Here is a 72,089-nt window from a genome sequence, read left to right as displayed (position 1 = left end):
AGATCTGCATGCCTTAAGGGCTGATTCTGAGGCCAGAGTGTTGTTTAGGACATCTGCCATTCTAATCATCTGCTGTGTATCCCGCTTCCCATGTTGGATCGTTCTCTCTCTTTTTTATTCTATCGGTTAGTATTTTCAGACACTAGTCTTGTTTATGTGATCCCTTTGACTCGTAGTCTTATCATTATGATCAGTTGTGAACTGAAATTGATCACCTGGACTAGTGAGATGGCATTGGTACATGCCACCTTGATGGGATTGAATTGGAATCCCCTGGTATGTTTCTAACTCTACCGTTTGGGGCAAGTCAGCTTGAGCATGTCCCGAATTGCACATCTCTTCCCTCTCTTATTCGCACTCTTATATTTAACAGGGATCATTCTTCAGTTAAGTTTTGACACTTAAGTATAACTGTGTATTAATTACAGAATTCAACCAATAGTGTTAAGTAGAACAAACAAACAAAAATACTAGGAGGGATAAAGTATTAAGTTGTTCATCAACAGTCAGGGCAAAGGCTGATAAAGTCACCGTGTCTCATAGTGGACACCTATTTTTCAATCAATCATAGTTTGACCCTTAAAAACCTCTGTCCCTAGCCCCTGGTAGAGCCAGGGAATTAAGTCAGAGAGATAAATTTTCTTTCAAGCCCCTGGAGTCAGTGACTGTCTTTCCATGCGTTAGGGGAGCATGGAAAGCATAGTTTCCATAGCATTTCCCCAGCTAAGTTTTGGAATACTGTGTATCACAGTTTGGGAGAGAGAAGATAAATAATTGTTAGTTTAATAGATTATTCTCAATGTTTTTAAAACCTCGTTGTTCAAGACAAGGAACAAAGTCATAGTATGCTATCACAAAATCTTTGATGTTTCTTTCTAATCTCAGCCAGACTACCATAGAAGTTTCTTCTTCTAAACCTTAAATTCCTTCATTTTTCTTTCATTTTTCCTGTTTCTTCTTAGGGAATACCAGTGAGTATCAATGGAATAGCATTTTATTTTAAGGAAAAAAGTCACTTTTTTCCCCTCTTCTTAACCAAAATACATCACTTATGTGTTATGTGTTGTAGCTTTACCTTCCAAAAGAGTATCTAATTTCCTGACTTACGGAGTAGCATCATTTTTTTTTATTTCTCATTTTACCTGCCATATGTTGATTATGATTCTTTTCCTTATTGTAGCAGACTTGATGTCTAGGGAAAAACTTAGTAAGCAATTTTGAACTCCCATAGTAGGACACTATGCTGACCAGGATAATCTTAATGGATTTTCTATAGGTCTGGCCTCCCATGAATTTAACAGCACAACATTGGGCTGCTCATCTGTACGTTAGAGGGTTTAACGATCATGGTCCTATCAGTCCAGAGACCAGCAGCTAGAGAACGCAGACAGTAATGTTTATCCTGCCCTTTTGTTTAATGTGGGAAGTCAAGTTAGCCAATTAATTCAACCATGTGAACTTCTCTCAAAGTGAAAGAAATCAGAAAGAGAACTGTGGAAAAAGAGAAAGATGGAGCTTCTGGATAATGTGAAAATCTTTTTAACCTGCCTGGGAAACTGGCTTGAGCTAGAAGGCAAGTTAGATGATGAAAGAGGCATAAGGAACTTTGAAGATTAGTTAGAGAAGCACGCTCTGGTGTCAAGGCCACTCAGCAGGCCACGTGGCTGCAGTAATCGGTAACTAGCTTTGGGAGCATGGTGAAGATAAACAGCTCCCAGACAGGTCCCAAGATAGAACTTTTTCTTTGTTCTGTGACAAAATGTTGGGTGTTCTACATATAGAAACCCCTAGCTCAAGAAAGCAGAGGAACTCCCTTTTCCCTCCTGGCTATATTCACAGGAGTTTCTTCCCTTTCCATTCTAATAAAAGTTTTTTCCTAAACTTGCCTTCTTGCATGTTCACCTGCCTCATATACCATTTCAGATAGAGCAAGTTCCCAGCATTCATTTCAGCTGTTACATAAGTAGTAGTCTTTTGGGTTGTTGGAATACTTCCTTGGCCAGTGCTGCAAAGAGAAAATAGCAGCAGGATTTCCAGCACCTACACCTTAACTTCAACAGGCAGCTAGTGACTGAACCAAGAGATTTCTTGTTTTGTACACACTGATGAAGTTACTTCCCCAAGCTATTACAGACTAGATGCAGGAGTGGGTAGAATATTTTCCCAGTATCTGTTCAACCTTTTAAGTCAATACCTTTAAGTTTTCTTCCTATTGCTGAATATTATGTGTTATATAGGTAAGGACTGCTAGAAGATATCAAACTTATATCACAATTTGAATGCCAGCACCTGTCCCATTTTCCCCAGCCCTCTCTGTGCTTGCAGTCACTAGGTACACTATCCTTTGGATTATAAGGAAAAGGGCACACCCCAGTGGCCATGGCAGTATTTTTGTTTTTGATTTCCTCTAAAGGTATAGTTAAATAACCAAGGATAAAACCTACTCTATGTCCCTGTACGACCCCCACCTTTGTCCAGTGCTGTGGGCTTGCTCTAGACACAATTTCTTCACATTTTTGGTATTCATTTTGATAGTCGGCTCAGTCCACCACAAAAGCCACCCACCTAGACAACAATGCCTTGTGTTTCCCACAACTGCCGTGGGAAATATTTGTCAACATGGTTTCCAAACAGTTGCTGAACTCAGCAGGATTCCCATGTATCCTCTTACTCAGAATCTTTCAACTGAGCCTGGGATTACTACCATGTACATTTCCTTGCCTGGACCCACTTCATTTTTGATCTCCTGTGAGGCTCAAGGATTCTCTGAGTGTAGTGCTGTTGGGTTGGAGCATGTAACACCCACTTCGCACCACACCAGATGAAACACTGAAGGGGAATTCTGAGGCTAGAAAATGAAAGAGACCCTTCTCTATAAGGAAGAGAGTTTGCTACAATGAAAATGACAAAACATTAAAGAAAGAAATAGAAGGCGACACAAAACATTTTAAAAATCTTCCATTTTCCAGGGTTGGAAGAATCAATAGCATCAAAATGTCCACACTAATCAAAGCAATTTACAGATTCAATGTGAATCCAATTAGAACACCAGTGGCATTCTTCTCAGATGTAGAAAAAATGGTTCTGAAATTCATTTGGAAATGCAGGAGATCCTGAATAGCTAAAGTGATCTCATACAACAAACACAAACCCAGAGGCATCATAACATCAGATTTCAAGACACGCAACAAGACAGTTATAATCAAAACAGCCTGGTACTGGCACAAAAACAGATGTTGAGACCAATGGAACAAGGACAGTCTCTTCAACAAATGGTGCTGGTATAACTGGATCTCCACATGCAGAAGCATGAAGCAAGACCCCTACCTTACACCTTACACCTTATACAAAAATCCACTCAAATGGATCAAAGACCTAAATCCTCATCCTGACACCATCAACTTATCAGAGAACATTGGAGAAAATCTGCAAGACATTGGCGTAGGCAAAGGCTCCTTGGAAAAGGCCCTAGAAGCACAGATAACCAAAGCCAGAATTGACAAATAGGATTACATCAAGCTGTGAAGCTTCCATCTGCACTGTGAAAGAAACACTCAGCGAAGGTAAGAGGCAATCAACAGAATGGGAGAAAATATTTGTACACTATGCAACTGATAGAGGATTAATAACCAGAATCTATAAAGAGCTCAAGAAATTCAGTGACAATGAAACCAACAATCCCATTAACAAATGGTAGAAGGGGTTGAACAGGCATTTTTCAAGAGAGAAAATTCAAATCGCCAACAGACACACACACACACAAAACTGCTCAGGATCACTCACCATCAGGGAAATGCAAATCAAAACCACAATTTTTCACCTCACTCCATTTAGAATAGCTCTCACACAGATATTAGCTACCAATAAACACTAGTGAGGATGTAGAGAAAAAAGTACCCTAATCCACTGTTGGTGGGAATGCAAACCAATACAGCCTCTGGAGAAGACAGTTTGGAGATACCTCAGAAATCTGCATATAGACCTACCCACATGATCCAGCCATTCCACTCCTGGGAATTAACCCAAAGAAATGAAATCAGAGTAGGAAAGTGTGATCTGTGCCCCATGTGTGTTGCAGCCCAATTCACAACAGCTAAGAAACACAATCAACCCAGATACTCATCAACAATTACTAGAGTTATTACTGTGTATTTTCTATTCAGCTATAAAAATAATGAAATCCTTTATTTGCAACAAAATGGATGCTACTGAAAACTACTATACTTACTGAAATAAGCCAGTCCCCGAAAGACAAATACCTTATGTTCTCCCTGACCTGAGGTAACTAGCAGAGTATCTAAAAGGTAATCTGCACAAGTGAAATTGAGACTTTGAGATGCAATGGTTTTGAACAGCCCTCGACTCAACTGTTGAAGAAATTTGCTTTCTCATACTATTTCTTGAATTTCTTAATTAGCATAGGGTTAATCTTATGAGTTTGAGGTTAACTGGAAATAGGTCTTTGTAACAAATAAAAATGAGAATGGGAAGGGAAGGAGGAAGATGTGTGGGAGTGTGGGGGTGGAAGGGAGGAAAGAGTGGGAAGAATCACTATGATCCTAAATTTGTATATATGAAATGCACGAGGTTTGTATACCTTAAGTAAAAGGGTTTTAGGTCAAAACAAAGAAGAAAGTGGAAGAGGAGTAGAAGTCTTATTGTACTTGATTTAAAGGGTAAAGTCAAACAGTGAGCATTTGGCTTAGCAGCTAAGACATCACTTGGGAGGCCCTCTTCCTCTATCAGAGGGCCTGAGTTCTATCCCACCTCTGCTCTCAATTCCAGCTTTCTGCTAATGACCACCCTGGGGGATAGCAGGTGGTACATGAAGTAGCTGGGGCCCTGTACTCACATGGGAAACCTGTGCAGAATTCCAGCTTCCAGGTTCAGCCTGGCCTCACCCTGGCTATTGCAGGCACTTGGGGTAACGAAACATTGAATTGGAAATCTCAGTCTCTCTGCTTATTTGCCCTTCAAATAAATAAAAAACCAATAGGTTTTTTAAATTAAAAATTGAGAAAATGAGAGTTTATTAGTATGACTTGCATACGACATTTCCTATGGGGTCAGCAACAGTCTGGGCATAGCTGAGAGAAGATTGTCTCCATTGTTTCTGTCCAGAACAACAGAACAGGTAAGGTTTAGTATTTCCTCAAGTCACGGGGCAGGGCGGGGGGCTTCAGGTTGCAAGCCGCTTTTACTGTGTGTTTAAGAATGGCCCGTTATGGGTACCAGCACAGTGTTACAGCAGATTAAGCCATGGCCTGCAGCATTGGCATCCCATATGGGCACCAGTTTGAGAACTGGAGGATTGATAGGAGACTGGACCAGAGGGGCTTACAGGTGGTTACTTCCTTATGACAAAAAGCAACCTAACATAATGTCAGTGTGGTTTGTAATCACACAGCCAGTCAAATAATTCAACTAGCAACTAATTATTTGACAACTTATCAGATATGGTATTTATCACTTTTATGAATCCTCTTTAGAGTTTTCCATTGATTTATCAAGCAGAGAAAGAATAACTTTGTTTTCTGCTACAAAACTAACAAGTACATGTCATGGGTTAAAACATTTCAGTGAGAGGCCAGTGTTGTGCCATAATGGGTAAAGCTGCTGCATATGATGCTGAAATCTGATATGGGAGCTGATTCCTCTCATGGCTGCTGCACTTCCAATCCAGTTCCTTGCTAATGGTCTGGGAAAAGCAGCAGATTGCCCAAGTATTTGGACCCCTGCCACCCATGTGGAAGAACCACATGGAGCTGCTGGATCCTGGCTTTACTGAGGCCACCTGGGGAGTGAACCACTGGATAGATTCTCTCTCTCTCTCTTTCTGTCTTTGTGTGTGTCTGTGTGTATGTGTGCTTGTGTGTGTGTGCGTGCATGTGTGTGTGTGTGTGTGTGTATGTGTCTGTAACTCTGAAGTTTAAATAAATACATACATCTTTTTTAAAAAACAACATTTCAGCTAGTTTTTGTTGGACAGTTTGTGTTTGTTTCAATGAAAGGAATTTTATCTTGCCCTTAAGAAGACAAGGCAGATGTATGCAGTGGCAATGAACTTTTGTTTGATGCAAAGAGAATTTAAAGTCAGGCCCAGTGTGTTTTTATTTTTACTTTGCCCCCTGCATTTCAGCAAACCAAATTCCTCTGCATGTACTGCCTTATAAGTACCACAAGCTAACCAACTGCACCACAGGAATTCCGGGGTAGAGAATTCCTAAATAGTGGAGGGACAACAGGTTCAATGTCTGCTTTTGGCTTTTGAACTGAACCAGTGTTCTGAATATTTCTGAATATTTAATCATGGCAAATGTTAGGTTGAATTGGAGTTTCCTCATTATCTTTCGACTCCTCTAACAAGCAGGTCGTTAGATCTTGAAACCAGGGACCTAGGCCAACTGTCCACCTATAAGGGTTTGGGGCTCCCTGTTTGCTGAAGTTTACATTTCAATAAGAATGCTCCAAGTCCATAGTCAGAGGCCTTCCCGGGGTGTCATTCTGCCCAGGGGCTTAAGGAGATCTTAAGACTTGCATGCCTCTCAAAGGGACACCAAAGGAATCTACATTCTTTCTAAAGCTAATACTGCAACACAAAGCAAGGGTCAGATTCACTTTCCTTTCTGACAAGATTTTATTTTTCTTCAGTCTTACAAAAAAATTCTGGGCAAATATAAGAACAGGTTTAAGCACTGTCAAATAGCAGTTTAGAATTACTTCTTTAGTTGTTATAAGACAAGTCTTAGTAATGTTAATCTCTCTATCTTTAATCCATCTGTTTTGAAATAGCCTAATTAAATAGTTTTTGAATACAAGAAGATTTCTGATCATTTGAAAACATCAGATTTTAGGGGACTTCCTGGCTCCAGGCTTTGCCCTGGCAGGGTCAGCAATATTTATCTATATATATTCCAAAAGAACAACTAAATTCAAACCCAAAACCTAGCTATGGAAAGCTGGAAGAGGAAGAGTTATGATGAAACTCTTCTTCGGATAGAAAAGAAAAACGTAAGTTTGTAATTAATTTAGTTCTTTGAGTATGCATCCCCATTTTATGATTAAGTTTTAGGAGACCAATTACCCCAAATCTAGGTGAGCAGATGTAAAGCAATGGAAATCTGATACCTTGTTGGTGGCAATATGAAATGGCTCATGGTTGGTCACACTGGGTAATTCCTGGGTAGGTTTGGCATACCAGTGCCCAGCATGCATGAATTTCACTGCTGGGTATTGGCCCATGCAAACTGCAAACATGACCCTCAGAGGAACGTGAATGCATCTGTGCCAGGCTTGTTAATAAAATCCTTAAACTGAAAAAAAAAATAAATAAAATTTAAGAAATAAGGGTTTGGGGCCCAGGCTGTGGCACAGCAGGTTAAAGCCCTGGCCTACAATGCCGGCATCCCATATGGGTGCTGGTTCTAGTCTTGGCTGCTCTTCTTCTGATCCAGCTCCCTGCTATGGCCTGGGAAAGCAGTAGAAGATGGCCCACGTCCTTGGGCCCCTGCATCCACATGGGAGCTCTGGAAGAAACTCCTGGCTCCTGGCTTCAGATCGGCACAGCTCTGACTGTTGTGGCCATATGGGGAGTGAATCAGTGGATGGAAGACCTCTCTGTCATGTATTTCTGTTAGTCTGTCACAAAACACACCAGACACTGGAGTAAGGGAAAGGGTTTATTGGGGAAAACTCAGCAGACCAGAGGGAAGGGGTAGAAGAAGGAAAAGAGAGAGAAGGAGAGTATAAGAGAGAAACAGAGAGGAGAGGAGCTAGCGAGGAAAGAACAGAGACAAGAGCAGACGAGAGGAGCCAAGAGAGCAGGAGAGAAGAGCCAAGAGAGCCACGTGTTCAGGAACAGGTCCTTTTAAAACTTTGCCAGAGGGCGGGCAGGGAAGCAGGAGCAGCGAATCCCATTAGGATGGGGTGGGGCTTGACAACAGCTGTTGGGCCATGTGGCCACCTGGCTTCCAGCAATGGCGACGGGGGCTAGGGCCTAGGATGGTGTCAGGATGTAGATTGCGCCATAGATAAGACTGCGCCAGTTTCCTAACACTCTCTCTCTGTCTCTACCTCTCTCTGTTAACTCTATCTTTCAAATAAATACAATAAATCTTTAGCTAAAAAAAAAAAAAAAAAAAAAAAAAACCACAAGGGTTTACATAAATAGTGATAGAGTCATACTTAGACCAGTGAAGGAAAAATAAGTACTATATGGCTATGTTAATAGGAAGTTCAAGCTCAGACAAAACTGATGTTTCATGATAGAGATTATGCCATCACTAGTGGGGGACACTTACTGTAAATGGTCAAAGGGAACTTTTACGTCTGAGGAGATGATGGAAATATCTCATTCCCAAATAAGGATGGTAGTGGACTCAGGAAAATAAATGTGCCAAAGCTCGTCCAGTAACGATCTGTGCACAAGATCTCATGTAGATTACACTTAAAGTGGTTTAGCATAACCCAATGTGAGAAACAAAATGTCCTTAAATTCTATTGATGTAATGTTGATTTAAACAAACATCACAAGCATGCTACCAAATTCACCAGAGACAAGTGTTGATAAGAGGAAAGAGTTTATTTCAAGAAGCTGGCAATCTTGGGGAGAGTGGTCTCTTGAGTCAAAATGTGCTGTTGCCACCCAACTAGCCAGCAGCAAGTAGGATTTTATTTTATTTTTTATTTTTGTTGTGGTATAAAAATTTCATGTATTTCATATGTACAGATTTAGGAACATCATGAAGCAAGTGGCATTTTAAAAGGAAAGGGGAAAGCTGGAGGGGAGGCTACAACAAAACAGTGAGTACAGTCAATGGGTCATTAGGCAGATTTTTCAAGCTGTGTTCTGATGACCCACTGGGAAACCCAGGACATCAGTCAGGAGGAAGATTCTTGAAGCTTATCATCAGTCAGGTGAGTCAAATGGAAGGTTTCTTCTTAGTTGGGTCTGCCATTCTAGTCATCCCCTCTCAATATAGGCTTTTGAAAGACTTATACAAACAATATTATTCACAAGACTGGTCAGGGGCAACTCAGGAGACTAGTCATGGGCAATTCACAAAGTTAATAGTTGGCTTTTGTTAGCTAAAATATGAAAAGAGAAAGGAAGATACTTTTATCATGGTTTCAAGTGGATCTTCACATGTATGGAAAATTAATATATGATAAAGTGAGATTTCAAGTCAGTAGGACATATACTGCCTGTTTTGATGATCAATGAATCTGTATTTACTTTAAAAATCCATGTTAGTCCCAGTAAAATATCTTCTGGATGGAGCAGTTACTTTCAGGTTGATAACTAATATTTAGTCAGCTTTTCACAAGTCTGACCTCTGTTACAAATCTTTTATATTTTTCATTTTTTATTTAATGTTCATGCATTTTTATCACTTTTATATCTAAAACATTCCTCTGTAGAAGTTGTAATTGAAAGGACACCCTGACATATAAAGTAAGTAGTTCAAAGTCAGGCCTAGTAAGCCACAGAATCAAATCTCAGGAGTTTTTTTTTTTTTTTTTTTTTTTTTTTTTTTTGCAGAGCCCATGTGTTTGTGCTCTCTCCATTCCTCTAAATATTTTTTGAAGACTTATTTATTTATTTTGAAATTCAGAGTTAGAGAGAAAGAGAGACAGGAAGAGGAGGAGAAAGAGAGAGACATCCTCTATCCACTGGTTCACTCCCAGGATGGCTGTAATGGCTAGGGCTGGAGTTTGTTCCAGGTCTCTCATAGGGGTGGCAGGAGCCCAGACCTTGAGCCATCTTCCATTGCTTTTTCCAGGCCATTAGCAGGGAGCTGGAATGGAGGTGGGGTATCCAGTAACTGAATCGATACCCACATGGGATGCCAGCATTGCATGCGGCAGCTTTATCTACATGCTACACCACGATGCTAGCTAGCTTCACCTCTAAATATTTTTTTAAATGTATTCATTTTAAGGTATGGAAGCCAAAAACACATTCAGTACATTTACTTTAGATTTTCACTTAAACTCAGAGAGTACAAGGACACCACTTCCCAATATTTGTGACAAATAATATGCACGTATTCCACATATATTGATTTCATATGAATATTCTCACACTGGGCAAGTATAAGAATGTAGGAAGGAGAATTCAGCTTTCAGTTTCTAAAACTGCAAAGGGCCTAATCATTTGTAAAGCTACAATACAAACAAATTCACCAAGTATTTAACAACAACAGCAAAATGCTCTCTTCAGTAACACATGCTCTGAAATTTCAAAAGTACCCAATAGATTACTACGGAAACTCAGCAAGTATAAAGCTCAAATTTCTGAAGTGTGCTACATTTTTTGTGAGCAAAATCGCAGTTACCAGGAGTAAGAGGAGTTGTATATTGCTGAGGTGTTTGTTGGGTCAAAGAACACAAATCTTCAGAGAAGTTGGGGCCGTAAATTCAGATCTTGTTGTTCAGCACAGAGAATATAGTTACTAACAAAGTATTCTGTACTCAAAAATTGCTAAAATCACATATTCTAAAATGATCTCATCAGAGAAATACAGAAGCATGGAAGATGAAACATTTGCTAACCTGACTTGGTCATTCCAAAATGTATACATACACATCAACATAATTTTTGGAGACAATCCGAGTAACACCAGAATTATGATGTGCGGAAGAACCTTACATTATATTATATATTTTTATTTCCTTGATGTTTTGATCACTCAATGACACTTTTGAGAGCATAGGAGAAGACTTTATCCAAGACTAAAACCTGAGGTGTAGGGGCCAAGGCAGTGGGGTCTTGCAGTGGGAGCATGAGCTTGGGTTCAAATGAATATAGCTGGAACAACTGGAAATGTATTTCCAAGGGGCTCTGTGGGGGCAGGGATATAAGAGTCAGTAGATTAAAGGACCATCCCTGAGAAGAAACATGGGAGGGGGGAGGTTTAATGGGGATTCTAGTCAAACTAGCCTGTGGAGATTCTTGCAAAAATGATATTAAATAGCGGATAGTGGAGAATGACGAACATGACCAGATATCCAGGATCATTAGAAATTGGGATTTTGGATAACTGATGGTATCTGTTGGCTTAGCAAGATTTTCTGGAAAATTCAATTGTAAAAACGTAGAAATATAAGCCTAGCAGAGGGTTCAGAAATCTTACTCTGCCCAAGCAGACAACCTTGGTCAGAAGTTTTAGAAAAGCAAAATTAACTTATGGTGAAAGCCAAGATAGGTGTTGCTTGTGGCTGAGAAGAAAGAGCAATTCAAAGTATTACTAAGAAGTTTACATGATTGCTTAATAGGGAATGGGCAATTTGTACATGTTAGTTAGGTATAAAGCTCAGGTTAAATAATATTTAATGTGGAACAAATTAGTCTGTGATAGGAATATGTTCTTTTTTTGAACCTTGAACTTGGCATCAAAAACACAGTATCTTGTTCTAACCTACACTGTTTCAAACTTCATTTTTCAGTCATTGCTTTTTAAGATTTGAGAAGTATGTATTGAACACTGGATTTGACGAATGCCAAGTGTTTCAACAGTTTGCTTTTATTTTGGAAACGCGATGACTTCCAATGTAAACTGCCAGTTTCTACTTCATCTTAAGCACAAATTTTAAGACATCGCTGATTTTTAGAACATTATTGAAAACTCATCAAGTTAACCACACTATGTGGCCAGCCCCCAGCTCTTCCTACTTCTGTCCCCATAATCTAAGTAGTTTATATTTTTAAATTTTCTCTCTCTGTTTTACTGTCCACAAACTTTAAAAGAAAATCACTCATGGAAACAAAAGGAAATCCCCACTGTTGAAGGAGGACAGGGAAATGACTCTCATGCAGGGAAAGGCATATGAGTTAGGGAGTTTACTCCATAAAGTAAAGATACAGTAGGTTCAAGGCAAACAACACAACACCTGAACTGAAAAGAAGGCAAAACTGCTTTTTCCACAGCAAGGTGCAAAACAAGAAAAAGTACCGAGGATGTTTACATACCTATTGCATACCTAATCTTCTGAAATGGGTAGTTTACAGGGAGATGCACAAAGCAGCTGAAACACTAATCACCAACTTAGTCTACAAAGAATTGCTTTACATTCAATTTAGTTTTTAATCCGTTATTCTGTAGCATATTTTTGTGTGTTTCACATCACCGCGTGAGCTACAGTGTTTAAAATAAAGATCAGTACGCCTTCTTGATCAAGTTGTAATGTATTAAACAATCATACCCATTGGTCGAGTTATTTATGAATGTTCTTATTTATGAATGTTCATACCTTAAACGTCCTTAGACACGAATGTGAAATTAGAACTGAGGTCTTCAATATTAAGAGTGTGGATATTAAAACACGAGACAGTCACGGCTGTAATTTATGGTAAAGGGGAATGTTCTCACAGGTCTGTGCAGCCAGTGTTACTCGGTTTTCTTGCCAGCTTGTCCAGTTGCTGTGGCATTGCTGTTGTGGCAGCGAGCTGCCTGTGTTCACTGGCTGTGAGCAGATTAGCTGCTCCTTCATTCCCGTGCAAGTATATAACCCCTCGTCCATATGCACCTCGCTGCACAGCGTGGAAGTAGGTTGTGCAAGCAGCAAACTGTCGCTCTTCTGTAGGATTTTAACCTTCCGACGAGGTCTGTACTTGTAGTCCGGGTATTTCTCTTTGTGCATGGCCTGCAGTCTTTGCGCCTCCTGGAAGAATGGCCATTTTTCAGCTTCTGAAAGCATTTTCCACTGGTGTCCCAGCTGCTTGCTGATGTCTGAGTTTCGCATTTTGGGATTCTGCAGAGCCACCTGGCGTCTCTGATGTTGGGACCACACCATGAATGCGTTCATGGGTCGCTTGACCCGTTCCTGGCCGCTCACTTTACGTGTTCCTCCTGTATTGCACTGGTGGTTTGTGCTAACCAAGGCAAAACTATTCGATTGCTGTTTGGCTGGTGTGTAAGCATCGCTGTACAGTGCTCCGAACATAAGGGCATACATTTTGAAAGCGTATAAGAGTTCAGAAACTTACTTAACTATTTAAAGCTTGCTTCTCATAGAGACTTGTTCTTCGGCTTGACTTTTGAAATGAAAAATTGATTTCTCCTCCCACAACCTTAGGCCTGTTAGTCCCACCCCAAGCCACCTACCAGCACCCTATCAACCTGTCCATTCTCAAGTAAAATGTGTCTCAGTAACACTCTGTTATTCTAACCGCCCTGGAGCTCAAGTGCCCTTTATCATTTGTTATTGATTTGCCTCAAAGCATGCTGGCACAGCAGAGAGATACAAATTATTTATCTTTGCCAGTGTAGATGAAAGTTGCCTTTGAAAATCACAGCTTTGCTTTAAAATATATCTGTAACATAATTCTGTTGAGCATACACACACACACACACACACACACACACATTGAATACTGAATTTATAAAAAGCATTATTGTTATATCTGACTATTCATAAATACTGGCAAATCATTGTGGATTCCATGCCTGGTTATCCACACAAAAACTTTAGCTTGAGAATATTAATATATGTAAATACATACATGTAGAGCACCTAATACTTTTTTTTTTTTTTAAAGCATTCCATTAAGAAAAGAGACACGACCGTGAAAGTAAAACAGTTCAGGTAAGACTTAACCTACATTACAGAGGAATTACTCATTATGCTTTCGCTTACTAGAAAAGTGGTATGCTGTTGAATTTATTCTCTTTTTCACTGTCACATAACTAGTGTTTTGGGAAATAATATTTTGCAAATGTAAATTAAATATCCATCCATAGCTAAATATTAGGGACATTAAGTTATTATCCTTTACATTTTAGCTCATCAAACTTTAAGGTCAAAAGATGAAGGTTTATCAAATGAATTAAGGGAATACCTACCACTACCCCACCCAAAATTTTTTAAATCAGTTTGGGAACTATGTCGTACATATGTTTATCAAAATGAAGCAGCCCCTCACCCCTCACAGACTGTTTAGGACTTAAAGGCACTTTTTTTTTTTTTTAATGTGGGAATAACGACTGCAGAATGCAAAGAACACGCACTTGTATTATAAATACAAAAAGACCACAACAATGAGTAAGAATGATGCCAAATGGGTTAAAAAACTACAAATTTTAAAAGCTTCCATATAACCAAATATGGTTTATCCAATGAAGATAATGATGGGTCAGTACTAGCAACTCTGGGAATAACGATTATCTGCATTCAGTTGGAACAAAGGCATAACAATCTAATTTGTATCCTATTCGACTAATAAATTTTAGTACTAGCACAAAAGCAAACAGAAAATGCCATTATTTGATCCTATTTAAAATAAGTGCCTCATTGAGAATCTGTTCAGGATTTGAGTTGGAAAATAAACTGACATACAAAAGCAGATTAAAGGTTAAAGCCCTGGTCTGCAGCCCCGGCATCCCGTATGGATACCAGTTCAAGTCCCGGCTACTCCACTTCCAAGCCAGCTCTCTGCCATGGCCTGGGAAAGCAGTGAAGGGTGACCCAAGTCCTTGGGCCCCTGCACCCATGTGGGAGACCTGGAAGAAGCTGCTGCAGGGCTCCTGGCTTTGGATTGGCCCAGCTCTGGTCATTGCAGCCATTTGGGGACTGAACCAGCAGATGGAAGTCCTCTCCCTCTCTGCCTCTGCCTCTCTATAACTCTGCCTTTCAAATAAATATTCATTAAAAAAGGCCACATTTCTAAAAAAAAGCCAAAAGAATGTTACAGGTACATTTATCGTTATGAGAAGAAAAAGGGGATACTGGCTTGGAGCAAGAGTAAAGAAAATGTAAATGAAAAGGGAAGAGTTCATTGCTTTTCAATCTGTATTTCCTAGGACAGTACATACAGTATATTAGATACACAAAAGAATCCTTTAATCTTCTCACTAATGAAGTGGGTGGAAATAGCTCCAATATTTGAGAGGAAAAGGAGGGGCTCATGCATTTTTTTTTTTTTAAGTTTTATCCTTTCTTAAAGTAACAGCCCTTAATTGTAAAAATTCGAAATGGGGAGAGAAGTGAGATTTAATTTGCCTCTATAATATGCTATTAATAAAGAACCAATAGTTTTGCTATTTTGACTCATTTAAATCTCACAATTCACTGTAAGGGAAAGGGTGCATCTGAGAGATGAGACAAGTCAGGAACTCACAGCCAAACTGAATTTATTCTAAGAAAATAAATAAACTTGCAGAAGTAGGTGACCAACTGCCCGTGTGCACACAGACTGAACACATGGCAGAGGGCCCAGATCTCAGCAGGTGGACTTTTTATATCCTTAGGCAGGCTAGGGGTCCCCAGGGGAGGTGAGGGGTGAGACACAAAAGTGAGTTTCTCTATATAGGTTTGGCACCAGGCTTTCAAAAAGTGCAGGAGATGAGATGGGGAACAACACAGGGTAAGAATCTGAATAGGTTTCTCTCTCTTTCTTAAAAATTTATTTATATACTTGAAAGGCAGAGTTACAAAGGAGCAGAGAAAGGGGGGTGTACAGAGAGGGTGGGGGGAGAGGGAGAGAGAGAAATGTGTGAGCTGAAGCCAGGAACCTGGAGCTTCTTTCTTCTGGGTCTCCCACACTGGTGTAGGGGCCCAAGGACTTGGGTCATCTTCCACTTCGCACACCATAGCAGAGAGCTGGTTGGGAAGTGGGGCAGGCCACCACATGGAATGCCAGCACTGCAGGTGGCGGCTTTACCCACAATGCCACAGCAAGGCCCCCTAAATAGGTGTCTTTGAAAGAATGTAGGTAAAAGGGGTAAATTCTGGATTTCAAAGGAGGCAGGAGTAAGGGTACATTCTGATTTTATCTTCTTTTGGTCAAGGAGCTAGAATAGCTGAGGCTTATGTCCTTGTTCCTTCATTCACTACCAATGCCCAGGTTTCTCCCAAGAACATTTAGTGTTCTTGCCAAATTGAGTCTTTGTACCCTTTGTTAAACAGGTACCACTCCCATCCCCCCACTTCAGTAACTGAAAGATTTAAAACACTGTTGTGACACAGAATCTCAAGCTTTCTTATGCACTGAATACGGCTGTGTCTCAATAGTTGTTAAACATTTTTACAATGTAACTTCACACAGAGTTAGTTTCTTTTTTAGATTCAAGGAAAAGTAATTGGGAACTGAAGAATAATAATTTAGATTATTCCAGTGGCATGGATTACCTTTTAGATCAATCACACGGTTTGTTCTCATTGGTTACAAGCTCCTGGTAGCCCCAGCTTTAATTTGTACAGTTGAATGCAACCAAAGTTAATCAGTGTACGTACATGCAATAAAATCTATGATATTTTATATTAATAACATACATCTTTTCTCTTCCCAAAATATGGTTCAATGTTTGACAAATTTAAGAATAAGTACAATTTAAGAAAGAAATATAAACTAAGAGGAAGGCTATGTGAATATAATCCCTTTCTCCCAAGACACTGCCATCAAAATACAAACATTTATGAGTACATAGTCATAAACTCTTGTGTAAAATTTTAGGCCACAAACATGATTAGTCTAAGACCCACTGCCATTTTTCAAACCGCATGGTAGGGGCTGCCGTGGCATAGAGAGTTAAGTTGCTGCCTCCGACACTGGCATCCCATGTGAGTGCCGGTTCAAAGTCCTGGCTCCTCTGCTTCCAATTTAGCTCCCTGCTAATGTTCCCTTCGAAAGCAGTGGAAGATGGCCCAAGTTCTTGAACCTTGCCATGCACGTGGGAGCCCCGGATGGAGCTCCAGGATCCTGGCTTCAGTAATGAACTGGACCAGTGAAGCCATTTAGGGAGTGAATCAGAGGATGGACAGTCACTCCATAAGTCAAACGGCGTTTCAAACAAATAAATTTATTTTTAAAAATAAGTTAAAAATAAAGTTATTTTTGGTAGTATGGGATAGTAGACACATGCAAGAAAGATAAATGTGTAAAATGGCAAAATTAAAACCTCTTGTGAAGGACACAATCATATAAATTAAAATTCTATTAAAGTAATTCTGAATTCAAGAATTTTTCCAAGTACATACCCAAATATAAAACACATTTATGACATTGTAGTCAAATGGCTTTTTGAAAATCATGCTGAATTCTTTCAACAAATGTATTAGATCTATGTACATGCTCAATTATTTAATTGCTGAGTTCTATGGTTCTAAGACTTTAATCAAAAGGACCACAAAGAATCTGATGCACTTAAATATGATCCATTTGTTAGGCATCTCATTCCTAGGAATTCACCTAATTAATCAGTGTGGTGGGGATGAAAATTCTCTGAATAAAAGAATTTTATAAACACATTTTAGTGTATTTAGTGTACAACTTTCAGGTAACGCTGCTTGTTCTTCATTTCTAGCAAGTGTTGAAGATTTTTTTTCTTTTAATTTATTTTTTGATCTTTTAAAGTATGGGAAACTGCTTGTGAAATGAGATTCTACTTGTTTGCAATAAATCTGTTCTAACATGAAGCATTTTCCCAAGCGCATAGTTCCAATAAGGCGGTCTAAGTTATGTAACCTGAAGGCTGATTACATACACGTATTCTGTCTTGAAACTAAGAGGTGACCTCACTCCTCCCATTTAACTTCTGATGTATGGTGTGGGTTACTCCCATCCCTCTAATCAGCTCAGATATTGTTGGCCCACACTGTCGCTCTTTCCAGTCTTGAAAACAAAGGCTGCCTTTGAACTTTTGGACCGACCGTCTGATCTCTGCCAGGATCTATCTCCCTTCTGTTCCTGTCAACAATACTTCTCTAGTGAACCAACATCTGCTTGGTCCAAATGATTTTAAGGAGGAGGTTTGAAAGATAATCTCACAAAGGGGTTCTGTTGTGTTCTCAATTTTTCTCACTTTGTTGCATTAAGATCATATCCAGTTTTCATTCAGTTTCTAATTTTTAAAATGTTTTGTGCCTTGTCAGCTTGGGAATATACTGTTCATAGTTTTTGCTGAATTTTGTTTTTACCCTGTAGAGCTTACTATATGAGAAACATGGAGGTACTCTTCTTTAGCTGTTGTACATTTTACAAACGTTTGTCCAGTTTTGGACTTAAAATTGCAATTGTTCTTTTTATTCTTTAACCTTGAACAGAATAATGTTACAGCCAGATTATCACATGCATCTTTTGTTTTGGTCTTGTCTGAATGATAAAAGCTTTCTATTATCTTATGAACTTAAAAATAAGGTTGTTTGGGATGCACATTGTGATGCATTGGGTTAACATCACTGTTTAGGATGCCCACATCTCATATTGGAGTGCCCATATGAGAACTACTATCAGAGCACTGCTTTGAGTTCTGGGTACTTTATTTCAGATCCAGGTTTCTGCTGGTATATTCTGGGAGGCAGCAGGTGGTGGCTCAAGTACTAGGAATCTGTCACTCAAAGGAAAAGGGAAGGGAAGGAGAAACAGAGAGAGAGAGATAGAGAGAGATAGAGAGAGAGAGAGAGAGAGAGAGAGAGAGAGAGAGATTTTCATCCTCTGGTTCACTCCTCAAATGGCTGCAATGGCCAGGGCTGGCCAAGTTGAAGTCTGAAGCCAGGGGAATCTCCCAGGTCTCTGACATGGGTCCAAGGACCCAAGCACGGGGCCCATCCCTCTACTGGTCCCCACCCCATTAGTAGGCTCTGGATCAGAAGTGGGGCAGCCAGGACTTAAACTGGCTCCCATGTGGCACACCTATTTTGCAGGCGGTGGCTCAACTTGCTGGGCCACAACAAGAACCCCAATCCAGTTCCTTTCCAATGCACCTGGAAAGCACTTGAAAAAATACCTGCACCTCTGTCACTCATGTGGTACACCAGGATGGTGTGCCAGGCTCCTGGCTGTTGTGGCTACTGGGGAGTAAACCAGCAGATGGAAAATATCTCTCTCTTCTCTCTACACTTGATCTTAGCTGTGGGGCTCCATGGGATGCACAGCCATGGAGCCCCCACGTCAAGGTCGGTCTGATAGCTGTTGCTGTGTCTTTATCACATGGCGGATGTTGCTAGTTTCGGTTAGGGCAATGCTTTCCCATGGTCGGGACTTTCCAGAGGAGTTGAGAATGTTGTAAACAACAAGATGGCGCTGAGGACCGTGCGGTGAACCTGCCTGCTGCGTGACACCTCATCTGATTGGCCCGAGGACGCGTGCACACTGCGTGAACAGACAGCGGATTGGAGTGTTCCGTGTATGGACTTGAGCCTGCTTGCAATTGGCCAGATTTTGTATATAAGCTATGTGCTGAGGAAGGAGGGGGCTTTCCTGTCCACTCTCCTCCTTTCATTCTTTCTCTGTCACTGTTATTTTCCCATTAAAAATCTACTGAAGACCGATAAGCTGCAAACAGTGTCGTTCCTTTGCGGGCAAGGGAGCGGCAAGTGGTGCCGTGACTCGGATCCAGACCACTTTCTACACACAGGAATAGGTAAGGAACAAAAGGTAAGCGTGCGTGTGCATGGAAATCCAGCTGGGGAAAGAATAGAAACCGCGGTTCCGTCGAAGAAAGACGGGGAAACTAAGCGCCAGAAAAAAGGGTAAAGGAATCCCTTAAAAGGCGGGAGTACAAAGTGTTCAGAAATGCCAGGAAATAGGCGGAAACTTCCTTTTTACCTCCAAATGGACAATACTCAGAAACTTCCTTTTTACCTCCAAATGGACAATACTCCGTCCACCACTAGGTTGCGCATGCTGTTGAGCTGCTTGTTAAAAGCTGTGGGGACGCCCATTAAGGCGGCTACAGTATGCACATTCACTAGGGCCGTTGCCAAGACGTCACCATGGTTTGTGGAAGGTGGCCAATTAGATGAGCAACAGTGGCAGAGAGTAGGGAGACAGTTGAGAGCAGCCGGAGAGCCGGTAGAAATACTTAGATTATGGCAACTCACTGACCAGACACTTCAGAACCCCACTGAGAGCATAGGGCTTTTACTTGATGAAGGATGTGAGCTCCTAGAGAAGGTTCAGGAGGAGTCTCGGCATGATAGTCAATCTAGTGACTGTGGTAGTCAGTTGGACAGGAAACAGATGGACAAAGGTCCCTGTAGGGACGAGCCACTGGATGAGACAGAGGAAAATTCAATGAAGGACCATCCCCCATTGAGTGCACCCCTGCGCTCGAGGGGGCCATCTCATTTATATCCCAGTTTGACTAGGCTAGCAAATTTGTCCTTAGAGGATGAACCGCCACTGTGGTATCATCCATTGACTCTCCCTAAATCAGCCCCTAGGAAAAAAAAAAAAAAGCTATAAAGACTCCATTACAGATACAGGGAATAGGGTTAAACAAGGTGAGCCATAGAACGGTCGGTTCATTAATGCTATAAAAATAGTCAGTCCTTGGTTCGAAAAAGGAGTCGTGAATAAGCAACATTGGGATTTACTCAGAAAAAACTTAAATGTGCATTTAAAAAAACAAAGCAAGCCGTGACAAAGGCTGTGAAAACTTTGTTACAGATGTAGAAAATAGGGTTAAAGAAACAAACTGTAGAGCAGCTTATCAGTGCTGTTAAAAAATTAGTCCTTGGTTTGCTGAAGAGGGTGTTGTGAATAAGAAACACTGGGAGTAAAAAATATAGATCAGTGTACACTGGACAGCCCTCACCTTGCATTTAAATATTTCATTTGAAGTAAATGTTCTCTGTTATAAAGTTCATATTACTATGTGAAATGAGAAATTGTGGTGACAAAGTGTCCGGACTATCCATTCTGTTTTTGTTTTATGTACTAACTCTACCCCTATTATTGATAGGAATGCTTGAGCAGATTATGCTTGGTTTGCTTTACAAAAAGAAAAAAAATGTAAGTCAAAATATGCCACAAGTAGTTAGGATTCCACAAACCTGCAAAAATGTAATAATTACAGATAATAAGAGGCTAGTTCCCTCAGATATGTTTCAATTTATCCTTAAAACACATTGAATATTATTGTGTGTAATTGGTAAATGTATGCTTGTATGAAAAATTTGTATTATATTCTTATGATGTATTAATTATGCCTATACCTTGGTGCAACCCTAGGGCCAAATGTAAGGACAGATTTTTGGGATGGAGAGGCTTGTATCTAGGTTTGGCTCTGATCAACAAGTAACTTGTCTGCTGGATGACCTTCTCCTGCTCCTTGGGAGCCTGGCCAGCTCCCGGGGCGGGGGATAAAGGAAGGTTTTCTGATAAACAGGTGGGCATGCTTCATGTCTCTGCTCTCTGGCCAAGATCCAGGATGGGACGCACTGCTTGCCTAACATCTTGGCAATGAGCCACCCTTGTCCTTGAGGGATTTAAGGAGTAGCCGGAGCAAGCCTCTGCTGCTGCTGTTTCATCCTGGGGGAATATGCAGTCAAGCTGAATGTTAAACATGCCCGTGATGATTACTAATGATGTTTAATTCTCAGTATGGATCCTTTTCTGGTGCTGTGTGAAGATTGCCTAGTAATGCCCATAGTACTGTAAATTCTACAAAACATAACTACAACACATATATGGATCGATTGGCTATGGTGGCTGAGGTGTTCTGTGACAGTCCCTTTAATAAAAAATTAACAAATTAAATTAATTTAAAAAACAGAACATTCAGAACCTGCCACTCTGCTCGGTATGTCATTACAAAAATCAACAAGAAGGACTATGCCTGATAAGTGAGGGTGCTATCAATATGGGCAACAGGGACATGTACAAATATTGTCCAAAAGTCAAACATCAAAAAAGCCCCTCCTCCTGGGATTTGCCCCTGGTGCTAAAGGAAAAGGCATTGGGCCAATAAATGTCACTCCAAAACTGATAAAAAAAAAAAAAAGATAATTCCTTAAATAAATAAAGTTCAGAAAACTAAAAGCAGGGCTGGCCCCAGGCCCCATCCCAACAAATTTTGGGGGCCATGACATTTGTTCCTCAACAGAACACCCTAAATCTGTCAATTTCCTCCACAGAGCCACAGAGGGTAGTGCAGGACTGGACCTCAGTGCCACCTCCTATACAGTATTGACCCCTGAGATGGGCCCACAAGGCCTCCCTACTGGGATTTTTGGTCCTTTGCCAACTAGGTTTTTTGGTCTCCTACTGGGCAGAAGTAGTATAACTATGAAAGGGTTACAGGTTTTTCCTGGAGTTATAAACACTGACTTTACTGGTGAGATAAAAATTATGACTCAAGCCAATAATGTAACTTTAACTCCAGGACAATGCATTGCTCACTTGATTCTGTTCCCCTTCTCTTCAATTGGTAAGTCTTTTTTAAATAAAAGAGAAAATAATGGTTTTGGATCTTCTGATGCTTATTGGATACAACCCATAACTAAGGACCAACCCAAATTTTTCTTAAAATTAAATAAAAAGTTATTCAGTGGTCTTTTAGATACTGGAGCTCATGTCTCTGTTATTTCAGCAGCGAGCTGGTCCACAAATTGAAAAAAGAAAATTACCATAACTCAATTGCAAGGTATTGGTCGGAGTCAAAGATTAACACAAAGTTCCAAATTGCTGCAATGGGAGGATGAAGCAGGTAATGCTGGAACCTGTCACCCCTATATTTTGGCTGCATTACTTGTTAATCTCTGGAGACGTGATATTCTAACTCAAATGGGGGCTTTAATACATAGTCCAAGTAAGATTGCTACCATTAACATACTTCAACAAGGTCATTTGCCAGGTAAGGGTTTAGGCAAACAACAACAAAGCATCACATCTCCAGTTACTGTAACTGTCAATCATGACCAGAGAGGCTTGGGTTTCCCTTGATGGCTACTGGTCAGCCTGTGCTCCATGCAAAAAATAAAATAAAATAAAAATCAGATAATCCCGTGTGGGTGGATCAGTGGCCTTTACTGCAGAAAAAGATAAATGCTGCACAGATATTGGTGGAAGAACAATTAACAGCAGGACATATAGTTCCTTCTAATTCTCCTTGGAATAGTCCTATTTTTGTTATCAGAAAGAAATCTGGGACATAGCGATTGCTTCAAGGCTGAGGGCTGTTAATGCTACTGTGAAAATTATGGGGCTTTACAACCAGGTTTACCATTGCCTCCTGCATTTCCAAAGGACTCTTATATTGCAATAATAGATTTAAAAGATTATTTTTATACTATACCTTTACATCCAGAAGATTGTCCCCAATTTGCTTTCAGTGTTCCATCAGTAAATTTTAAAGAACCTATGCAAAGATGCCAATGGAGGCTCTTACCTCAAAAAATGGCTAATAGCCCTACTTTGTGCCAACAACTCATTGATGCTGCTCTTCAAAAATTTACAAAAAATATAGCAATTTATATATTATACACTATATGGATGATATTTTAATAACTGGACCTGAGAAATTTTTGGTAATACAATGTCTGACAGTAATAAAAGAACAATTATCTGCTTTTGGTCTTATCATAGCCCCTGAGAAAATGCAACTTCAATATCCTTATCAATATCTAGGCTTCCAATTGTACCCATGAAAAATACTTCCACAAAAAGTCACCTTACATTTGGATTCTTTACAGACTTTAAATAAGTTTCAAAAACTTCTAGGGAATATTAATTGGCTTTCTGCACATCTCCACCTCACAACAGGAGACCTTAAACCTTTATTCAATATCCTAAAAGGAGGTCAAGCTTCTGTAATTTGTGATGGTCACCATACTGTTACTAACACCTCTTTTTCATCTCTACAGCTAGTTGAATTAGCTGCTGTTGCACTTGCATTGCAGTCTACTTTGGATGTAGCAGTTAACATACACACCGATAGCAAATATGTGTTCCTATTGGTGCCTCAACTGGACACTTGTTCATTCCTTCCTGAATCCTCAGCTGCTTCTCCTTTGTTTTCTCGCATTTGCACTGTCATTCGACAGCATACCTGCCCTTTCTTTATAGGTCATATTCGAGCACATTCCAATCTTCCTGGACCATTGGTAAGAGGGCAATCATTTGGCAAATTCTGCTCTATGCATATGTTCTATTGATACAGCAACAAAAGATCATGTTTTACATCATTTAAATGCTCATACATTATGCTTAATACATAATATTACTCAAGAACAAGCTCGACAAATTGTAAAATTCTGTTCTACTTGCTCCATCCAGTTACCAGTACCTCACTTTCGAATTAATCCTCGTGATTTATTCCCCCAATCAACTATGGCAAATGGATATCACCCACTTCATGAAATTTGGTAAACAAAAATATATACATGTGTCTACTGATACTTGTTCTGGATTTATTTTTACTTCCTTACATACAGGTGAAGCTACAAGGCATGTTATTGCCCGTTGCTTACAAGCTTTTGCTTCCCTAGGAACTCCAAAGCAGATTAAAACAGACAATGGACCTGCTTATACTTCTGCCTCTTTTAGAAATTTTTGTGTAACTTTCTATCTCATGTTACTGACTGACATTCCTTATAATCCTCAGGGTCAAGACATTCTTATACGTACACATAACACTTTAAAACAATATTTAATAATATAAACAAAAGGGGGAGTTTAGGGTTCTTGCCCATTCTCCTAACAAATGGCTCTCATGTGCTTTATTCATTTTAAATTTTCTCACATTGGATAAAGATGGACGTTTTGCAGCTGATCAACAGTGGCATCCACAAACAGCTGGGGTAAGAACAATGGTACAATGGAAGGATCCTATCACCAATCAATGGAATGGACCTGATCCAGTACTGGTATGGGACATGGGCTCTTAAGGGATGGGTATTTTTATGCAACCAATTTGCTTTTGCATTGTTAGCCCCTAATGATTTTTGCAACTGCTCATTGGGCCGTGTGGCCCCGATGCTAACATCTGTATTTCCAAAGGCATGACAGCGACGCTCATTACCTTAGAACTGTGATGATGATGTCATCTTAATTGGAGACCTGCTTTCACCATGGCTATACAGCTAGTGGGAGTTCCTGGATTGGCTTATGGAAATAATCGTGGACTGTGAAGGCTTACACGTTTGGTGGCCAAAACAATCAATCTTACTGCTACTGCGCTATCCACTATAGCTGAAGAATTGGATCAAGTTCGTTCAGGAGTACTCCTAAACCGAGCAGCTATCGATTATTTGCTGTTAAAAGATCATATAAGCTGTAAATCTGTACCAGGGGAATGTTGTTTTAATATTACTAACAATGCCATATATAGAGTCTGTTATTGATAAACTTAAGAGTAAAATGCAACATATGTTTTTTACTAACCCACTAACATTTGAAGGGTTTCAATGGATTCGTTGGTTATTAATGCGGGCTGGATTGCTACTGCTTTTCATACTTTGTATGGGATGTTTTCCGTGTGTTCTGCAATTTGTGCTAACTTCGCTACAGTCTGTATGGACAGACATTCATCACTTAAAACTTCGTACCAAACCTCCTTTGTAATCAAAAATAATTAATATTTGGCTGTATGTTTCATCTCTCACCTAATGTTGGGCTAAAATGGTACTCAAAAATGGGTAAGACACTCCACATCCTGTACCTACCTAAGACAGGGCTCAAGTTAAAGAATGGGTCGCTATCGGTTGCTTGTTTGTCGTGGTACTACTGGGCCTTGCCTTCATCGCCAGATGGATCAGAGCCTTAGCACTCCGTCAGCAGAATACCAACTTGATAATCCAACAGGCTATGCTGGCCACCTTGCGATCTCACCCCAATAAAAAAGTATGGCTTAGCATGATGGAGCGGTAGTCAAAGACGGGTAAACACTGATGGGCGCTCCTAGCAACCTAAGACAGAGGGTAGGACAGGCTTCCTATTACCTCCATGACGGGTAAGCAGGTAGCGCGCCATTGGGTACCTAAGACAGGCACATTTCCATGCCATTTAAATAATAAAGAAGGGGGAGATGTGGGGCTCCATGGGATGCACAGCCATGGAGCCCCCACGTCAAGGTCGGTCTGATAGCTGTTGCTGTGTCTTTATCACATGGCGGATGTTGCTAGTTTCGGTTAGGGCAATGCTTTCCCATGGTCGGGACTTTCCAGAGGAGTTGAGAATGTTGTAAACAACAAGATGGCGCCGAGGACCGTGCGGTGAGCCTGCCTGCTGCGTGACACCTCATCTGATTGGCCCGAGGACGCGTGCACACTGCGTGAACAGACAGCGGATTGGAGTGTTCCGTGTATGGACTTGAGCCTGCTTGCAATTGGCCAGATTTTGTATATAAGCTGTGTGCTGAGGAAGGAGGGGGCTTTTCTGCCCACTCTCCTCCCTTCATTCTTTCTCTGTCACTGTTATTTTCTCATTGAAAGTCTACTGAAGACCGATAAGCTGCGAACAGTGTCGTTCCTTTGCAGGCAAGGGAGCGGCACTTAGCCGAAAGGCCGAGAAGTGATTGTCTCTTCTCTCTATATCACTCTTCCTTTCAAAAGAAGGAATGAATGAGTCCAACAAAATGGTAACTCTTTGATCTCTTCTGTGATGTTCGCTACTTAAATTTTCAGTGATAAATTATGAATCCCTAAAAATTAGTTAATTTAATGCCAATTATAACTTAGGCTATAGCTCACTTCTCCTTTCCAGTAACACTTTTTTCATTTTTTTATATCACCTACATTTATTTTATTTTTCTGTGATCTAAAGTAGGCAGAAGATATTTAATATTATAACCACTTAAGAGAACAGAGTTTCTTAATCTTCTTTTGCTAGCTTTAGTAACAAAGAAGGTACAGATGAAGAACTTGAGAAGGTGATAGAACATTTAAATTATACTTGCACTCAAGTAATTTGGTTCCATGCTTCATTTAAATGTTTTATAGTGCAATAAGAATGAAAGGAGTCTACAGCCATTTATGTACATGTCCCATTGTAAATTTGACCTCATATTGTTCACATAGATGAGATGAGCCTTTTGCAGTTTTGCAAATCTTAACACTAGGAGAAATTTTTTCCTTACTAGAGGAGAAAACTAGCTTTCCCTCAGCCACCACAATGAGGGAGCCTGGGATTAGAAGCAGGCCAAACAAACTCTATCCCATAGCTCTTCATCAGCACATACAAACTGCGGTGTCTTGCCAACACGTATACCCTGAACAAAACAGGGTGAAAGTTTGGTTGTGACAGTCTTTGCCAACGGACAAGAAGATTTAGGTTTTGACAAAAACAAAGTGAGATAAATTTTCATTAAAATCCTCCCTGCTTTCACAATAGCTAATGCATAACCACTACATTTGCTCTTTGGAGACAGTATGTTAAAGACACAAATACCCCTAGGCTATGAGACTTCAGCAGCTCGGACTCATTTTCACCAGCCCCTCCGTTTACTGGCAGGTTTTTTGTTTCCTGCTCAAATCGAACATCACATCTTCTCTTCTCATGTAGCAACTGGTCTCATAAATTTTTATCAACTCCAGGATGCCAGCATGAACCCATCTCCACCAATTTCCCTGTAACAATAAGGTTCGTGACTGATGCCTCATGACTTAGAGAGATTACCAAGAGAAAAGCTTCCAAATTTTTGATATGAAAATTTAACCTGGCAGGGTATCCTTCAGAAAGAAAGACCCAAAGAAACAGGAAAATCTGTGTATTTTCATCCTTGGGTTTGATGAAGTGGAGAGTTATGGTGCAGTATGACTGTTTGAAAGGAGTATGATCTAATGCTCTTAGACTGGGGGAAGTTTATCTAGGCCTGCATGATCAAATTCTTCTTTCTCTTTCTGTCTCTTTGAACTCTTTCCTCTGGCCACCAGGAAAACACCTTGGAGACAGATACTGTCCCCTGCTTGAGAGGAAGAAGAAGGAATTTGCTAATGCCTCTGTTGCTGCAGAAATCAGGAAGAAGGTCAGAGAGACCTTCATGCTTCTGTTGTTTTCTGAAATAACAATGTGCCATGTTTTTGGGTGTCACAGTCTGAATACTGTTGTTCCCTTAGATAATATGGGGAAAGGTGTTTTCAAAAGTCTTGTCTAAAATAAACTTTGTAAAATATGTCTTTTTTATTTATTTGACAGGTAGAGTTATAGACAGTGAGAGAGAGAGAGAGAGAGAGAGACAGAGAGAAAGGTCCTCCTTCCATTGGTTCACTCCCCAAATGGCTGCTACAGCTGGCGTGCTGTGCTGATCCGAAACCAGGAGCCAGGTGCTTCTACCTGGTCTCCCATGAGGGTGCAGGGGCCCAAGTGCTTGGACCATCCTCCACTGCCCTCCCAGGCCACAGCTGAGAGCTGGACTGGAAGAGGAGCTACCAGGACTAGAACCCAGCGCTCATTATGGGATGCTGGTGCTGCAGGCAGAGGATTAACCAAGTGAGCCATGGCATCGGCCCCTGTAAAATATGTCTTTTGTGGTAAGAGTGGTTCAATTGGTTCTAGGCTGCCCAAATTTAACCACAATGTGAGTCCTCACCTATTAATTGTTTCAGTCCTTTTGTGACATTTGTGTGATAAAAGTTGGCTCCCCAAATTATACTTCTGAATGCCACCAACACACACCTGTACATAAGAAAAAAAAATCCCTATTCCTCCTCACGGGGTATGAGGTACACTGCTTGATGACCTTTTATGCTGTGTGAGAATGGGAAAGTTGTGGGAAGACTTGGGAATTTGACTGAGGGTGGGTTTTCCAATGCAGAGGGTCATGGAGGCCACGAGACCAAAATGGCCTTATTAGGATTAGGTAAGGATCATCACACAACAGCTCATAATTGGGGAAGGCAGCAAGGTGAGCTTTTTGAGGCAAAGGATTCACAAATCTGAGGGAGCAAATCTCATCTGCTGATGCATTCCCTTGAAAAGCCAATGAGTCTCTTCGGAAGTTCTTTTAATAAGTAATCTAACCACTTACCTGAGCAAGACATTCCTAGAAAAGCAAAGCCACACTAGTAAAGACAATGAGATGGCACAGTGTTGTGATAACATGGACAAGAAGGTATGGTTTCAGCTCCCTGTGCCTAGGCTGACTTTGGGAAAAATGGCTTTGATTCTTATATGACAAGCAGACACTTGATTAGAGCCAAGCATTTTGTGCTATGTTTGTCTCTCATTCATTCATCAACTTATTTGGGATCTCATTTTTTGTTTAAATTAAACATGATAGAATTATGTATTATGTATTTCCCATGCAATTTCCTTTAAACATTCTAGAATCAATTTTGAGGAATAATCATTAAGCTATTTTATTTGAAGAGTATGTATGTGCACACATACACACATGTGCTCGTGCGTACACGTACACATACACATACACCCCTCTACACAGGGAGATCATGAGATAGAGCTATTGCATCCACTGGATTACTCTCCAAATGCCTGTAATAGCCGTGGCTGGGCCAGGGTGAAGTCAGAACTTCTATGGGTCTCGCACATGTGTGGTAGGGATGAAAGTACTTGAACTAGTGTTTCCTAGAGTATATTTTAGCAGGAAACTGGATCAGAAGCAGGATGGTTGGGACTCAGGCTGGGCACTCTGATAGGGAATGCAGGTATCTCTAGAAGTGTTTTAACTTTCTGGATTTCACTTGTGCTTAGTGATTGGAAAGTACTAATATAATACATCAATGTGAAACTGTATGTCCTTGCTATCTGTAGCTCTGTAATATTTTTAAGTGTGTGCTCATGGACAATTTATTTTTATTTTTCTATTTTGCATATCAAAATAAATTGATTGACTTCTGAATCAAACTAATCTTCACTGCAGGATGCTTCAGCAGATGTGACTAGACATTCTGCACATTGTAGTTTCCAGTCAGCAAGAACAGGATTGGGAGTATAGATTGAAATGAAGATAAGAATAAGTACTATATCTTTCTTTCCTTGCTTCCTTTCTTCTTTCATTCTTTCCTTCTCTCTCTCTTTTTCCCTCCCTACCTCCTCCCTCTATTTCTTTGCTTCTTAGAGTTTTAATTTGAAATGTAGTGTTACTGAGAGAGAGAAGGGCAGGGGGAGAGAGAGAATTCTTCCTTATGCTCTTTTCACTCACCTGAGGGCTGCAGTGGCCAACACTGGGCCAGGCTGAAGCCAGCAGCTTCATCCAGTGGCTGCTCAGCAGTGGCAGGGGCTCAAACACATGGGCCATCTTCCACTGCTTGTCCCAGAAAATTAGCAGTCAGTTGGATCGGAAGTGGAGCAGCTGGGACACACAACAGAGCTGGCTTCCCAGGTGTCAGATTTACCTGTTTTGCCACAACACTTGTTGTGGACAATGACCAAAGAAAGCAAATGGCACTTGAGGCTGCAGGAGGGAAGGCACACAGTTTATTTACACTTGCAGGCTTGACTAGGTTTGTGTCTCAAGAGCCAAGCCTCGGCCAGCGCCGCAGCTCAATAGGCTAATCCTCTGCCTGCGGCGCCGGCACCCCGGGTTCTAGTCCCGGTCGGGGCGCCGGATTCTGTCCCGGTTGCCCCTCTTCCAGGCCAGCTCTCTGCTGTGGCCCGGGAGTGCAGTGGAGGATGGCCCAAGTCCTTGGGTCCTGCACCCCATGGGAGACCAGGAGAAGCACCAGGCTCCTGGCTTCGGATCAGCACCGTGCGCTGGCCGCAGCTTGCCAGCCATAGCGGCCATTGGAGGGTGAACCAATGGCAAAGGAAGACCTTTCTCTCTGTCTCTCTCTCTCACTGTCCACTCTGCCTGTCAAAAAAAAAAAAAAAAAAAAAAAGAGTCAAGCCTCATCTTCTGTGTTCCCCTACTTTTATACCCTAAATTTAGCAAGGCAGTAACCATGCAGTTTCAGTGCAATTTTCGGGTGCATACTGTTAACTTAGGCCCTAGGGACTAACAAATCTCAACTGCAAGGGAGGATCGTTTTAGAATACAAGCCCCAGAAGATCATAACTTAAGGGCATTTTCAGGAGGCACACAACTATCTTGACTTAGGTATACAGCTATGGCAGGTGGGGAATCAGCTTCCAAAGTCAGAATGGCTTTGCTTAGACCCAGCTGGCACCTTTGATGGCAAGCAGGAGGGTGTCTGTAGCATTCCCTCAAGCTGGCTTCTTTCATATCCACCAGAAGAGGGTCTATAACACACTGGCCCCAGGACTTTTTGAAATTGAAGGTCAAGTTGTTAGCGAAAGCTCAGTCTCTGTCCCTGGAGCCAAATGAAATAACAAGCATAAGGTCTGGGGGTGAAGGAAAGAGGACACTTAAACTATTGGTGTGTGAGTGGATAGAAAAAACAATATTATTTATCACCTACTATCTCAGTGATAATTTGTTTGAAGGAGAAGCATGATGACTTGTAGAATGGGAATTTAACTTTGAGGGTCACACAGGACTTCTCTAAAGATGGATTGTGGTAATGAATGAGTCATGAAGATCAATAGGCCTTCCGAGGATTGTAGCAAAAGAACACCCTGATACAATGTTGTTCCACTATAATATTGTTGAATAGAAATGAGGAAAGCAGATGGAAAATCACGTCTTTGAAATTCTCACCTTGGAGATGCAGGAATGCACGTCAACCCCTACAGGCAGCTGTCCCTTACCGGGGATCCTTCAGATGCTCATGTATAATCCACACGGCCAGTGGCAAAGCCATAACAGCAATAGCCGGGAACTTTTCATAGTGTCACAATGTGATATGATCATAATCCTTACTAACAGAAAAGGATGCCAAAAGCTTTGCTGTGGTCCTCTGCTAAGTCACTGCTACCATCTTCATAAATACAATAATGTCTGGCTTCTAAGCAGCCTTCCAGTCTGGGTTTGCTAAGTACGATTTAGTAGATAGAAAAGGAAAAAGAAAATAGGATATGATGAACTACCATATGACAGAATTATATATTGTGTACTTTGCAATTTTTGCTTTTAACATCCTAATATCACTTCTGGGGGATAATCACTATGTTTATTTTACACCCAAGCAATTGATGTTGGGAAGAGGAAGGGATTGCCTTGTAGTCTTTTTTATGCTGGATGATGCAATGGTATGTAAGTATTATATGAACACATATTTCTGACTGTGAGATCAGTGCTGCAAGGTGTCCGGCGCATAACAAATCTTCCCAGGCAGACGAATCAATTAATTCACAGGCTTTTATTGGGATTCCGCTCCCAGGCAAGGTTCCCTGGTCCCAACAGAGCAGGGGCCGGGGAAGTTGCGCGTCAGAGGTTGGGAGAGCTCCTTTTATAGAATCAGGGCATGGGGGTTAAAGGTTGAGGCGGGTCTGATCCTCACTGGTTGACCTTTAGGCACCCGCAGGGACCTTGACAAGGACTCTTCTTCCCAAGAAGTACAGGTAGGGACTCTCCATTCCCGGAAGTGTAGGCCTTCCTTCCATGCGGATCCCAAAGCTACCATCCCGACCTTTTGAGATAGGAAAGGGAGCGGCGATGAGTCTCTCTGGCTACTTCCTGCTGACTGGGGACGTCATCTACAGGGGCCCGCTGCGGGTATCTTGGGGCTCCTTCACCCCAGGGCAGGTTGGGATGTTGTGTTGTTATCCTCATTTACTTCCAGAAAGTTTTTGATTTCTCTTTTGATTTCTTCTATGACCCATTGTTCATTCAGGAGCATGTTGTTCAATCTCCAAGTGTTTGCATATTTACTGGGGTTTCCTGAGTTGCTAATTTCCAACTTCATTCCACTATGTTCTGAGAAGCTGCATGGTATGATTCTAATTCTTTTGAATTTGCTGAGACTTGCTTTATGACCTAGTATGTGGTCAGTCCTAGAGTAGGATTGTCTTGTTCATTTGGGGGTATCATAATTCTTCCTTGTTCTTGTTCTTGTCTGATATATTCTTCCAGGAGAATATCACAAAGGTAATAAAATGTTGTTAACCATTGGTGATTTAATACAACAGAAACAACAAAATAATTTTATCTACAAAGTGTAGTAAATCTGTATTAAATAAAAACTAATTAACATAGTTAACACAATTTAACATAAAGCACCCTTTCCTGTCATAGAAATGGAAGCAGGGAGAGATTTTTTTAGATGAAGGAAGGAAAAAATGGAGGGAAAGAATAAAATATGAAATGAAACAGACAGAAATAAGAACTGGTAAGAGAGAGGATTAAAAAAAAATAGAGAGATAAAAATTAATCCTAGCTTCCTCTGAAATCATATTTTTGCCAGAAACCAAGTCTCCTAAATTATGGCCATCTCCCAACCTATTTCAGAATTTCTTGGGGCTCAGTGCTGGCACACTGGCATAGTGGGTAAAGCTGCAGCCTGCAGTGCTGGCATCCCATGTGGCTGCAGGTTCGAGTCCTGATTGTTCCATTTCCGATCCACCAATAACTTTTCTACTGGAAATACACAAAGATGTTTAGGGAGGAAGTTAGATGGGTTTCTCTGCAGCTGATGAAAACTTTTTCCTTCAGCCCTAGAGGAGTCTCTGATTCTCTGCCTCTTTGTTTCATGTTGTGGTTCACGGTCTGAAGTAATGGGCTCATAAGCTGATAACTAGTTTTTATTATTATTATTATTATTATTATTATTATTCCGTGTTTTGGTAACTGACTTAGCTAATGAGAGCTTTCACATGTCTTCGTATTTTTCTGTTGCCAGTATTGAAGTCTTGATTGAGAGAGAGAACTGTATCTCAAAGTAGTTTACAATATCTACCTATTTGTAATGTTTGAGTGATTACCCCAACTCTGATCAGATCTAGCCCTTAGCCTGGTTAAAATGCTCAGATTAAAAACATACTATTGGCTGGCACCGCGGCTCACTAAGCTAATCCTCCGCCTTGCGGTGCTGGCACACCGGGTTCTAGTCCCGGTCGGGGCGCCGGATTCTGTCCCGGTTGCCCCTCTTCCAGGCCAGCTCTCTGCTATGGCCAGGGAGTGCAGTGGAGGATGGCCCAAGTGCTTGGGCCCTGCACCCCATGGGAGACCAGGAGAAGCACCTGGCTCCTGCCATTGGATCTGCGTGGTGCGCCGGCCACAGTGCGCTGGCTGCGGCGGCCGTTGGAGGGTGAACCAACGGCAAAGGAAGACCTTTCTCTCTGTCTCTCTCTCTCTCTCTCACTGTCCACTCTGCCTGCCAAGAAAAAAAAACACACACACACACAAAAAAAAACAAAAAAACCATACTATTTTGGCTAAATGGCTTGACTCTCTGACAATTTAAGTTCTAAACTGAGTCTTCTGACTTGGAGCTTTCCAGCTGGACCCCTGGAATTCTTGGAGGATGAAGCTCTCAAGTTTTTAAAATGACAGTTGTTTGAGTCGATTCAGATTATGCAAAGTATATTAAAATATTATAAATGATGTCAGACCTAGGTTGTATTCATGTTATTGCTTTCTAGCTAGAGTGGTTTTATTAAGAGAGAGAGAAAGGGGGGGGAGAGAGAGAGAGAGAGAGAGTAAATTCTGTATTTACAAGCCTTTATGATGTTAACTAAAGTAAGCCAATACAGATTGGTTCAAATATTGGGTTAATCCCAATGCCCTTCTGTTTGCTTGGTTTGCTCAGTTTACATGTATCTTTGAGGATACATTTAAACTTGTTTCTTTTTTTTCTTTTCTTTCTTTTGTTTTTTTTTTTTTTTTTTTTTTTGACAGGCAGAGTGGACAGTGAGAGAGAGAGACAGAGAGAAAGGTCTTCCTTTGCCGTTGGTTCACCCTCCAATAGCCGCCGCAGCCGGTGTGCTGTGGCCAGCACACCGCGTTGATCCAATGGCAGGAGCCAGGTATTTATCCTGGTCTCCCATGGGGTGCAGGGCCCAAGCACTTGGGCCATCCTCCACCGCACTCCCGGGCCACAGTAAACTTGTTTCTTAAAAGGATGAAGATGTTTTCAAAGTTGTTAGCATACACTAGTGTCTGTGTTTACCATCCACGAGTTATCATTCTCATCATTTACTTAAAAACATGGAAGTGTAATTTTGACCTCAAAAATAATTCAGATAAAGACGTGATATTCATTAGTATCTGAGTGTCTTAAGTCATCTAAGCATCACTGCCAAGTAAAACATGAGGAAAGTCATCGTGTGTACATTTAGCATCCTAAATTCTGTAAGGGAGACTATTTGGGGTTTGTTAATATGTATTCTCATTGGTTGTCCATACATGACAATTCAAGACTACTTAAAAGTAACTACACCTTTAAGTTTCAGAAGGTGTGAGCAAGTCACAAAAAATTTGAGAGAAATAAATCTTAAAAGAAAAGTTTACAATTTTAAGATATTGTTTACAGAGTTTTCTACAAGTTGAGTGTTAACGCCAAAGTTACGCTGACCTAAGATTGAAGTATGATCTTGTGTTACAATGAGGTTTTTGAAAAATGCATATTAATATGCTAGCAAATAACTGGAAATGGTCTCAATTGTAAATCTAAACATCTGTTTTTATAAAAACTGTAATGTCTCCTTTTAGCAGTTTCTGTGTTAACTGGTTACTTTGTGCCATTTCTAGAGGTAGGTCCTATAAGCTCTTTTCTGTTACATTGCTCCAAGTTATGTGGTGATTTCATGTGCTAACTGCTATATTTAAGGTTTTTATTTCTGATTTATGTGACAACAAAGGAGACACAGATTTTTGTGTTCTGTTGAAGTAATCTATTGTGTCCTTTACCATCTATCTTAGGTTCTGACTGAAAAAAAACATTGAGTCTTAAAAGTTGGTTACTTTTAAATATGTATTTATTTGAAAATATTTGGCCACTTTATCATTAAGTCTTACTCTGTCTAAAATTATTAAACTCACCCTGATCATCACATGATGTAAAGGAATCCTATTTTGACCAGATACTTGAAGTTTTCTTGGCATCTTTAACAGACTTTTTTTTTAAACTTTATTTAATGAATATAAATTTCCAAAGTACAGCTTATGGATTACAATGGCTTCCCCCTATAACGTCCCTCCCACCCACAACTCTCCCCTTTCCCACTCCTTCTCCCCTTCCATTCACATCAAGATTCATTTTCATTTCTCTTTATATACAAAAGATCAGTTTAGCATACATTAAGTAAAGATTTCAACAGTTTGCTCCCACACAGAAACATAAAGTGGAAAATACTGTTTGCGTACTAGTTATAGCATTATATCACCATGTACATCACATTAAGGACAGAGATCCTACATGAGGAGTAAGTGCACAGTGACTCCTGTTGTTGACTTAACAAATTGACACTCTTGTTTATGGCATCAGTAATCACCCTAGGCTCTTGTCATGAGCTGCCAAGCTATGGAAGCCCCCTGAGTTCACCGACTCTGATCATATTTAGACAAGGCCATGGTCAAAGTGGAAGTTCTCTCCTCCCTTCAGAGGAAGGTACCTCCTTCTTTGATGACCCGTTCTTTCCACTGGGATCTCACTCGCGGAGATCTTTCATTTAGGTTTTTTTTTTTTTTTCCCCAGAGTGTCTTGGCTTTCCATGCCTGAAATACTCTCATGGGCTTTTCAGCCGGATCCACATGCCTTAATTGCTGATTCTGAGGCCAGAGTGCTGTTTAGGACATCTGCCATTCTATGGGTCTGCTGTGTATTTCACTTCCCATGTTGGATCGTTCTCTCTCTTTTTGATTCTATCAGCTAGTATTTGCAGACACTATTCTTGTTTATGTGATCCCTTTGGCTCTTAGTCCTATCATTATGATCAATTGTGAACAGAGATTGATCACCGGGACTAGTGAGATGGCATTGGTACATGCCACCTTGATGGGATTGAATTGGAATCCCCTGGTATGTTTCTAACTCTACCGTTTGGGGCAAGTCAGCTTGAGCATGTCCCGAATTGCACATCTCTTCCCTCTCTTATTCCCACTCTTATATTTAACAGCGATCACTTTTCGGTTAAGTTTCAGCACTTAAGAAGAATTGTGTATTGATTACAGTATTCAACAAAAGTATTAAGTAGAACAAACAAAAAAAAATACTAAGAGGGATAACATATCAAGTTGCTCATCAACAGTCAGGGTGAGGGCTGATCAAGTCACCGTTTCTCATTGTGTTCATTTCACTTTAACAGGTTTCCTTTTTGGTGCTCAGTTAGTTGTCACCTATCCGGGAGAACAAGTGGTATTTGTCCCTTTGGGATTGGCTTATTTCACTCAGCATAATGTTATAGACTCTCTAAAAATCCAATTTCTAAATCCTCCAGATTCTGATATTTCCAGATGGAAATATCAAAGGATATATGTCTCATCTCGCAGAGATAATAACCAATTGGGCTATTTGGATTAAAAGTATTTCAAGGTGTGAAATGATACTAAACTTCAGTTATAAACATGTCTCTTTCCAGCTGCTACAGCTTCTGGCTTGGAAGCCAGATTCTTTCAAGGGGGACTGGCAAGGTTTCCATCCAGCTAACACTGAAGAATCAGGCATTGCTGGCACAAAATGTGGATCAAACGAGCTCCAGCCAAACAAGAGAAATTGTTCCAAAAGAGACTTGGGGATGACTGGAGACGGCTATGCAGCAGATACTAGAGAACTACGTTACAGGAGCCCAAGGAAGCTCTAGGATCTAAGGATGGCAGAGATGTCTGCCACTTCTCCTCTAAGTAGGCTATGCAGTAAACACTGGTTAAACACCAGTTAGATCTGAAATCCCAGGAAGTCAAGATAAGCGATCAGAGAGATCCGACTTGCTGCCTCATTTCTCCTCTCTTCTCTCCCAGAGGGAAGTTGACTGTTCCACAGGACTCTCCACTGTGATGTATGGTTTGACCCCCAGACCTTATAAAATGGATGAATGACCTTTTCTGTAATAATGCCTTGCCACAGTATAGAGGACCAAGTAGCAAAGCCAAAGAATGAGAGAGATTATACTAAAAAATGATGTTGCAGCTACATTGATTTTTCTGTGTGCACGTTAAGTGGGCAGAAGTCCCCTTTTAAATCAATTTGAGAGGAAGATAGGAAGTTGTACTGAAGAGCACAAAATATATAAACAGGCAACTAACCACATTTGATCTTACCTGAAAAGTCATACGTCTCCTCATGGGCCTGGTTTTAACTCACAGGGAAATACTAAGTGTCAGAATTTGCCCATGACCACAGTTTTCTAGCTCACCCTGGTGATATTAAAAGGAATCTTCAAATATCAGGGTTGGGTTGAGCAACGCCTTGACTGACATCGTAGTGGCTGCCTCCATGGGTCTACTTTAATAAAGAGCAAGCTAGGCAGAAGGAGTGATGTGATGATAGGCAACAGGCCAATTGATGGATGCTTTACACAGTGATCTGCCATCACAGAGACCCAGCAAGGCCAGTCCACCCCAAACGTCACCTGTTTTTGATATGAGGAGCCAGGGTATTGGACAAGCAGCTGTTGTGACAGAAACTGGATTCTGTCAGTTCTGCTAAGAGCAAGGTCACTGGAAATGGAATGGCCTTGGGTGTTGCAGGATCCCTGGTTCAGAGTCGGAGGCCCTGTGGCCCCTTTGTCTCTGCCCAGCCTCTACCCAGCTTCTAACTCTAACCACTGCTATGGAAGAGGTGGCCAAGGGTCAGTGAAATGTAAGTTGCCTATTTGTACTAGCCTCCTATTCAGCTCTCCTCCTGGTCCAGCCATGTAATGGGAGTCAACAGGGTGCCTTCCTCAAGTGAATTCACATCTCTCTTGTAATTCTCTTCAAGTACCCCATGGATAGGTCTGAACCTCACACATACCTGGCCAGGCCCTAAAGCCTATCCAAATACTGTCAAGCTTTAAAAAAAGCCCTCCCTGCCAGTTCCTAAAACCAGGGTTTAGAGCAACAGCTAACTTAGATAGCCCTACATATGCTTGGACAAGGACTTAAAGAACCAATCTCTTGAGGGGGTTACAAAATAATCCAAAATGTAGATGGTTTATTAGTCTGCTTTGTTTCTCAGCCTGAGACTCTGATCTTCTGCATTAGCTTAACTTCCTCAGGACAAGGCACCCAGAGAAAAAGCATGGCTTGTCCTGAAAATCAACTATTTAACCCTTGTCCTCACCTCTGGGGAGAGAAAACCAGACTCAGGGAAGATATGGACCGTGCAGCAAATTCCTACTTCTGCAAACTTCAGGCAGTCCCAGCATCTCCCTAATAGGTATGGAGTCCTAGATACAGGGAAACAGCAAAGTTCCTAAATCAAGCTCTCAACAGGGAGTCAAAGCAGAGCTCCCCACCTCCTTGAGGGAAAACAAACAAGCAAAGCACAACTTTCATCCATTTTGATTAGCTGCCATGACTAGGGCTCTCACAAAGGGATTGCTAATTCAGTCCTTCAAAATAGGCAAGCCCTGTAACTGCTACCTGCTGCCCAAGAAAGTGCCCCCAAAGTAAGGTCAAGTTAGGTAGGTACAAAATCATGTTCATACTTTCTTAGATGAGGCAAGACAACTCCTGCTCCAGATCAGATAGACAAGGCTAAAATATCTGACCTAACCATGGAAATCCCGCTCATTGCCTCTCTTTGGTGACAGAGCACTCACATTCTTTCTGTTTCTCTGTAGACTATTGTGCTCTAATGTCCTTGTTTGTTCTGCCTCTAATGGAAGACAAGCCACCCAGCTCCAGGTGCTTCTAAGACAGGGCTGCCAGCCTACCTCATCAGACAAGGTGACCAGCCCTTTGGACCAAACAGGATAATGCTTCTCAAACACTATAGGTCAGTTAGCAAGAGAAAATTACCCATATGCATCCTGATGACCAACTTGTAAGTTTCCAAACAGCTACAGGAAATGGACCTTTGGCCATTTATCCTCATAAGATTATGAATATTTTCTATGGCAGGGGGGAGGGAGGAGGATGTTAGGCAGGAAGTTAAAAATTAGCCTTATGTGTGTGTGAGAGAGAAGGGGCTGAAGAAACTGGCACATCATCAGAGTTCCCAGAAGCCCAGCATTTTACATTTCAAAGTCCTGCTCAGACCCTGGTAAGCTTACAGGTGATCTCAGCCCTTCCCCCAAGAAAAGCTCCCAGGAAAATTCTCTCTCCTCAGGACCAAATGGGTTATCTGACCTGATAACATGGAGCAATAAGGCCTTCACAGACACCCTAAGTGGGAGGGGATAGAGTCCTTTAAAAACCGGGTGTCTAAGCGAAGAGTGTGCACTCAGCTTTCTGCCCTCTGCTGAGCCACCTGCCTGGCCTGCCCATGTGTATTCTCTCCATTCAACCATGTAACCTTAGTTTCCCCAAGTTCGAGTGACTGGGCACTCCCTATCTCTTCCATCCTCGTGGGCTCCCTGCCCCCAGTAAAACCTTATTACTTTGCTCTCTGTCTCACGCCTCAATTCTTTCTTGTGTGAAGACAAGAATCCCATGACTTTTCTGTGGTGAAAAATACACATGAGAACACTGGAAATACATAATGATGAAGCCAAGAAGATGTGGAAGAATTAAAGGAGTGGGGAATCACCATACAAAAGGACCACTGTACGACCTGGTGTAACATAGGCCCTAGATTTTTCATTATTCTTACTGCTTTTAGAATAGCATTTTTTACGCCTCTTAGTCATTCTTCCAGATTAATTTAGAAGATGATTAAACAGCTCTTTAGTCCCTAAAATATTTTCCCAGACTCATGCAATGAATATCCTATCCTGTGTGTCATGTGAACAACAAATATTCATTTATCACAGTTCTGGAGACTGCAAAATGCCAGACCATATGACAGCCAAATCCATAGTCAGAGGAAGCTACCATCTTCTCACATGACTTGACATGGTGGAAAGTGTGAGAAAGTTCTCTTTAGACCACTCCATAAGTGTACTAATGTTATAATTATTATAACCTCCCTATCTCACTACCTCCCTAAAATCTCACTTCCTACTATCATTGCACTACAATACCTTGGATGGAGTAGCACCAATAATATGTGGAAAGAGCACATTAAAACAACTCAGATGTCAAAATACACATACACAATCAGAAAGAATTGCACTCATCTTATACCTAATATGACATTGCAACACACAGAATATTCTAAAGGGATGTAAAACTCCGTCATGATTCCTTTTCCCATTATGTTATTAAGTGATGATTACCATTTGCTATTCCCTAACACATAGGCTTGTTTCTCTGAAGAACAGTTGGAATGTATGCAAAGAATCTCACACAAAATATTTGAAAGTGGCATTCTTACAGACCCTCTCTCACTTGCCATTAAATAAGGAGCCAGTTGGGGTGGGGGCGGGGAGAGGAGAGGAATGCTACAGACTTTCTCCTGCTTGTCATCAAAGGTGCCAGCTGGTCTATTCAAACCCATACTGACTTGGGAAACTAGTTCCCCCACCTGCCATAAAGGCCTAGTCCCATACCTAAGATAAGATAGTTGTGTGCCTCCTTAAACTGTCTTTAAGTTAAAATTTACTGTTTACCCTACCTTGCAGCTGGGATTTATTAGTCCCTGAGGGCCTAAGATAACAGTGTGTGACCCAAAACTGCCTCCAAGAAACTACTTCCTTACAGCCTTGCTAAATTCAGGGTATAAAAGTAGGGGAAGACAAAGGATCCGGGCTTGACACTGGAGACAAGAGTCTAGGCAAGCCTGCCTTTCCTCCAGAAGCCTTAAGGGGCATTTGGCTGCTTTGGTCTTTCATCCGTAACAGCATCTTCAGATTTTAACTTTCAGCGCTGTTGGGCCCGGCAGGTGGAAAAAAATGTAGGGCAATGTGCCCATTTCTGATCTCTAATGTTAACATGTGATGCAAACTTAAGCCGATGTTATCTTTTTCCCTTGTTAAAAAAACAACATTTATTCCACTGGTGCACGGATGTCCCCTTTCACCTATGGAAACTCAACTAAACATTTAAAATACTAACAATTGTACCAGGTTTGTTTTCTTTTTTAGGGAAAAATATGTGAGAGATTCCTGCTGGAAAGTATACAATGACACTATATAGGATTTAATCCACATGTAATGATTTCTGTATATTTAACTCGATGAAGTTATTAAAGTCTTTTTTAAAAACAGAACAATTGGATATAATCTTGCTCAGTCTCAAAGACCTTTGAATTGAAAGGAATGAGATTAAACTGGTTTTTTGTTTGTTTGTTTGTTTTTAACAATGGGTCACTCATCGTACAATGTTATCGTTTCTGGTGAGTCTAAGGGCCCAAGGAAAGAATGCACCTATATGAAAATACACAAAGATTATTATTTTTTATTTGTTTGCACCTTAAGTTCTTTAAACAGCGCATGAAATATTTTACTTACATTTTGTTTACAAAATAAAGCTCACAGGATGCACATGATCTGGGTCCAAACTTACCTTGGGAAACCAGCTGTTGTCATTTTATCATACAGAGTCATAAGCTTTTCATTGTTATCACTCCTGAAAGATCAACATGATTTTCTTTACTGAGGTCAAATATTAGCTATTACTTTTAAGTGATTTTCCCTGAACTTCATGAGGTCACATTAAAAACAAAACTCCCCTGTTGTCCCTTTGTACTTGAATCCCTTTTAATACTTGTGGGTTTCTAAATTTATGGAACAGGAGTCGTTCTCTTGTTTAGGCATGGAGACAAAGATGCCGGAACCTATTTGTCCATGTGTCATCAGAGCATGGTGTGTCTGAGAAGACAAAAAGAGTGGCACACAGATCTGTGCCTTCTGTAGCAGGTTACTACAAAACTGATGGCCGTAAATGTAAGTGTATTGTCTTACAGTTCTGGAGGAACACACCCTGTGTGTGTGTGTGTGTGTGTGTGTGTGTGTAAGCTCCATGCTTTTTCTTGCTTATAAGAAAAGTTGTGGCCTCTAAGGAGCATGTAGATAACACAGGGTAACCTTTCATGTCTAGGTCCTCCACCACAACTGCAGACTCTTTTTCACTTAAGTAGGAGTTATGCTGCCATAAAATTGCCATATCTTAGAACTCTCACGCAGGATGAGAGCTATAGTTACAGGAGAACATTTTTTTTCTTGGAGCAAAAGTTCTCAATATCTAGATTTTACTTCTACAAATTACACATACACATTGTACACTGATAAATAATGCATTCTTATAATAATTTATAATTATTCTTACAAATAATTCTTTTAATAATTTATAAGGCTTTCTACATAAAACAACTTACACAGAAATAGGAATGAATTAATATTTCTGTTACAGATCGCAACACTCAATTTTCTCTTTGGTGGCTGTGTTGAGTTTTCTACAATCTACTGTACCACTGCTTATGCTCTGGCTATGAAATCTGTTTGAACTGAATGAGGCAACATCGGTTATTAAGGTTTATTTCTATGATTGAGCGTTTTCCTTAAATCTGATGCCATTTCCAGAGAACGGTGGGAGAATCACAGCTATCTTGAATCTTCAGGTTCTGTTTTGATGACTTTCTTTTCTAAGGTGAAAGCTGAGCAAGGCTAGTCTTGTAAAATGCTGAGGATCTCTGACGAGTGGGACTTCGCCTTAAAGGGATAAAGTCTACTCAGCTCCCCATCCACCACAAAATGATGGAGTTGTCAGTTCTGTGAATTAGGCATTTGGAGATTTAAAGGTCTCTCCCACTGGAGTTACCAGAAGTCAAGCCATTAGGGCTGTGCTCTTCTGAGCTTTGCCTGTGACATCCTGCTGATAGTCTTCTCTTGCCATGCTGCAGTCCCTCATAGCCAGCTCGGGTGCAATGGCACTTCATCTGTATTGCCATTACCTTGTCAGGCTGCTGTGAACGAGGAGGTGCAAGTTCTTCACACTTAGTGCTAGCTTGCAGGAAGAGTGTCTGCACAGAATCCTGAATATCTGGAAACTCACCCTTCACTTTCATTCTCTATGGGGATAATTTATCTCTTTCTCCACACTTTGACCTGGTGGTTCTCTAAGTATACTGGTAGGTAACTTCTCAAGAAATTTGCCTAGCCAGGGCAGTAAGTTGATCTCCTCTAGTCAGCAGGGCATTATCCTTCAAAGAGAGTTGAGCAGCTACTTCATTAACAGTGAACTCATAAAGTGTGAGATGCCTCCCTTTGTTACAGGAAAACGGTGGCAGGGAAATTATTGTTACCTCGTTCTTTGTCTCACATGGAAGAAGAATTTCCAAGTGGACAGCAGAGATAGGAGGAGGAGGGCCCTGCCATTTGGGTTTCTAAACAAAGAAAGGAAAAAAAAAAAAAAACCTGACAATCAGATCAGCATGCAGGTACCAGGTGGGGACAAAAGCCATCAAAAGACCTGATTTAAAATTCTCCATCCTGTTTGACCTGCTCATATATAAAACAAAAGCCCACCCAGAAGGGTGGGATAGGTAACTTGTTTTCACAATAAGTTCTGAGATCAGGAAGAGCTCCCTTGCTATTCTCATGGCAAATTTGGAGATTCTGAAGGTATTAGGATAACCTGTTTGTTCTTGCTAAAAATAAAATTTGGGGGGACAGGAGGCAGACTTTTTACACCCCAAATTCCACTGGGATAACCGTGACCACCTATTAACCATCTGACTCCTCATACCATCCTTTCTGAGTCGAATCTGCCAAATAGCACACTGTACTTTTGAATTTCCTCTTCTTTGTGTGGATTTTCATTGCCCATCTCAAAAAGGTGACCAATCATGTTGGCTAACTTCTTGTTGGTTTTCAGCAGCTCTTTCACTTCATTCAAGTCACTTTTCACTTTTCAGCTGTTTGGTGCCATTTGTGCCACACACTCAGGGCCTCACTGCTTTCCTTTGCGGGAAGCCGGGGAGCCAGCTGGGGACAGACAGTGCTCACTTTCAGTAGCATGGTGGGCTTGGTAGAGTCTGGACTCAACAACACTCTGCAGTGCTAAGCTCCTGACATCTGACGTCCCCTGTCCAAAGCTCTTCAAACAGGTAGTGTCAGCACATTTGGGGATTTTTAAATGAGGTTCTCATGCATTGCTTGCTATTCCTTGCAGGATAGTCCCAGACATGCTCTCCCTGAAAACTTATAAATTGATATGCCACTGACAGGAAGGGAAGTCAGTGGCTGATTGACAGGGCCACGGTTTGTAACCCTGTCTCTCAAAGCCTCCTGTACCCTTCTAAGCTGAATGGGCTTGGTAGCCATGGCCAGGAGTGCCATAATTCCAAAAATTCCTCCACAGAGCTTCTGGGCAGCTTTTACCTTAGCAAACATTCGACTTGTTTCATAAAAGCATCAAAAGAAAGAAGATTGGTTTTCTGTAATACTGTATACAGCTGTAACTGTCTCCAGGGTCCTGGAGACCACTGCAGCCGGTACCGCCGGTATGTTTAACTCAGCCAGGGGCTGCAGCAGCGGTGTTGGCGCACGTGCCTCAGCCTCAACTCCATAGTGACATCCCCCAGGCTCTCCCTCCTCAGGGGGCTGTGGGGCCAAAGACGCCTGGTTTCCAGCCAGGCGGGGAAGGGAAGGCGGTGGGTACTTACTGCCCCTCCACACCCTCTCTCCAGGTGCGCTCAGGCCCTCCGTACCTGCTGTGCCCTCCATTCCCCACTCTGTAGCCCTCCCTGTGCTTGCTTCACGCCGTCCTCCCCTCCTCCCGTGCACTGTCACATTGGGAGATTCTGCTGCTGCTGCTGCATTCCCAGCACCAGATACCGCTCATGCGGCCAAGTGATGCATACCCAGGCGTGGGCAGCAGCGCTGGGACAGGGCTTTGGCCTCTTCCTGCCTTGCTCCCTCCGTGGTACCCCCAGTTTTTTCTGTTCTCAAATGCAGGCAATGAATGCCAGTTGACACACATGATGTTAACTGTTGCATCCCACACAGCTGATTAAGCACTTGGGTCTCAAGAAAAATTCTTGGTGTTTGTTCCACATTTTTCTTGTTTGTTTCACTCGTGGCCTTATTCTAGTCCACACAATGTGAAGAGTTGGTCTGACACGTGAATATTTTTTTCTTTATGTCTTTTTAAAAATTGTTCTATGCTGTTCACTTTATCTAAAATGTAAAGAGCGGGTAACAGAGAAACGAGAACTTGAATCAAAAGCAAAGCCAGTATTCTATCGTGGGACGCAGACAGCCCAAGAGGTGTCATGACTACTGCAGCAAATGACGATTCTTGTACGGACTTTACAAACAAATGAAGAAAAGTTAAGTTTGAGTAACAGCTTTAAAGAAATCCTTTGTATCACCCCGCCATTTCACCTGATGGTGAAGAAAATGACTCCAAGCTTCTGTCAACCCTAGAGATCAGGATGCAGATGTATCAGCTTCTGAAAAAGACTGATAGAGAGTTGTCAGCCTAATAGTATTGAGCTTCAAATGTAGAGGAAATGGGCACCTGTTAATCAGCATAACAGCCTAAACAATTCCACTTCCTCATTGATGCACATGTTCCTACGGAGAATGTTGAAAACCCAGACGCAAGAACTTGCTTGTTCCTGTTTCCCACAGAAAGCAACAACAACAAAAAAATCCAAGAGGCCCTATTAAACCAAAGGGATAGAAAGTACAATGGGATTGTGCACAGAGCTGCTTTTTTTTAAATAGGTAAAACTAACGTTAAATATGTTTTTTCTCAGTGTAGCACTGGTAAGTTGAAAACTCAAGGCAAAATGCTGGATTGAAAACAACTTCTTGCCTCCAGAAATTTACTTTGCTGGCTGGCTGGTGTTTGTGGCATAGTGTGTTAACCTACCACCTATGACACCAGCATTCCTTTGGGCATCAGTTCAAGTCCTGGGTACTCCACCACTGATCCAGCTCCTGGCCAAGGCATCTGGGAACAGTGGGAGATGGCCCAACAGCTTGGATTTCTGCCTCCCACAGGGAGACCTGGATGAAGCTCCTTGTTACTGGTTTCAGCCTTGCACGGCCCTGGCTCTGGCAGCCATTTGGGGAGTGAGCCACTGGCAGGGAGATCTCTCTATGCGTCTCCCTCACTCTCTCTCTATAACTCCATTTAATTTCAAATAAATAAATAAATCTTTAAAAATAAAATCAGTTTGCTGCCTGAAACACAGTTGTTTATATTAAGAAGACAGAGGAGAGCTTTACTTCTATGAAAAGCTATGTACAGACTGGGAAGAAGCAGCCATTCCTACAAAGCTAAAATGAGTTTCTAAGGGAGAGAAGGAAGCATCTGATTTGGAAGGGATAGCCCTTCTCTCCTCACAAGCTGGCTTTTGTGCCCACCCATGCGAATGAAGGATTTAAACTGGTTTATTTCTAAAGGGATTGCAATGGAGAGACTTTGAGTGGCCCAGGTACACTAGTTGAATACAGGTTGCAGTTGATTTGGCAGGTACAGGCAGTAAAATGGGCAGGTAGCCCTGGCAGCTGAAACTTGAAAAGGTCCTAGGAAAAATGCAGCAAAGTAGTTTCCCAGAGATGTGAGCAACCCTTAGTCAGCAAAGGGCTGCTTGGGATCAGTTTGAATTTTAAGCCCATTTTGCCACCCAGGATCCATCTTGAAGGTTCAGATACTCAGGGCTCTGAAACTCTATGAACATAGTGCCCAAAAGTCAACTGCCATTGAGGTATGCCTTGCTTAAGTGAACTATCTTGAAATTTTCCCTAAGCCTTTGCATCTAAAGAGAAGTAGAGAAAGGAGAGTATTGACAATTAGCTACCTACAGAAGCCACACTTGCAGACCCAAATGTGGTGCAAATTAAAATAAATAAACATGTTTCCCCTAAGGACATGGGATGGAGCCCTACAGAAGAAGGATTGGGGGAGGGACATGGAAAAGGTGGGAGCCAGGAAAACAGACTGTGGTCAGTGCTTGCAACACATTACACTGCTTTCAGTAAAAAATCTGTCCTGCTATCTGAGATGCTATGAGTTTGATCATGTAATGAGACAAGTGAATTAAACTCACAAGAGAACAGAACCGGAAGCAATAGCTTCTGAGTTGCCAACTGAATTTTCTAAGAAGGGCAAGTGGAAGAAGGGGAGCTGATTTAGCAGAAATCCAAAAGAAGTACGTGTAGAATGCTAAAATTGGGCAAAATGCAGAGAGATTTCAGTGTTAGGCACCCAAAGATGAGAGAAGAACTATCTGTAAAGATGCCCGTGAGGAAGCTGGAACACCTAGATCTCTTTTCTTGCCCATACGTTTGGAGAAGCACTCTTTCCACACTTGTCTGGAGACCAGAGATCTTACTTGCAAGTGTGTGCACAAGACAGTCTTTGGACTTGGAGATGCAGGCTGAAGTGTGGATGGGAATAAGGACTGTAAAAATGGAACTCAAGTTGTCACTGAAAGCTCAGTCCCTGTTTCCAGAAACAAACCAAAACAATGAGCGTATGGTTTTGGGGGTGAAGAAAAGCGAACATTTAAACTGTCGACATGTGAGAGAGTAGCAGACATTACTGTCTCTAGGACTACCACACTGCTTAGAGAGGATCTTTTGGGGGCTTATAATGGGATACAAGAAAAGTGGTGCTCCTATGACAAAACCACAAAAGAGCTGCAGGTCTCTGGTGTCAGTCACCAAGGGTAGCTTCCTTTTAGTTCACAGTTTGTTTTTGCAGTACATAGGTAGTGAGATTAGACCAGGTCCTCCTGTTCTGCTACAGAAATTGAGATACGAACTAGGCAATCTGTGCCTTGGGATGTGAGTGAGCTGGAAGCCCACAGGGTAGCCCTGAAGCATCAGCTGCCTGGGTGTTACATTTAAGCAGTAAAACTTGTTTCTTTATGTAATTGTATGTTTCCTTAGCAAGTCTTTTGAAGCAGGAGGCTGAGTCACACTCTTCCTCACAGAAAGCAATAAGTTGTCACAGAAAACTGCAAACAGATACAGAGAGATATGCCAGGCTTACAGCTGAGGTCACAACCAGGCAGTTAACCAGTAGTTTTAATGAAAACAACACACTGATTTCACCCAACACTAATGAATACAAATATCACAACGAGAGTTCTGTATGACTAGGAAAGATAACGCTGAACTTAACCTGCAAATGTAAGGAGACCAAGAAATGAGAGGGCAATAAAGAGGGAAAAAAATAAGAAAGCAGCTTATAAGCAAGCAAACAAACAAGCAAAACAAAACAAAACAACAACAACAAAACACCACATGTCTTTACACAAAAAAATTAACACTTCTTGGGGCCTGCCTGCATTGTGACCTAGCTGGTAAAACTACCACCTGTGATGCCAGCAACCCGTATGGGTCCCAGCTGCTCTGCTTCTGATCCAGCGCCCTGTTACTGTACCTGGGAAAGCAGAGAGGAATGACCCGAATGCTTGGGCCCCTATACGCATGTGGGAGTCCCATGGGAAGCTTCTGTGTCTTGGCTTTGGCCTGGCCCAACCCTGAATGTTGTAGCCATTTAGGGAGTGAACCAGTGGATGGAAGATCCCTCTCCCCATGCCCCACCCCCTCGGCAACCCTGTTTCTGTAACTCAGCCTTTCATGTTAATAAACAAATGTGTTTTATTTTTTTAATTAACAGTTCTTTACATGTAGGCATCTTTAACAATATTTCAGGAGATTTAAATACATGTCACACAGATTGCAGGTACAACACATATTCAGTATCTATTAAGATACTTACCCAAGACTGGTGATCAGGGAGTAGTTAGCAAGTAAAAGATTAGTAAACACATCATTTAAAAGAGATAAAATTATAAGGAATATAGAAAGAAAAGTAGGAACATCATTAGTGTTATATGTAGAAGATAAAAAAAAGAGAATGTGAGCAAAGAAAATGAACAGAAAGAAGTAACCCAGAGAGCAGTGCACACCCATTCACACATTTTCAATTACTTATTTTCCTGTTGCTAGGTGGGAAGTTAGAAATTAGCCTATGTGTCCATGAGGGGCCTAATGAAAATCAAAGAATTTCAAGGGCCTACAAAAACTAAAGGAATGCAGCAGCCTCTCCCAGCCTGGGAAGCATACTAGAAAGCAGCCCAATATTTCATCCTACCCTGCCCATAGCCTGACAACTTTTTGGGTGGTCCCAGCCTTCCCTCCAAGGAAAGCTCCCCAGGAGAATCCTCTCTTCCCAGCCCCAAATGGGTTACCTACCCTGATTACATTGGGCAATAAAGCCTTCACAGGTTTGTCCAAAGGAAGGCACACTCGGAAGAATCTCCTCTGCCTGGGAGCAGGAGGAATGTCAAGTCTGATAATTCTGAACAGTAAAAACTTTGAAGGAATTTTACTTAGTTCACACTGAGCAAACCCCTTGTCCAGGAGGAAGGAGAAAAAGGAAAGAGAAACAGAAAGAATAATTGGCCTTGATTTCTTTAAAAGCCCCAGTCTGAAAAGAAACTGCACCCCGCTCAACGCTCAGCTCTCAGCTCTTTCCTGAGCCACCCAGCTGACCTGTCGGTGTATTCTCTCCATTAAACTATATAACCCAGCTTTTCCCAGTTAGATTCTGTCTGGAGATGTGCCCATCCATTCTGATGGATGCCCTACCCCATTCAACTTTGCTACCTTGCTCATTGCTGCTGTCTGTCTCCTGTCTGAATTCTTCCTTGTGTGAGGACAAGAATCTATCCTACTCAACTCCACTAACACTATCACCCCATGGGTTTAATGGGAAAAAAATGTTTTGTATCATCCAGCCATCCCAGGAAGAGGCAATTTTTGGTAGTTTTAGCTAGATGTTTTCTGATTATGGGTAAGTTTGAGAATTTCCTATGGGCTCGAGTGCTCTTTCTCTGTAAACCATTTTGAATGCTTTTTCGCTTGTTGCATCTCTGGAGTGTATTTACCTGGTTTGAATAAGAGTATTCTATATCACATCTTCTAAATTCTTCAAGGACTTCTCCAAAACCTCCTTCCCCCTGTACCTGCCTCAAAAATAATAGTAAAAGAAACACTATCAGGGAACACAACCAAGTCACAAAAGGGATTCACCAACATCTCATCTCAGAAAAAATTTAAGCAGAGAGACTACAAGTCAAGACATGGTTTCCATCTATCATGCCTTGTTGTGTGTTGTAACAGGGAGGAAACCAGAAAACAAAGACACCAAATTACTGGTGACAACATGGCACACCTTAAAAGAATTCACACTTACACTGTGTCCTAGGAAAGCTGTCAAATAACCACAAAGCCCAAATGCCTCAAATGGGAAAGCATGTAACACTTATTTTAAGCAAACCAGCAACTCATGAAGGCTGAATTCAGATGCAGTACATTTTCTTCAATTTTAACTGGATTCTCTCTTTATTTACATTAAAATAAAATAAAACTAGTCTCTAACTCAAGGTGGTAGAGTTTTGAGATAGCACTTACAAGGTGTCCAGCACATAACAAATCTTGCCAGGCAGACGAATCAATTAATTCACAGGCTTTTATTGGGGTTCCGCTCCCAGGCGAGAGTTCCCTGGTCCCAACAGAGCAACAGAGCAGGGGCCGGGGAAGTTGCGCGTCAGAGGTTGGGAGAGCTCCTTTTATAGATTCAGGGCATGGGGGTTAAAGGTTGAGGCGGGTCTGATCCTCACTGGTTGACCTTTAGGCACCTGCAGGGACCTTGACAAGGACTCTTCTTCCCAAGAAGTACAGGTAGGGACTCTCCATTCCCGGAAGTGTAGGCCTTCCTTCCATGCGGATCCCAAAGCTACCATCCCGACCTTTTGAGATAGGAAAGGGAGCAGCGATGAGTCTCTCTGGCTACTTCCTGCTGACTGGGGACGTCGTCTACAGGGGCCTGCGGGGGGTATCTTGGGGCTCCTTCACCCCAGGGCAGGTCGGGATGGTAGCTTTGGGATCCGCATGGAAGGAAGGCCTACACTTCCGGGAATGGAGAGTCCCTACCTGTACTTCTTGGGAAGAAGAGTCCTTGTCAAGGTCCCTGCGGGTGCCTAAAGGTCAACCAGTGAGGATCAGACCCGCCTCAACCTTTAACCCCCATGCCCTGATTCTATAAAAGGAGCTCTCCCAACCTCTGACGCGCAACTTCCCCGGCCCCTGCTCTGTTGGGACCAGGGAACCTTGCCTGGGAGCGGAATCCCAATAAAAGCCTGTGAATTAATTGATTCGCCTGCCTGGGAAGATTTGTTATGCGCCGGACACCTTGCAGCACTGATCTCACAGTCAGAAATATGTGTTCATATAATACTTACATACCATTGCATCATCCAGCATAAAAAAGACTACAAGGCAATCCCTTCCTCTTCCCAACATCAATTGCTTGGGTGTAAAATAAACATAGTGATTATCCCCCAGAAGTGATATTAGGATGTTAAAAGCAAAAATTGCAAAGTACACAATATATAATTCTGTCATATGGTAGTTCATCATATCCTATTTTCTTTTTCCTTTTCTATCTACTAAATCGTACTTAGCAAACCCAGACTGGAAGGCTGCTTAGAAGCCAGACATTATTGTATTTATGAAGATGGTAGCAGTGACTTAGCAGAGGACCACAGCAAAGCTTTTGGCATCCTTTTCTGTTAGTAAGGATTATGATCATATCACATTGTGACACTATGAAAAGTTCCCGGCTATTGCTGTTATGGCTTTGCCACTGGCCGTGTGGATTATACATGAGCATCTGAAGGATCCCCGGTAAGGGACAGCTGCCTGTAGGGGTTGACGTGCATTCCTGCATCTCCAAGGTGAGAATTTCAAAGACGTGATTTTCCATCTGCTTTCCTCATTTCTATTCAACAATATTATAGTGGAACAACATTGTATCAGGGTGTTCTTTTGCTACAATCCTCGGAAGGCCTATTGATCTTCATGACTCATTCATTACCACAATCCATCTTTAGAGAAGTCCTGTGTGACCCTCAAAGTTAAATTCCCATTCTACAAGTCATCATGCTTCTCCTTCAAACAAATTATCACTGAGATAGTAGGTGATAAATAATATTGTTTTTTCTATCCACTCACACACCAATAGTTTAAGTGTCCTCTTTCCTTCACCCCCAGACCTTATGCTTGTTATTTCATTTGGCTCCAGGGACAGAGACTGAGCTTTCGCTAACAACTTGACCTTCAATTTCAAAAAGTCCTGGGGCCAGTGTGTTATAGACCCTCTTCTGGTGGATATGAAAGAAGCCAGCTTGAGGGAATGCTACAGACACCCTCCTGCTTGCCATCAAAGGTGCCAGCTGGGTCTAAGCAAAGCCATTCTGACTTTGGAAGCTGATTCCCCACCTGCCATAGCTGTATACCTAAGTCAAGATAGTTGTGTGCCTCCTGAAAATGCCCTTAAGTTATGATCTTCTGGGGCTTGTATTCTAAAACGATCCTCCCTTGCAGTTGAGATTTGTTAGTCCCTAGGGCCTAAGTTAACAGTATGCACCCGAAAATTGCACTGAAACTGCATGGTTACTGCCTTGCTAAATTTAGGGTATAAAAGTAGGGGAACACAGAAGATGAGGCTTGACTCTTTTTTTTTTTTTTTTTTTTTTTTGACAGGCAGAGTGGACAGTGAGAGAGAGAGACAGAGAGAAAGGTCTTCCTTTGCCATTGGTTCACCCTCCAATGGCCGCTATGGCTGGCAAGCTGCGGCCAGCGCACGGTGCTGATCCGAAGCCAGGAGCCTGGTGCTTCTCCTGGTCTCCCATGGGGTGCAGGACCCAAGGACTTGGGCCATCCTCCACTGCACTCCCGGGCCACAGCAGAGAGCTGGCCTGGAAGAGGGGCAACCGGGACAGAATCCGGCGCCCCGACCGGGACTAGAACCCGGGGTGCCGGCGCCGCAGGCAGAGGATTAGCCTATTGAGCTGCGGCGCTGGCCGAGGCTTGGCTCTTGAGACACAAACCTAGTCAAGCCTGCAAGTGTAAATAAACTGTGTGCCTTCCCTCCTGCAGCCTCAAGTGCCATTTGCTTTCTTTGGTCATTGTCCACAACAAGTGTTGTGGCAAAACAGGTAAATCTGACACCTGGGAAGCCAGCTCTGTTGTGTGTCCCAGCTGCTCCACTTCCGATCCAACTGACTGCTAATTTTCTGGGACAAGCAGTGGAAGATGGCCCATGTGTTTGAGCCCCTGCCACTGCTGAGCAGCCACTGGATGAAGCTGCTGGCTTCAGCCTGGCCCAGTGTTGGCCACTGCAGCCCTCAGGTGAGTGAAAAGAGCATAAGGAAGAATTCTCTCTCTCCCCCTGCCCTTCTCTCTCTCAGTAACACTACATTTCAAATTAAAACTCTAAGAAGCAAAGAAATAGAGGGAGGAGGTAGGGAGGGAAAAAGAGAGAGAGAAGGAAAGAATGAAAGAAGAAAGGAAGCAAGGAAAGAAAGATATAGTACTTATTCTTATCTTCATTTCAATCTATACTCCCAATCCTGTTCTTGCTGACTGGAAACTACAATGTGCAGAATGTCTAGTCACATCTGCTGAAGCATCCTGCAGTGAAGATTAGTTTGATTCAGAAGTCAATCAATTTATTTTGATATGCAAAATAGAAAAATAAAAATAAATTGTCCATGAGCACACACTTAAAAATATTACAGAGCTACAGATAGCAAGGACATACAGTTTCACATTGATGTATTATATTAGTACTTTCCAATCACTAAGCACAAGTGAAATCCAGAAAGTTAAAACACTTCTAGAGATACCTGCATTCCCTATCAGAGTGCCCAGCCTGAGTCCCAACCATCCTGCTTCTGATCCAGTTTCCTGCTAAAATATACTCTAGGAAACACTAGTTCAAGTACTTTCATCCCTACCACACATGTGCGAGACCCATAGAAGTTCTGACTTCACCCTGGCCCAGCCACGGCTATTACAGGCATTTGGAGAGTAATCCAGTGGATGCAATAGCTCTGTCTCATGATCTCCCTGTGTAGAGGGGTGTATGTGTATGTGTACGTGTACGCACGAGCACATGTGTGTATGTGTGCACATACATACTCTTCAAATAAAATAGCTTAATGATTATTCCTCAAAATTGATTCTAGAATGTTTAAAGGAAATTGCATGGGAAATACATAATACATAATTCTATCATGTTTAATTTAAACAAAAAATGAGATCCCAAATAAGTTGATGAATGAATGAGAGACAAACATAGCACAAAATGCTTGGCTCTAATCAAGTGTCTGCTTGTCATATAAGAATCAAAGCCATTTTTCCCAAAGTCAGCCTAGGCACAGGGAGCTGAAACCATACCTTCTTGTCCATGTTATCACAACACTGTGCCATCTCATTGTCTTTACTAGTGTGGCTTTGCTTTTCTAGGAATGTCTTGCTCAGGTAAGTGGTTAGATTACTTATTAAAAGAACTTCCGAAGAGACTCATTGGCTTTTCAAGGGAATGCATCAGCAGATGAGATTTGCTCCCTCAGATTTGTGAATCCTTTGCCTCAAAAAGCTCACCTTGCTGCCTTCCCCAATTATGAGCTGTTGTGTGATGATCCTTACCTAATCCTAATAAGGCCATTTTGGTCTCGTGGCCTCCATGACCCTCTGCATTGGAAAACCCACCCTCAGTCAAATTCCCAAGTCTTCCCACAACTTTCCCATTCTCACACAGCATAAAAGGTCATCAAGCAGTGTACCTCATACCCCGTGAGGAGGAATAGGGATTTTTTTTTCTTATGTACAGGTGTGTGTTGGTGGCATTCAGAAGTATAATTTGGGGAGCCAACTTTTATCACACAAATGTCACAAAAGGACTGAAACAATTAATAGGTGAGGACTCACATTGTGGTTAAATTTGGGCAGCCTAGAACCAATTGAACCACTCTTACCACAAAAGACATATTTTACAGGGGCCGATGCCATGGCTCACTTGGTTAATCCTCTGCCTGCAGCACCAGCATCCCATAATGAGCGCTGGGTTCTAGTCCTGGTAGCTCCTCTTCCAGTCCAGCTCTCAGCTGTGGCCTGGGAGGGCAGTGGAGGATGGTCCAAGCACTTGGGCCCCTGCACCCTCATGGGAGACCAGGTAGAAGCACCTGGCTCCTGGTTTCGGATCAGCACAGCACGCCAGCTGTAGCAGCCATTTGGGGAGTGAACCAATGGAAGGAGGACCTTTCTCTCTGTCTCTCTCTCTCTCTCTCTCTCTCTCACTGTCTATAACTCTACCTGTCAAATAAATAAAAAAGACATATTTTACAAAGTTTATTTTAGACAAGACTTTTGAAAACACCTTTCCCCATATTATCTAAGGGAACAACAGTATTCAGACTGTGACACCCAAAAACATGGCACATTGTTATTTCAGAAAACAACAGAAGCATGAAGGTCTCTCTGACCTTCTTCCTGATTTCTGCAGCAACAGAGGCATTAGCAAATTCCTTCTTCTTCCTCTCAAGCAGGGGACAGTATCTGTCTCCAAGGTGTTTTCCTGGTGGCCAGAGGAAAGAGTTCAAAGAGACAGAAAGAGAAAGAAGAATTTGATCATGCAGGCCTAGATAAACTTCCCCCAGTCTAAGAGCATTAGATCATACTCCTTTCAAACAGTCATACTGCACCATAACTCTCCACTTCATCAAACCCAAGGATGAAAATACACAGATTTTCCTGTTTCTTTGGGTCTTTCTTTCTGAAGGATACCCTGCCAGGTTAAATTTTCATATCAAAAATTTGGAAGCTTTTCTCTTGGTAATCTCTCTAAGTCATGAGGCATCAGTCACGAACCTTATTGTTACAGGGAAATTGGTGGAGATGGGTTCATGCTGGCATCCTGGAGTTGATAAAAATTTATGAGACCAGTTGCTACATGAGAAGAGAAGATGTGATGTTCGATTTGAGCAGGAAACAAAAAACCTGCCAGTAAACGGAGGGGCTGGTGAAAATGAGTCCGAGCTGCTGAAGTCTCATAGCCTAGGGGTATTTGTGTCTTTAACATACTGTCTCCAAAGAGCAAATGTAGTGGTTATGCATTAGCTATTGTGAAAGCAGGGAGGATTTTAATGAAAATTTATCTCACTTTGTTTTTGTCAAAACCTAAATCTTCTTGTCCGTTGGCAAAGACTGTCACAACCAAACTTTCACCCTGTTTTGTTCAGGGTATACGTGTTGGCAAGACACCGCAGTTTGTATGTGCTGATGAAGAGCTATGGGATAGAGTTTGTTTGGCCTGCTTCTAATCCCAGGCTCCCTCATTGTGGTGGCTGAGGGAAAGCTAGTTTTCTCCTCTAGTAAGGAAAAAATTTCTCCTAGTGTTAAGATTTGCAAAACTGCAAAAGGCTCATCTCATCTATGTGAACAATATGAGGTCAAATTTACAATGGGACATGTACATAAATGGCTGTAGACTCCTTTCATTCTTATTGCACTATAAAACATTTAAATGAAGCATGGAACCAAATTACTTGAGTGCAAGTATAATTTAAATGTTCTATCACCTTCTCAAGTTCTTCATCTGTACCTTCTTTGTTACTAAAGCTAGCAAAAGAAGATTAAGAAACTCTGTTCTCTTAAGTGGTTATAATATTAAATATCTTCTGCCTACTTTAGATCACAGAAAAATAAAATAAATGTAGGTGATATAAAAAAATGAAAAAAGTGTTACTGGAAAGGAGAAGTGAGCTATAGCCTAAGTTATAATTGGCATTAAATTAACTAATTTTTAGGGATTCATAATTTATCACTGAAAATTTAAGTAGCGAACATCACAGAAGAGATCAAAGAGTTACCATTTTGTTGGACTCATTCATTCCTTCTTTTGAAAGGAAGAGTGATATAGAGAGAAGAGACAATCACTTCTCGGCCTTTCGGCTAAGTGCCGCTCCCTTGCCTGCAAAGGAACGACACTGTTCGCAGCTTATCGGTCTTCAGTAGACTTTCAATGAGAAAATAACAGTGACAGAGAAAGAATGAAGGGAGGAGAGTGGGCAGAAAAGCCCCCTCCTTCCTCAGCACACAGCTTATATACAAAATCTGGCCAATTGCAAGCAGGCTCAAGTCCATACACGGAACACTCCAATCCGCTGTCTGTTCACGCAGTGTGCACGCGTCCTCGGGCCAATCAGATGAGGTGTCACGCAGCAGGCAGGCTCACCGCACGGTCCTCGGCGCCATCTTGTTGTTTACAACATTCTCAACTCCTCTGGAAAGTCCCGACCATGGGAAAGCATTGCCCTAACCGAAACTAGCAACATCCGCCATGTGATAAAGACACAGCAACAGCTATCAGACCGACCTTGACGTGGGGGCTCCATGGCTGTGCATCCCATGGAGCCCCACATCTCCCCCTTCTTTATTATTTAAATGGCATGGAAATGTGCCTGTCTTAGGTACCCAATGGCGCGCTACCTGCTTACCCGTCATGGAGGTAATAGGAAGCCTGTCCTACCCTCTGTCTTAGGTTGCTAGGAGCGCCCATCAGTGTTTACCCGTCTTTGACTACCGCTCCATCATGCTAAGCCATACTTTTTTATTGGGGTGAGATCGCAAGGTGGCCAGCATAGCCTGTTGGATTATCAAGTTGGTATTCTGCTGACGGAGTGCTAAGGCTCTGATCCATCTGGCGATGAAGGCAAGGCCCAGTAGTACCACGACAAACAAGCAACCGATAGCGACCCATTCTTTAACTTGAGCCCTGTCTTAGGTAGGTACAGGATGTGGAGTGTCTTACCCATTTTTGAGTACCATTTTAGCCCAACATTAGGTGAGAGATGAAACATACAGCCAAATATTAATTATTTTTGATTACAAAGGAGGTTTGGTACGAAGTTTTAAGTGATGAATGTCTGTCCATACAGACTGTAGCGAAGTTAGCACAAATTGCAGAACACACGGAAAACATCCCATACAAAGTATGAAAAGCAGTAGCAATCCAGCCCGCATTAATAACCAACGAATCCATTGAAACCCTTCAAATGTTAGTGGGTTAGTAAAAAACATATGTTGCATTTTACTCTTAAGTTTATCAATAACAGACTCTATATATGGCATTGTTAGTAATATTAAAACAACATTCCCCTGGTACAGATTTACAGCTTATATGATCTTTTAACAGCAAATAATCGATAGCTGCTCGGTTTAGGAGTACTCCTGAACGAACTTGATCCAATTCTTCAGCTATAGTGGATAGCGCAGTAGCAGTAAGATTGATTGTTTTGGCCACCAAACGTGTAAGCCTTCACAGTCCACGATTATTTCCATAAGCCAATCCAGGAACTCCCACTAGCTGTATAGCCATGGTGAAAGCAGGTCTCCAATTAAGATGACATCATCATCACAGTTCTAAGGTAATGAGCGTCGCTGTCATGCCTTTGGAAATACAGATGTTAGCATCGGGGCCACACGGCCCAATGAGCAGTTGCAAAAATCATTAGGGGCTAACAATGCAAAAGCAAATTGGTTGCATAAAAATACCCATCCCTTAAGAGCCCATGTCCCATACCAGTACTGGATCAGGTCCATTCCATTGATTGGTGATAGGATCCTTCCATTGTACCATTGTTCTTACCCCAGCTGTTTGTGGATGCCACTGTTGATCAGCTGCAAAACGTCCATCTTTATCCAATGTGAGAAAATTTAAAATGAATAAAGCACATGAGAGCCATTTGTTAGGAGAATGGGCAAGAACCCTAAACTCCCCCTTTTGTTTATATTATTAAATATTGTTTTAAAGTGTTATGTGTACGTATAAGAATGTCTTGACCCTGAGGATTATAAGGAATGTCAGTCAGTAACATGAGATAGAAAGTTACACAAAAATTTCTAAAAGAGGCAGAAGTATAAGCAGGTCCATTGTCTGTTTTAATCTGCTTTGGAGTTCCTAGGGAAGCAAAAGCTTGTAAGCAACGGGCAATAACATGCCTTGTAGCTTCACCTGTATGTAAGGAAGTAAAAATAAATCCAGAACAAGTATCAGTAGACACATGTATATATTTTTGTTTACCAAATTTCATGAAGTGGGTGATATCCATTTGCCATAGTTGATTGGGGGAATAAATCACGAGGATTAATTCGAAAGTGAGGTACTGGTAACTGGATGGAGCAAGTAGAACAGAATTTTACAATTTGTCGAGCTTGTTCTTGAGTAATATTATGTATTAAGCATAATGTATGAGCATTTAAATGATGTAAAACATGATCTTTTGTTGCTGTATCAATAGAACATATGCATAGAGCAGAATTTGCCAAATGATTGCCCTCTTACCAATGGTCCAGGAAGATTGGAATGTGCTCGAATATGACCTATAAAGAAAGGGCAGGTATGCTGTCGAATGACAGTGCAAATGCGAGAAAACAAAGGAGAAGCAGCTGAGGATTCAGGAAGGAATGAACAAGTGTCCAGTTGAGGCACCAATAGGAACACATATTTGCTATCGGTGTGTATGTTAACTGCTACATCCAAAGTAGACTGCAATGCAAGTGCAACAGCAGCTAATTCAACTAGCTGTAGAGATGAAAAAGAGGTGTTAGTAACAGTATGGTGACCATCACAAATTACAGAAGCTTGACCTCCTTTTAGGATATTGAATAAAGGTTTAAGGTCTCCTGTTGTGAGGTGGAGATGTGCAGAAAGCCAATTAATATTCCCTAGAAGTTTTTGAAACTTATTTAAAGTCTGTAAAGAATCCAAATGTAAGGTGACTTTTTGTGGAAGTATTTTTCATGGGTACAATTGGAAGCCTAGATATTGATAAGGATATTGAAGTTGCATTTTCTCAGGGGCTATGATAAGACCAAAAGCAGATAATTGTTCTTTTATTACTGTCAGACATTGTATTACCAAAAATTTCTCAGGTCCAGTTATTAAAATATCATCCATATAGTGTATAATATATAAATTGCTATATTTTTTGTAAATTTTTGAAGAGCAGCATCAATGAGTTGTTGGCACAAAGTAGGGCTATTAGCCATTTTTTGAGGTAAGAGCCTCCATTGGCATCTTTGCATAGGTTCTTTAAAATTTACTGATGGAACACTGAAAGCAAATTGGGGACAATCTTCTGGATGTAAAGGTATAGTATAAAAATAATCTTTTAAATCTATTATTGCAATATAAGAGTCCTTTGGAAATGCAGGAGGCAATGGTAAACCTGGTTGTAAAGCCCCATAATTTTCACAGTAGCATTAACAGCCCTCAGCCTTGAAGCAATCGCTATGTCCCAGATTTCTTTCTGATAACAAAAATAGGACTATTCCAAGGAGAATTAGAAGGAACTATATGTCCTGCTGTTAATTGTTCTTCCACCAATATCTGTGCAGCATTTATCTTTTTCTGCAGTAAAGGCCACTGATCCACCCACACGGGATTATCTGATTTTTATTTTATTTTATTTTTTGCATGGAGCACAGGCTGACCAGTAGCCATCAAGGGAAACCCAAGCCTCTCTGGTCATGATTGACAGTTACAGTAACTGGAGATGTGATGCTTTGTTGTTGTTTGCCTAAACCCTTACCTGGCAAATGACCTTGTTGAAGTATGTTAATGGTAGCAATCTTACTTGGACTATGTATTAAAGCCCCCATTTGAGTTAGAATATCACGTCTCCAGAGATTAACAAGTAATGCAGCCAAAATATAGGGGTGACAGGTTCCAGCATTACCTGCTTCATCCTCCCATTGCAGCAATTTGGAACTTTGTGTTAATCTTTGACTCCGACCAATACCTTGCAATTGAGTTATGGTAATTTTCTTTTTTCAATTTGTGGACCAGCTCGCTGCTGAAATAACAGAGACATGAGCTCCAGTATCTAAAAGACCACTGAATAACTTTTTATTTAATTTTAAGAAAAATTTGGGTTGGTCCTTAGTTATGGGTTGTATCCAATAAGCATCAGAAGATCCAAAACCATTATTTTCTCTTTTATTTAAAAAAGACTTACCAATTGAAGAGAAGGGGAACAGAATCAAGTGAGCAATGCATTGTCCTGGAGTTAAAGTTACATTATTGGCTTGAGTCATAATTTTTATCTCACCAGTAAAGTCAGTGTTTATAACTCCAGGAAAAACCTGTAACCCTTTCATAGTTATACTACTTCTGCCCAGTAGGAGACCAAAAAACCTAGTTGGCAAAGGACCAAAAATCCCAGTAGGGAGGCCTTGTGGGCCCATCTCAGGGGTCAATACTGTATAGGAGGTGGCACTGAGGTCCAGTCCTGCACTACCCTCTGTGGCTCTGTGGAGGAAATTGACAGATTTAGGGTGTTCTGTTGAGGAACAAATGTCATGGCCCCCAAAATTTGTTGGGATGGGGCCTGGGGCCAGCCCTGCTTTTAGTTTTCTGAACTTTATTTATTTAAGGAATTATCTTTTTTTTTTTTATCAGTTTTGGAGTGACATTTATTGGCCCAATGCCTTTTCCTTTAGCACCAGGGGCAAATCCCAGGAGGAGGGGCTTTTTTGATGTTTGACTTTTGGACAATATTTGTACATGTCCCTGTTGCCCATATTGATAGCACCCTCACTTATCAGGCATAGTCCTTCTTGTTGATTTTTGTAATGACATACCGAGCAGAGTGGCAGGTTCTGAATGTTCTGTTTTTTAAATTAATTTAATTTGTTAATTTTTTATTAAAGGGACTGTCACAGAACACCTCAGCCACCATAGCCAATCGATCCATATATGTGTTGTAGTTATGTTTTGTAGAATTTACAGTACTATGGGCATTACTAGGCAATCTTCACACAGCACCAGAAAAGGATCCATACTGAGAATTAAACATCATTAGTAATCATCACGGGCATGTTTAACATTCAGCTTGACTGCATATTCCCCCAGGATGAAACAGCAGCAGCAGAGGCTTGCTCCGGCTACTCCTTAAATCCCTCAAGGACAAGGGTGGCTCATTGCCAAGATGTTAGGCAAGCAGTGCGTCCCATCCTGGATCTTGGCCAGAGAGCAGAGACATGAAGCATGCCCACCTGTTTATCAGAAAACCTTCCTTTATCCCCCGCCCCGGGAGCTGGCCAGGCTCCCAAGGAGCAGGAGAAGGTCATCCAGCAGACAAGTTACTTGTTGATCAGAGCCAAACCTAGATACAAGCCTCTCCATCCCAAAAATCTGTCCTTACATTTGGCCCTAGGGTTGCACCAAGGTATAGGCATAATTAATACATCATAAGAATATAATACAAATTTTTCATACAAGCATACATTTACCAATTACACACAATAATATTCAATGTGTTTTAAGGATAAATTGAAACATATCTGAGGGAACTAGCCTCTTATTATCTGTAATTATTACATTTTTGCAGGTTTGTGGAATCCTAACTACTTGTGGCATATTTTGACTTACATTTTTTTTCTTTTTGTAAAGCAAACCAAGCATAATCTGCTCAAGCATTCCTATCAATAATAGGGGTAGAGTTAGTACATAAAACAAAAACAGAATGGATAGTCCGGACACTTTGTCACCACAATTTCTCATTTCACATAGTAATATGAACTTTATAACAGAGAACATTTACTTCAAATGAAATATTTAAATGCAAGGTGAGGGCTGTCCAGTGTACACTGATCTATATTTTTTACTCCCAGTGTTTCTTATTCACAACACCCTCTTCAGCAAACCAAGGACTAATTTTTTAACAGCACTGATAAGCTGCTCTACAGTTTGTTTCTTTAACCCTATTTTCTACATCTGTAACAAAGTTTTCACAGCCTTTGTCACGGCTTGCTTTGTTTTTTTAAATGCACATTTAAGTTTTTTCTGAGTAAATCCCAATGTTGCTTATTCACGACTCCTTTTTCGAACCAAGGACTGACTATTTTTATAGCATTAATGAACCGACCGTTCTATGGCTCACCTTGTTTAACCCTATTCCCTGTATCTGTAATGGAGTCTTTATAGCTTTTTTTTTTTTTTTCCTAGGGGCCGATTTAGGGAGAGTCAATGGATGATACCACAGTGGCGGTTCATCCTCTAAGGACAAATTTGCTAGCCTAGTCAAACTGGGATATAAATGAGATGGCCCCCTCGAGCGCAGGGGTGCACTCAATGGGGGATGGTCCTTCATTGAATTTTCCTCTGTCTCATCCAGTGGCTCGTCCCTACAGGGACCTTTGTCCATCTGTTTCCTGTCCAACTGACTACCACAGTCACTAGATTGACTATCATGCCGAGACTCCTCCTGAACCTTCTCTAGGAGCTCACATCCTTCATCAAGTAAAAGCCCTATGCTCTCAGTGGGGTTCTGAAGTGTCTGGTCAGTGAGTTGCCATAATCTAAGTATTTCTACCGGCTCTCCGGCTGCTCTCAACTGTCTCCCTACTCTCTGCCACTGTTTCTCATCTAATTGGCCACCTTCCACAAACCATGGTGACGTCTTGGCAACGGCCCTAGTGAATGTGCATACTGTAGCCGCCTTAATGGGCGTCCCCACAGCTTTTAACAAGCAGCTCAACAGCATGCGCAACCTAGTGGTGGACGGAGTATTGTCCATTTGGAGGTAAAAAGGAAGTTTCTGAGTATTGTCCATTTGGAGGTAAAAAGGAAGTTTCCGCCTATTTCCTGGCATTTCTGAACACTTTGTACTCCCGCCTTTTAAGGGATTCCTTTACCCTTTTTTCTGGCGCTTAGTTTCCCCGTCTTTCTTCGACGGAACCGCGGTTTCTATTCTTTCCCCAGCTGGATTTCCATGCACACGCACGCTTACCTTTTGTTCCTTACCTATTCCTGTGTGTAGAAAGTGGTCTGGATCCGAGTCACGGCACCACTTGCCGCTCCCTTGCCCGCAAAGGAACGACACTGTTTGCAGCTTATCGGTCTTCAGTAGATTTTTAATGGGAAAATAACAGTGACAGAGAAAGAATGAAAGGAGGAGAGTGGACAGGAAAGCCCCCTCCTTCCTCAGCACATAGCTTATATACAAAATCTGGCCAATTGCAAGCAGGCTCAAGTCCATACACGGAACACTCCAATCCGCTGTCTGTTCACGCAGTGTGCACGCGTCCTCGGGCCAATCAGATGAGGTGTCACGCAGCAGGCAGGCTCACCGCACGGTCCTCGGCGCCATCTTGTTGTTTACAACATTCTCAACTCCTCTGGAAAGTCCCGACCATGGGAAAGCATTGCCCTAACCGAAACTAGCAACATCCGCCATGTGATAAAGACACAGCAACAGCTATCAGACCGACCTTGACGTGGGGGCTCCATGGCTGTGCATCCCATGGAGCCCCACAGCTAAGATCAAGTGTAGAGAGAAGAGAGAGATATTTTCCATCTGCTGGTTTACTCCCCAGTAGCCACAACAGCCAGGAGCCTGGCACGCCATCCTGGTGTACCACATGAGTGACAGAGGTGCAGGTATTTTTTCAAGTGCTTTCCAGGTGCATTGGAAAGGAACTGGATTGGGGTTCTTGTTGTGGCCCAGCAAGTTGAGCCACCGCCTGCAAAATAGGTGTGCCACATGGGAGCCAGTTTAAGTCCTGGCTGCCCCACTTCTGATCCAGAGCCTACTAATGGGGTGGGGACCAGTAGAGGGATGGGCCCCGTGCTTGGGTCCTTGGACCCATGTCAGAGACCTGGGAGATTCCCCTGGCTTCAGACTTCAACTTGGCCAGCCCTGGCCATTGCAGCCATTTGAGGAGTGAACCAGAGGATGAAAATCTCTCTCTCTCTCTCTCTCTCTCTCTCTCTCTCTCTATCTCTCTCTATCTCTCTCTATCTCTCTCTCTCTGTTTCTCCTTCCCTTCCCTTTTCCTTTGAGTGACAGATTCCTAGTACTTGAGCCACCACCTGCTGCCTCCCAGAATATACCAGCAGAAACCTGGATCTGAAATAAAGTACCCAGAACTCAAAGCAGTGCTCTGATAATAGTTCTCATATGGGCACTCCAATATGAGATGTGGGCATCCTAAACAGTGATGTTAACCCAATGCATCACAATGTGCATCCCAAACAACCTTATTTTTAAGTTCATAAGATAATAGAAAGCTTTTATCATTCAGACAAGACCAAAACAAAAGATGCATGTGATAATCTGGCTGTAACATTATTCTGTTCAAGGTTAAAGAATAAAAAGAACAATTGCAATTTTAAGTCCAAAACTGGACAAACGTTTGTAAAATGTACAACAGCTAAAGAAGAGTACCTCCATGTTTCTCATATAGTAAGCTCTACAGGGTAAAAACAAAATTCAGCAAAAACTATGAACAGTATATTCCCAAGCTGACAAGGCACAAAACATTTTAAAAATTAGAAACTGAATGAAAACTGGATATGATCTTAATGCAACAAAGTGAGAAAAATTGAGAACACAACAGAACCCCTTTGTGAGATTATCTTTCAAACCTCCTCCTTAAAATCATTTGGACCAAGCAGATGTTGGTTCACTAGAGAAGTATTGTTGACAGGAACAGAAGGGAGATAGATCCTGGCAGAGATCAGACGGTCGGTCCAAAAGTTCAAAGGCAGCCTTTGTTTTCAAGACTGGAAAGAGCGACAGTGTGGGCCAACAATATCTGAGCTGATTAGAGGGATGGGAGTAACCCACACCATACATCAGAAGTTAAATGGGAGGAGTGAGGTCACCTCTTAGTTTCAAGACAGAATACGTGTATGTAATCAGCCTTCAGGTTACATAACTTAGACCGCCTTATTGGAACTATGCGCTTGGGAAAATGCTTCATGTTAGAACAGATTTATTGCAAACAAGTAGAATCTCATTTCACAAGCAGTTTCCCATACTTTAAAAGATCAAAAAATAAATTAAAAGAAAAAAAATCTTCAACACTTGCTAGAAATGAAGAACAAGCAGCGTTACCTGAAAGTTGTACACTAAATACACTAAAATGTGTTTATAAAATTCTTTTATTCAGAGAATTTTCATCCCCACCACACTGATTAATTAGGTGAATTCCTAGGAATGAGATGCCTAACAAATGGATCATATTTAAGTGCATCAGATTCTTTGTGGTCCTTTTGATTAAAGTCTTAGAACCATAGAACTCAGCAATTAAATAATTGAGCATGTACATAGATCTAATACATTTGTTGAAAGAATTCAGCATGATTTTCAAAAAGCCATTTGACTACAATGTCATAAATGTGTTTTATATTTGGGTATGTACTTGGAAAAATTCTTGAATTCAGAATTACTTTAATAGAATTTTAATTTATATGATTGTGTCCTTCACAAGAGGTTTTAATTTTGCCATTTTACACATTTATCTTTCTTGCATGTGTCTACTATCCCATACTACCAAAAATAACTTTATTTTTAACTTATTTTTAAAAATAAATTTATTTGTTTGAAACGCCGTTTGACTTATGGAGTGACTGTCCATCCTCTGATTCACTCCCTAAATGGCTTCACTGGTCCAGTTCATTACTGAAGCCAGGATCCTGGAGCTCCATCCGGGGCTCCCACGTGCATGGCAAGGTTCAAGAACTTGGGCCATCTTCCACTGCTTTCGAAGGGAACATTAGCAGGGAGCTAAATTGGAAGCAGAGGAGCCAGGACTTTGAACCGGCACTCACATGGGATGCCAGTGTCGGAGGCAGCAACTTAACTCTCTATGCCACGGCAGCCCCTACCATGCGGTTTGAAAAATGGCAGTGGGTCTTAGACTAATCATGTTTGTGGCCTAAAATTTTACACAAGAGTTTATGACTATGTACTCATAAATGTTTGTATTTTGATGGCAGTGTCTTGGGAGAAAGGGATTATATTCACATAGCCTTCCTCTTAGTTTATATTTCTTTCTTAAATTGTACTTATTCTTAAATTTGTCAAACATTGAACCATATTTTGGGAAGAGAAAAGATGTATGTTATTAATATAAAATATCATAGATTTTATTGCATGTACGTACACTGATTAACTTTGGTTGCATTCAACTGTACAAATTAAAGCTGGGGCTACCAGGAGCTTGTAACCAATGAGAACAAACCGTGTGATTGATCTAAAAGGTAATCCATGCCACTGGAATAATCTAAATTATTATTCTTCAGTTCCCAATTACTTTTCCTTGAATCTAAAAAAGAAACTAACTCTGTGTGAAGTTACATTGTAAAAATGTTTAACAACTATTGAGACACAGCCGTATTCAGTGCATAAGAAAGCTTGAGATTCTGTGTCACAACAGTGTTTTAAATCTTTCATTTACTGAAGTGGGGGGATGGGAGTGGTACCTGTTTAACAAAGGGTACAAAGACTCAATTTGGCAAGAACACTAAATGTTCTTGGGAGAAACCTGGGCGTTGGTAGTGAATGAAGGAACAAGGACATAAGCCTCAGCTATTCTAGCTCCTTGACCAAAAGAAGATAAAATCAGAATGTACCCTTACTCCTGCCTCCTTTGAAATCCAGAATTTACCCCTTTTACCTACATTCTTTCAAAGACACCTATTTAGGGGGCCTTGCTGTGGCATTGTGGGTAAAGCCGCCACCTGCAGTGCTGGCATTCCATGTGGTGGCCTGCCCCACTTCCCAACCAGCTCTCTGCTATGGTGTGCGAAGTGGAAGATGACCCAAGTCCTTGGGCCCCTACACCAGTGTGGGAGACCCAGAAGAAAGAAGCTCCAGGTTCCTGGCTTCAGCTCACACATTTCTCTCTCTCCCTCTCCCCCCACCCTCTCTGTACACCCCCCTTTCTCTGCTCCTTTGTAACTCTGCCTTTCAAGTATATAAATAAATTTTTAAGAAAGAGAGAGAAACCTATTCAGATTCTTACCCTGTGTTGTTCCCCATCTCATCTCCTGCACTTTTTGAAAGCCTGGTGCCAAACCTATATAGAGAAACTCACTTTTGTGTCTCACCCCTCACCTCCCCTGGGGACCCCTAGCCTGCCTAAGGATATAAAAAGTCCACCTGCTGAGATCTGGGCCCTCTGCCATGTGTTCAGTCTGTGTGCACACGGGCAGTTGGTCACCTACTTCTGCAAGTTTATTTATTTTCTTAGAATAAATTCAGTTTGGCTGTGAGTTCCTGACTTGTCTCATCTCTCAGATGCACCCTTTCCCTTACAGTGAATTGTGAGATTTAAATGAGTCAAAATAGCAAAACTATTGGTTCTTTATTAATAGCATATTATAGAGGCAAATTAAATCTCACTTCTCTCCCCATTTCGAATTTTTACAATTAAGGGCTGTTACTTTAAGAAAGGATAAAACTTAAAAAAAAAAAATGCATGGGCCCCTCCTTTTCCTCTCAAATATTGGAGCTATTTCCACCCACTTCATTAGTGAGAAGATTAAAGGATTCTTTTGTGTATCTAATATACTGTATGTACTGTCCTAGGAAATACAGATTGAAAAGCAATGAACTCTTCCCTTTTCATTTACATTTTCTTTACTCTTGCTCCAAGCCAGTATCCCCTTTTTCTTCTCATAACGATAAATGTACCTGTAACATTCTTTTGGCTTTTTTTTAGAAATGTGGCCTTTTTTAATGAATATTTATTTGAAAGGCAGAGTTATAGAGAGGCAGAGGCAGAGAGGGAGAGGACTTCCATCTGCTGGTTCAGTCCCCAAATGGCTGCAATGACCAGAGCTGGGCCAATCCAAAGCCAGGAGCCCTGCAGCAGCTTCTTCCAGGTCTCCCACATGGGTGCAGGGGCCCAAGGACTTGGGTCACCCTTCACTGCTTTCCCAGGCCATGGCAGAGAGCTGGCTTGGAAGTGGAGTAGCCGGGACTTGAACTGGTATCCATACGGGATGCCGGGGCTGCAGACCAGGGCTTTAACCTTTAATCTGCTTTTGTATGTCAGTTTATTTTCCAACTCAAATCCTGAACAGATTCTCAATGAGGCACTTATTTTAAATAGGATCAAATAATGGCATTTTCTGTTTGCTTTTGTGCTAGTACTAAAATTTATTAGTCGAATAGGATACAAATTAGATTGTTATGCCTTTGTTCCAACTGAATGCAGATAATCGTTATTCCCAGAGTTGCTAGTACTGACCCATCATTATCTTCATTGGATAAACCATATTTGGTTATATGGAAGCTTTTAAAATTTGTAGTTTTTTAACCCATTTGGCATCATTCTTACTCATTGTTGTGGTCTTTTTGTATTTATAATACAAGTGCGTGTTCTTTGCATTCTGCAGTCGTTATTCCCACATTAAAAAAAAAAAAAGTGCCTTTAAGTCCTAAACAGTCTGTGAGGGGTGAGGGGCTGCTTCATTTTGATAAACATATGTACGACATAGTTCCCAAACTGATTTAAAAAATTTTGGGTGGGGTAGTGGTAGGTATTCCCTTAATTCATTTGATAAACCTTCATCTTTTGACCTTAAAGTTTGATGAGCTAAAATGTAAAGGATAATAACTTAATGTCCCTAATATTTAGCTATGGATGGATATTTAATTTACATTTGCAAAATATTATTTCCCAAAACACTAGTTATGTGACAGTGAAAAAGAGAATAAATTCAACAGCATACCACTTTTCTAGTAAGCGAAAGCATAATGAGTAATTCCTCTGTAATGTAGGTTAAGTCTTACCTGAACTGTTTTACTTTCACGGTCGTGTCTCTTTTCTTAATGGAATGCTTTAAAAAAAAAAAAAAGTATTAGGTGCTCTACATGTATGTATTTACATATATTAATATTCTCAAGCTAAAGTTTTTGTGTGGATAACCAGGCATGGAATCCACAATGATTTGCCAGTATTTATGAATAGTCAGATATAACAATAATGCTTTTTATAAATTCAGTATTCAATGTGTGTGTGTGTGTGTGTGTGTGTGTATGCTCAACAGAATTATGTTACAGATATATTTTAAAGCAAAGCTGTGATTTTCAAAGGCAACTTTCATCTACACTGGCAAAGATAAATAATTTGTATCTCTCTGCTGTGCCAGCATGCTTTGAGGCAAATCAATAACAAATGATAAAGGGCACTTGAGCTCCAGGGCGGTTAGAATAACAGAGTGTTACTGAGACACATTTTACTTGAGAATGGACAGGTTGATAGGGTGCTGGTAGGTGGCTTGGGGTGGGACTAACAGGCCTAAGGTTGTGGGAGGAGAAATCAATTTTTCATTTCAAAAGTCAAGCCGAAGAACAAGTCTCTATGAGAAGCAAGCTTTAAATAGTTAAGTAAGTTTCTGAACTCTTATACGCTTTCAAAATGTATGCCCTTATGTTCGGAGCACTGTACAGCGATGCTTACACACCAGCCAAACAGCAATCGAATAGTTTTGCCTTGGTTAGCACAAACCACCAGTGCAATACAGGAGGAACACGTAAAGTGAGCGGCCAGGAACGGGTCAAGCGACCCATGAACGCATTCATGGTGTGGTCCCAACATCAGAGACGCCAGGTGGCTCTGCAGAATCCCAAAATGCGAAACTCAGACATCAGCAAGCAGCTGGGACACCAGTGGAAAATGCTTTCAGAAGCTGAAAAATGGCCATTCTTCCAGGAGGCGCAAAGACTGCAGGCCATGCACAAAGAGAAATACCCGGACTACAAGTACAGACCTCGTCGGAAGGTTAAAATCCTACAGAAGAGCGACAGTTTGCTGCTTGCACAACCTACTTCCACGCTGTGCAGCGAGGTGCATATGGACGAGGGGTTATATACTTGCACGGGAATGAAGGAGCAGCTAATCTGCTCACAGCCAGTGAACACAGGCAGCTCGCTGCCACAACAGCAATGCCACAGCAACTGGACAAGCTGGCAAGAAAACCGAGTAACACTGGCTGCACAGACCTGTGAGAACATTCCCCTTTACCATAAATTACAGCCGTGACTGTCTCGTGTTTTAATATCCACACTCTTAATATTGAAGACCTCAGTTCTAATTTCACATTCGTGTCTAAGGACGTTTAAGGTATGAACATTCATAAATAAGAACATTCATAAATAACTCGACCAATGGGTATGATTGTTTAATACATTACAACTTGATCAAGAAGGCGTACTGATCTTTATTTTAAACACTGTAGCTCACGCGGTGATGTGAAACACACAAAAATATGCTACAGAATAACGGATTAAAAACTAAATTGAATGTAAAGCAATTCTTTGTAGACTAAGTTGGTGATTAGTGTTTCAGCTGCTTTGTGCATCTCCCTGTAAACTACCCATTTCAGAAGATTAGGTATGCAATAGGTATGTAAACATCCTCGGTACTTTTTCTTGTTTTGCACCTTGCTGTGGAAAAAGCAGTTTTGCCTTCTTTTCAGTTCAGGTGTTGTGTTGTTTGCCTTGAACCTACTGTATCTTTACTTTATGGAGTAAACTCCCTAACTCATATGCCTTTCCCTGCATGAGAGTCATTTCCCTGTCCTCCTTCAACAGTGGGGATTTCCTTTTGTTTCCATGAGTGATTTTCTTTTAAAGTTTGTGGACAGTAAAACAGAGAGAGAAAATTTAAAAATATAAACTACTTAGATTATGGGGACAGAAGTAGGAAGAGCTGGGGGCTGGCCACATAGTGTGGTTAACTTGATGAGTTTTCAATAATGTTCTAAAAATCAGCGATGTCTTAAAATTTGTGCTTAAGATGAAGTAGAAACTGGCAGTTTACATTGGAAGTCATCGCGTTTCCAAAATAAAAGCAAACTGTTGAAACACTTGGCATTCGTCAAATCCAGTGTTCAATACATACTTCTCAAATCTTAAAAAGCAATGACTGAAAAATGAAGTTTGAAACAGTGTAGGTTAGAACAAGATACTGTGTTTTTGATGCCAAGTTCAAG

General features: G+C 41.4%; 2 protein-coding genes, 2 long non-coding RNA genes and 1 pseudogene across 4 annotated transcripts; 2 read left to right on the top strand and 3 right to left on the bottom strand.

Moving 5' to 3' along the window:
- Positions 1-12,307: 12,307 nt before the first annotated feature.
- On the bottom strand, positions 12,308-12,957 carry LOC149119189 (sex-determining region Y protein-like). Its single transcript, XM_089325134.1, has one exon. The coding sequence runs from the start codon at positions 12,955-12,957 to the stop codon at positions 12,334-12,336; it is 624 nt and encodes a 207-aa protein (XP_089181260.1). The 3' UTR covers positions 12,308-12,333.
- Positions 12,958-19,102: 6,145 nt separating this feature from the next.
- LOC149119188 (uncharacterized) lies at positions 19,103-27,811 on the top strand. The gene is made up of 3 exons (XR_016228730.1): positions 19,103-19,361; positions 22,314-22,430; positions 24,476-27,811. It is a non-coding gene; the product is annotated as an uncharacterized LOC149119188 (long non-coding RNA).
- A 15,210-nt stretch (positions 27,812-43,021) lies between these two features.
- LOC149119187 (NGFI-A-binding protein 1-like) lies at positions 43,022-49,511 on the bottom strand (annotated as a pseudogene).
- A 6,138-nt stretch (positions 49,512-55,649) lies between these two features.
- On the bottom strand, positions 55,650-64,608 carry LOC149119186 (uncharacterized). The gene is made up of 3 exons (XR_016228729.1): positions 64,104-64,608; positions 61,036-61,152; positions 55,650-58,990 (listed from the first exon to the last, which is right to left on the bottom strand). It is a non-coding gene; the product is annotated as an uncharacterized LOC149119186 (long non-coding RNA).
- Positions 64,609-70,513: 5,905 nt separating this feature from the next.
- Positions 70,514-71,137, top strand: SRY (sex determining region Y). Its single transcript, NM_001171148.1, has one exon. The coding sequence runs from the start codon at positions 70,514-70,516 to the stop codon at positions 71,135-71,137; it is 624 nt and encodes a 207-aa protein (NP_001164619.1).
- Positions 71,138-72,089: the final 952 nt, after the last annotated feature.

Source organism: Oryctolagus cuniculus, chromosome Y (genome assembly GCF_051225735.1).
Source record: "Oryctolagus cuniculus isolate XC-2025 breed Fujian yellow rabbit chromosome Y, ASM5122573v1, whole genome shotgun sequence".
In the NCBI taxonomy this organism is placed as follows: domain Eukaryota; kingdom Metazoa; phylum Chordata; class Mammalia; order Lagomorpha; family Leporidae; genus Oryctolagus; species Oryctolagus cuniculus.
The sequence above is the reverse complement of the archived record's forward strand: the minus strand, read 5'-3'. Positions and strand labels throughout refer to the sequence as shown.

Excerpts from the sequence above, each read along its gene's own strand:
- LOC149119189 (XM_089325134.1), bottom strand. The coding sequence starts at position 12,957 with ATGTATGCCCTTATGTTCGGAGCACTGTACAGCGATGCTTACACACCA.
- SRY (NM_001171148.1), top strand. The coding sequence starts at position 70,514 with ATGTATGCCCTTATGTTCGGAGCACTGTACAGCGATGCTTACACACCA.